The sequence below is a fragment of the Sceloporus undulatus genome, chromosome 1 (assembly GCF_019175285.1).
Source record: "Sceloporus undulatus isolate JIND9_A2432 ecotype Alabama chromosome 1, SceUnd_v1.1, whole genome shotgun sequence".
Lineage (NCBI taxonomy): Eukaryota > Metazoa > Chordata > Lepidosauria > Squamata > Phrynosomatidae > Sceloporus > Sceloporus undulatus.
In genome coordinates, this window is record NC_056522.1 from 49,861,626 (window position 1) to 49,933,714 (window position 72,089).

A 72,089-nucleotide genomic window follows, 5' to 3' on the forward strand; every position below is an offset into this window, starting at 1 on the left:
TTTACTACTTTCACACAGCAACGATAACTGACCACTGTAAAGATGTGAAAGACCTTTCTTCTTCGTGGTCTCTGCGAATCATACAAATGGGTTTCACTGCGCCTGCGCAGTGCTGCTCGGAACCTACTGGAATCACTGTGCAGAGCTCACTCTGCACAAATTGCAACTTTTTGGCGGTAACTCCGCCCACCCGTTATAAGGCCCCTGCCTTCCCGCTCTTTCCCCAGTTCCTTTTTTCCGCCGCGCTAGCTGCTTCAGAGGAACCTTCGCTTGCTTTGCTTGCTAGGAATCACTTTCGTTTTTGACTTCGGACTGTTTTCTGACCATTCTTTGTCTCCCGCCCCTGGTAACTTCGGACCTTCGGACTCCTTAGACTTTGAGATGCCTGCGGCTTTCAAGAAGTGCGACATTTGCAAGGGCAAAATGCCCGTTCAGGATCCGCACTCTACCTGCCTGCTCTGCCTTGGTCCAAGCCACGACCCAAAGGCCTGCGCACTCTGCAGATCCCTCTCTTCCCAGGCCCGGAAAAACCGTGAGTCCCGGCTTACTTCGGCGATTGCCCTGGGAAAGCTGCAAGAAAGAGGTTCGCGGTCCTCTTCTGTCCCGCCTCTGGGGCCCCCCCGCTGCATCCTCTCGTGCAAGTGTCTCCAGCGTGGGATCGGGAAGAGCCGCCTTCCCCAGCGTGGTGTGTGTCCCGGCCGGGACCCCTTCCACCACCGCCGATGTGGCCCGTGGCTCTAAACCGCCCAGTGCCACCGACAAACCCTCCAAGCGCCCCCATAAACCATCGGGGACTGAGGGTACCGAACGGGCCTCCAAGCCAAAGGAGGGAGCGGAGGGCCCCCGTTCGAAGGAGGCTTCCAAGCCAGAGGACCATCTCGCCTCGCCTGCATCCTCCAAGGCATCCAAGGGACCGGGGCCTTCCTCATCAGCGGCGGCCGCTGTTCTCTTGGATCTCCCTGACAACCCATTCTTCCCTTTGGAGGAGACTCCTAAGACCGGGAAGAAGAGGCACCGTGACAAGGCTGATCGTGATTCGGCCTCTAAAAAGGCTAAGTCCTCCAAGGAGAGACCAAAGGTCAAAGAGCGCTCCCCCTCCAGACGGGCTCGCGCCCCCGCCTTGCCAGCTCCATGCCAGGAGCCAACGTCGGTAGACCAGGGAGCCTCGGTCACGGCCCTACCTCCGCCGACCATGGACTTCACCCACGGTACGGGGGATGCTGAACCCCCTCGCTCCCTGGGGCATCGCTCTCCTTCCCATCCCGCAACGGATGATGAAGAGGACTTGCCCCTCACACAGGAGACCCCGGATCTCTTTTTCGACATGCAGTCGCGCCGCTACTACATGTCCGTGCCGGAGGACAGGGCCATGAGGGAGTTTACCAAGGTAAACCCCCATCCCTCAGACCGAGCCGAACCGGCCAAGTTGGTCCCCAGAGCATCGATCTGCGAGAGACTACCTTCTCCATCCCGTAGACGTGACAGGTCGCCGTCTCCACCTCGTAGACGTGAGAGATCGCCGTCCCCAACCCGCAGGCGCTCCCGGTCCTCAGTAGACTTCGCCCGCCCGAGATCCCAGGTCAGGTTGAATGATCCTCTCTCTTCCGATCTGGACTCTGACGACGAACCGCTGCCGCCTTCAGAGGCGCCCTCGGACGAGGATGTCCTCTCGGGTTCAGCCTCCCCTCAGAGGATGCATAACCCAGAGCCGGCTTCGCCGTCGGACGACGTCAGGGCCTTTACAGAACACGTGGTCAGGATGTCAAGGGCCCTCGACATCCAGCTCGCATCTGCGGAAGACGACGCTGAGGACCCGGTGGAGCGTCGAGTACATGGACGAGTTCCCACTCCACCATGTCTGCCTCTCCTGCCTTCTCTCCAGACTATCGTCAAGAAGTCTTGGGACTCTCCGGCCACCCTATCGGCACCCTCCCGCAAGGTCCAGGCGCTCTATAGGGTCGCCCCGGCGAGTTGCTCCTGGTTGGCAGAACACCCTAGGCCGAACTCGGCCATTGTTGAGGGAGCCCAGCACAGCTTCGTTCCGAAGCAGGCCACCTCCCCTGTCGACCGAGAGGCAAAGAAGGTAGACGGACTGGCCAAAAAGGCTTATTCGGCATCGGCTCTTGGGATCAAGGCCGCGAATTATACCGCCTGCATGGGGGCCTACATCCAGACCCTCATGGAACGGATCTCCCCCCTGGTCCCGGACGTCCCGGATGACATCCAGAGACAGCTGGTGGAGATCAAAGACGAGGCCCACTCCATCGGAAGCTGGCTAATCACCACTTCCAGGAACATGGTGGACTGCTCCGGGAGGTCCATGTCTGCGGCCATGGCTCTTCGGCGCCACGCATGGCTGAGGGCCTCCGATCTCAACCCCACGGTCAGAGCGGCCATCGAGGACATGCCCCTCGACGGGACTGGCCTCTTCCACGCCGAGACCGACGACCGCCTGAACCGCAAGTTCAGGATGAAGGCGGCGGCCAAGAAGCACGGCATGTCCTCAGCACCGGCTTCTCCGTTCCCGAAGCGACAGCGCCCGTGGCAGCCGCAAGGTCAGTCACAAGGGACCTTCTCCCGGGACCGACAGCCCCAACACCAAGGCTCTCAGAGACAGCGCTTCCCTTCGCAGTCTTCCTCCTCCTCTGGCCGTCGCAACTTCCCGCCGCGGTACCGCAAGTCCCGCCGCCAGGATACCGACCAGGGGAAGAAGAGAGCCTGAAGGGACGCAGCGCGCTTCGTCCCTTCCTCACCCATCCTTTTTCTGGACATCTTGAGGCCCTATGCTAACACCTGGGCCTCTATAACATCGGACTCGTGGGTTCTTAACATCGTCCGTAGGGGTTATGCCCTCGAGTTCCAAGAGCTCCCTCCAACTGGAGCCTTCATGTCCACTCCCCCCTCGGACACCCTTCTCGACGAAGTGCGCACATTGCTTGCTAAGGGAGCAATCTCCCTTTTGCCGCCCGACCAACATCCTCGGGCCTTTTTTTTCCAGATACTTCACTGTACCTAAAACGGATGGGGGCATCAGGCCCATCCTAGACTTGAGACAAGTGAACTTGTTTTTGGACTATCGTCGTTTCCGAATGGTAACCTTGGCCTCCATTCTGCCTCTCCTCCACCAGGGCCTGTGGTTCGCGACTGTCGACCTGAAGGACGCCTATTTCCACATTGGGATCCGGGAGTCCCACAGGAGATTCCTCGCCTTCGCTGTCGGCTCCGTCTCGTACCACTACAACGTGCTTCCGTTCGGCTTGGCCACGGCCCCACGAGTCTTCACGAAGTGCATGGCTCCAGTGGTGTCATACCTTCATCAGAAGGGCTTCATGGTCTTTCCTTACCTGGACGATTGGCTGTTCGCAGCCGAATCCCAGGACGAGTTACAGGAGGCAGTCTCATTCGCCTTGCAGCTCTTCGACTCCCTCGGGCTGGTGGTCAACAGGGAAAAGTCCCACTTCACACCAACCAGACAGGTCAAGTTCATCGGGGCCATCCTCGACTCCGAGAACTGCCTAGCCTTCCTCCCTCCCGACCGCTTTCGGGCCCTGACGTCATCCCTCAGGCCTTGCATCTCCCACAGAAGGGTAAGAGCCAGAGATGTCCAAGTCGCCCTGGGCCACATGGCATCGACGACATTCGTCACTCCCTGGGCAAGACTGCGTCTTCGTCCGCTCCAATCCTGGTTCCTCTCCGTCTTCTCTCCGCTAGAGGACCCGCCTTCAAAGTGGCTCACGGTACCCAGACCTATAGCCGCTTCCCTCAGATGGTGGCTACACACCTCCAACGTCTGCACCGGGATGCCTTTCCATCAGCCCCAGACACAACTGACGCTGACAACAGATGCATCCCTGGAGGGATGGGGCGCCCACCTGCTCGACCTTGTCGTCAAGGACAGGTGGTCCGCACCAGACAAGCTCCTCCACATCAACGCCTTGGAGATGCTCGCAGTGGAGAAGGCCTTGAGGGCGTTCGAGTACGCTGTCTCAGGGAGAGTGGTCCTCCTCAGGACGGACAACACCACCGTGATGTACTACATCAACAAACAAGGTGGCACCAGGTCCAGGACCCTGCTCGACCTCACGCTCCGCATCTGGGACTGGTGCATTCAGAGGCGCATACTCCTCCAGGCAATTCACCTTCCCGGAGAGGACAACGACCTGGCAGACCGCCTCAGCAGATCTCCATCGGTGTGCCACGAGTGGAGGCTACATCCCGAGACGGTCAGCGACCTCTTCGACCGGTGGGGAACCCCCCGGATCGATCTCTTCGCGACCAGATGGAACAGCCACTGTCCCCAGTTCTGCTCCAGAAAGCGATTCGACGGATCCCTCGGAGACGCATTCGCTTTCCTCTGGACGGGGGGAGCTCCTCTACGCCTTCCCTCCGTTCCCTCTCATCATCAGGGTGGTGTCCAAGATGACAACGGACCGCTCCCACGCGATCCTGATCACCCCGTGGTGGCCGAGACAACCGTGGTTCGCATCCCTTCTCCACCTCTCCGGGAGATGCTTCCTCCGTCTCGACCCGCGTCCGGACCTGTTGTCGACCCAGGACGGACGGATTCTCCACCCGGACATCGAGAGCCTGCCGCTGGTGGCCTGGAGGATCCGGCCCTAACCGCCTTGCCGGAGTCGGTGAGGACGGTGATCCTGGCTGCCAGAAAACCTTCCACCCAGCGCTCTTATGCCCTGAAATGGAGGAGATTTTGCCTCTTCCTAGACCAAAAGGGCTTGTCTCCTGCACAGGTGTCCACTCCAGTGGTGCTGGAGTTTTTGATGGCGCTTTTGGATGGGGGGCTGGCCCTCACATCCATCAAATGCTATCTATCTGCCATTTGTGCCAAATATCAGTTCGGGGGGGAGGGTGTCTTTTTTCAAGGACCCTTTGGTGAAAGGGTTCCTAAAAGGTTGTGCCAACCTATATCCTCCCGTGTTGGTACCAACGCCGGCTTGGAATTTGGAGTCGGTACTGTCCGCTCTCCAATCCAAGCCCTTTGAACCAATGGCCACAGCGGACTTGAGACTGTTGACTTGGAAAACCGCTTTCCTTGTGGCCATCACCTCTGCCCGCCGTGCGGGCGAACTCTGTGCCTTACGGAGGGACCAGCCATTCCTAAGGTTCCACAAGGACAAGGTGGTCCTCCGTACAGACATTACCTTTCTGCCTAAGGTTGTGTCTACCTTTCACATGTGCCAGGACATTGTGTTGCCCACTCTGGCATCCGATCCGACGTCGGATGAAGAGCGACGCTTGCACTCTCTTGATGTCAGGAGGGCGCTCGCGTTTTACCTGGACAGAACTGCTGCCTCCAGTCGGTCCGAGAGACTTTTTCAATGCTACTCGGAACCAAAGAAGGGGTTGCCCGTGTCTACGCAGAGGTTTTCCAAATGGGTGGCTAGCACCATCCACCTCTGCTATGAACTTCTGGGCAAACCTCTCCCTGGCAGGGTTCGGTCACACTCCACAAGGGCTATGGCAGCATCCTCCGCATTCCTGTCTGGGATCCCTCTGGAGGATGTCTGCAAGGCAGCTGTTTGGTCCCAACCTCTAACCTTTATTAAGCACTATAGGTTGGACACCAGGGCCATCCGAGACGCAGCTTTCGGGAGGGCTGTGTTAGTCTCAGGGTTGCATTAGTTGCACTACTGATGTTTTTTTTGTATTATACAGTTTACACTGTTACACTGTTGAATGTTGATTTGCACAACTCTTATGGGATCGGTCTTGCATGACCTCGGTTCCCTTCTCAGGTTTAGCAAAGTTATTGCTATTTGATCTGTGCATGAACAAAAAGACTGACTCCTTTTGTGGTTCAAGGTGTTTATTGTAATAAATATACCTTTGGTTTACCATAGCTTTGGTTTCAGGACACTCCCTCCGCCTCATACCTTAGCTTGTCAGTCTAAACCCATTTGTATGATTCGCAGAGACCACGAAGAAGAAGGACAGGTTGCTTACCTGTAACAGTATTTCTTCGAGTGGTCATCTGCGAATACATACAAATCCCACCCGTCCGTCCCCTCAGTGTCCTGCTCACATTGGCTCTCTTTCCATCGCCTGCTTGGCGGAAAAATTGCGGAACTGGGGAAAGAGCGGGAAGGCAGGGGCCTTATAACGGGTGGGCGGAGTTACCGCCAAAAAGTTGCAATTTGTGCAGAGTGAGCTCTGCACAGTGATTCCAGTAGGTTCCGAGCAGCACTGCGCAGGCGCAGTGAAACCCATTTGTATGTATTCGCAGATGACCACTCGAAGAAACACCGTTACAGGTAAGCAACCTGTACATATCACCTCACACAGCTCTTTGAAAATTTAAAGCCAGAAACTTGATTTGCATCTTTCTGGATTACATTCTATCCCACTTCCACAACTGCATAAATATACTTTTTAACCTATATCTTGAACTCACTGTGTACTGCATCTGAAGGAGTGGGTTTATATCCACAAAAGTTCATGCACAAATTAAAACCAGTTAGACTTAAGTTCTGCTGCATTCCCTTTCCTGCTCTCCCTTCTTCCTTTTTAGGCTGCAAGTGACTACCATGGCTTTGAAAAGTTATTAATGATGAAAAACATATACAACTGGAGTATTTTAAGCAGAGAAATATCTGGATTTATCTACTGAATTTAGAATTTATCTACTGAATTTACTGACACTGATTGAATTTCAAACAATCTCTGGATAGTGGGACAGGAAGAGTCCAAACACAGCCTGTAATGAGCTGGAAGGTGTAGTGTTGAACTGCTTCTGTGATGGGACTGACTTTGGGTCTGTACAGACAGCCTGGTAAAGGGCAGCTCTATGCTTCCCCTGGCAGCACTGGGTTGGGGACGTGGCAACCGCACACCACTCCCCCAGCCCAATGTAAAAAGGAGCTGTGAAATGCAGCTCCTATTTGTGCCATACAAGGGGCACTATAAGTGCCCCAGCATAGTGTTATGATGCCCCTTGTGTACAGCACTGTTTGGACATTGTGCATTAGGGATGTCATCATGGCGCACGTCATCTGGATGGGCACGCACCAAGATGGTGGCCTTCAGGCAGCAGTAGGGCTCAGGCCAGCATAAACTACCTGTCTGTACACCCTCTTTGTCTCCATTGTGAGGGGTGTGAAGAGTGAGTGGGAGGAGGAGAAGGGACTGATTGGCAAACCCATTTGAAATTAAGTTTAGTTCTGTCTAGGGAGATTATTGCACATGTTTCTCCCAAGCTGGGCATGGATGTAAACTGTTTAAAAGCAGATGACTTGATGGCAAGCTGTTGCAGGTGCTTTGACTGTATTCCTGCATGGCATGGGGTTGGATTCAATGGCCCTTGTGGTCTCTTCCAACTCTACAATTCTATGTTTCTCTGTACCAGATAGCAAAATATTTTGGATCAGCAAGAGGTCAAAGTGTGGGTCCTGAGATATTGCTGGATTGCAGCTCTCAGCACTGGTTAAGACGGTAGGGCCACATCCATGCCTGGTGGATTTCACTGTTTGCCCTTTCGGACTGAGAAAAGCAAACAATGTTAGGAAAAAAAACCCATATCTATAACACACATTGCAAATCCAGGGAATTTCATTAAAGAATTGACCCCCCCCCCCCATAAACTCTGGCTTTAATATACTTGTCAGTGTCCCATGAACATAAGCTTAGCTATTGTCTTTCTATTATATTGCATTTCACATGGGAATGAGCTGTGACTTTTATTTTAATAAGCTCATCAGCTGGGGGGCAAAATTAAATGAAGATCTCAGAGATTTGCAGAGAGGTTGCTGCTCCACTTCACTTAAATCCATCTGTCAGTTCTCATCATACGCAAGGGGACCTTTGCTCAAGCGGCAGCCCCCAACTTGGTCCAAATTAGCTTCCCTTTTCTTGAGTTTAAATGAAAAGAGACATCTAATTTGTGAGTGAAAAGGTTTGTCATTTCTTAGGGGGATCCAGGCATGCAAAACACAATTAATGTCTCCTAAGAATGGTGGCTTTTTTGTTTTGTTTTGTATTTTTGGTTGCAGAGGTGCAGTGAGCAGCTGATAGGAAAAATGAAATGAAAATAAATAAAAATCGGCTGTTCTAATGCCGTAGCTCAAGTGGCAAGTGTAATCTTCTTTTTTATCTGGGGTTGGAATTGCTTTCCTACAACAGCTTATATTATGAAAATGCGGCAGTTCTCAGAACCAAGATATTAAGGAAACAGATGCCCACGGGGGCTTGGATCATCCTAACAAGAAATAAACAATGCCGAATATGGCTTTTATGTGCCAATTTCCCCCCCTCCCAAGATAGCACCTATTTTTACAGCAAATAAACCATTGTAATGAAGAGTATCACATGTAAAATTGGGGTTTGAGTTATATGCTTCTCTTTTATTTTCTGAGAGCAGAAGGTGCTGCTTGACCACAGTGGCTTTCGGAAGCCAACAGAATGAGCAGAAAGGTCGTGTTTATTTTAAACCACACACCTCCTTGTCATTTGTGGGGTGGACAGCCTTTTACAAGATTCTGGAAACAGGAAACAACATACACAATGTATCCTACATATATTGGAAACATGAAACAATTAGTACTTTTGTCATTTGAATGTATTTTGAATTATACAAGCTGAGCATGCAGAAGCAGGCAAGCACTGAAATAGACAGGAATCTTCTTAACAGTAAGGTAACCAAACAGTGGTCCAAAACACTGCAATAATAATCCAATTTGAGACCTCTTTAACTGTCTTGGCTCAGTGCTAGGGAATCCTGGGAATTGTAGTTTATTGTGGCACCAGAGTTGTCTAACAGAGAAGTCTAAATGTTTCAAAAAGGTACCATTGCCAGAATTCCCTAGCATTGAGCCAGGGCTGTTCATGCAGTCTCAAACTGGATTATTTCTGCAGTGTGTTTTGGACCAATAATGCAAAATACCAATATTAAATATTTGTTGTTGTTTTTGTGTGCCTTCAAGTTGTTTCCAACCTATAGTGATCCCAAGGCACCATGTCATGGGGGTTTCTAGGCAAGATTTGTTCAGAGGAGGTTTGTGACTTGCCCAAGATCACGCAGTAAATTTTTACTGACACAGTTATAATACGTGAAATTCTTTTCACTATTTATAATAATTATGTGTTACATCAAAATATAGAAAGTCGACTTCCAGTCATTTCTGGTTAAGTTCACTTATAATGGTGAATCTAGCTGCTGTAGGTTACTTGTTTAGTTTACCTTATAAGTCCTCTCAATATTCCATGCAGAGATGGGGGGGGGGGGGGGAATTCCTGGTGGCCTTTGGGCTATTTCATATCTGCAGTTGTTATACAGTCAACCCTCCATATCCACAGATTTTTTATCCATGGATTCAACCATCCATGACTTGAAAATATTTTTAAAAATATATAAATTCCAAAAAGAAAATCTTGATTTTTGCCATTTTCTATACAGAACATCATTTCACTATGCCTTTATAGTTAATGGGATTTGAGCATCCACAGATTTTGGTATCAATGTGTGTATGTGTTGTGGAATTAACCCCCAGTGAATATGAATAGCCCACTGTAATTGTGTCAGTATATTTTATATTAGTATTTTTGTTGTTTGTTTGTCTTTCTGTTCATCTGAGGTACTATTGTTGAGATGGATTTTTTCTGGTGGTCCTTAAAGCATCATTAGTTTTCTCCCAAGCAAAAGATATATTCTTGGAGCCTACCAGCTAGCTACAAATCTCAGTCTTCTGTCTCTTTCCCTGGCTATATTCCAATTCCAAGTTCTTTCTCTCCTAGCTACAACCATGCATATTTCTCTTATATGAGAATAGGGGTCATATCTAGAGGAGAGACTGTCCTCTGAAAGGAAGGCTGCTACCCAGAGTTAAAGCTGAGTGCAGTCTGATTCATGTGAAAATGGCTACTGCGAGAGTTGAGGGTCCATCAACACTATTATTCTTGTATGTGTCTGAAGACTGAAATGTATAAAGTAATTGAGAAATGAGGGAACAAGGTTGACATTAACAAGGTCATGAGAGACAATTGCCTTAGGTGACTAATACTGCTGGAAGTGGTGGCACGTAGTTGGAAAGAAAGCTGTGTGTGTCAGATCTTTTCTGTAACTCTTAAACTAGCCTGCTGTCTTTAGGAGAATGTTTTCCTATCACCAGTTTCCAATAAAATAAAATAAAATAATCATTCAGCTGTCAATCCAGTTGCCCTTTTGATACAAAATTGCTGTTTGCCTCAGGCAGCAAAATGTCATAGGCCAGCCCTGAGTGAAACCAGAGAATAGGGTTTCAGACTTCTACACTTTGTGCATTTTTAAAAGAAAGCTTAAAGGCTTAGATAATAAGATAAAAAAAAGAATGCAGGCTAAATGCAGCAGAGCAGTGGTGGAATACGGTACTTTAGGTTCTCTAGATGTTAGGCAGGACTTTTCTAAGATTAAATTAGAATGTGTCCACTATTGTTTAATTCCATAACAGGTAATAGAAATAATAACATATTACCCCAGGAATGCCTTGTCAACACAGAATTATTACATGTCCTCTCTCACTATTCTGTTTGGTTTTTTTTAATAAAGCCAGTGCCTCATTTTACACTTAGCATTCATAAAGGAAACACATCAGACTTGAAAAATATTGATCAAAATGTCTGAAATTGACCTTTAACAGTACAGTGGGCCCTTGCCTTACGCAGGGGATCCATTCTGAACTCCCCCACATAAGGCATGTTTTGCCTATGCTCAAGCCCCATTCAAAATAATGGGGCTTGTGGATATGGTGGCACGCTGTCCACACGCCACAGGCACACATGCCATTTCCTTTATGTTGCGCAGCTTTCAGCATAAGCTGAAAGCTGTGTATGTGCACCCACGTATGATGCGGGCGCACTGTAATTTTAAAAAACAGTAAATAGAAAACATTGCTCATTACACATAATAATAGTGATAGTGATATTAATCTTTATGGCGATGATACTTCTAACATGTTATATTTGAGCTGTAACTTTGTAATACTTTCGACTCTGAAACGACCATGGCGGACGGCTTCCAGTTGGAAGGATCCTGTTCTTCACAATTAAAAGGCATTGTATAACTTTTTTTCTTAATGGGCTTTTACTGTTAAGAAGGAAAAAAAATGGGCAAACATGGGAGGGCTGCAAATTTAAGATGTCATCTGGGCTTTGGAAGAAAATTCTTGAAGGAAAGAGCTGTTTAACAGTGGAATCCACTGCGGTGGAGTCTCCTTCTTTGGAGGTTTTTAACAAGTACTGGATGGCCATTTGTTGGAAATGCTTTGATTGTGTCTTCCTGCATGGCAATGGCTTGGACTGGATGGTCCTTGTAGTGTCTTCCACCTCTATGTCTCTATGATCCTCTGGACTTCATCACACCAGCCTTCTGTCCCACCATCATCGTGCCAATTTAAGAATGGAAGCATACCAGTTTGGAATAATTTCTTATCATACTTTCCCCTATGATAGTGCCTTGGTGATCTATGATCACATGATCTGTTTTCTGCACTGCCTAACACTGCCCTCTGGGAGGAAGGTTGGGACAAACAACCACAGTCGCCAATCACCTCCCAAAGGTGGCTGCTATGTGAATGTGCCCACAGCAGCCAGTTTTAGGAAGGTGTTGGCAGCTTCAATTGCTGCTCCTCCCCCTTTGAAAGCATGGGGGGACTAGCTGAGGCTGCTTTGCAACAGGGAGAGTTGCAGGCTGTTCTTGTCTGGAAGACTTGCCTCCTCATCAGACTCTTCCACAGGGTCCCAGTCCTGCAGCTCCTGGCCCATGACAGCTGCAGTCACTGTGAAGGGAAGAGGAACAGAATCATACTCACTCACACCACATGACTGCCTGAAAAGCAGAAGTGCAGTCGAAGGGCATGACAGAGTAATGGAATAGCAGCATAGAATCATAGAATCGTAGAGTTGGAAGAGACCACTAGGGCCATCCAGTCCAACCCCCTGCCATGCAGGAAATCACAATCAAAGCATCCCCGACAGATGGCCATCCAGCCTCTGTTTAAAGACCTCCAAGGAAGGAGACTCTATCATCCTCCGAGGGAGTGCGTTCCACTGTCGAACAGCCCTTACTGTCAGGAAGTTCCTCCTAATGTTGAGGTGGAATCTCTTTTCCTGCAGCTTGCATCCATTGTTCCGGGTTCTATTCTCTGGAGCAGCAGAAAATAAGCTTGCTCCCTCCTCAACATGACATCTCTTCAAATATTTAAACAGGGTTATCATATCACCTCTTGACCTTCTTTTCTCCAGGCTAAACATCCCCAGCTCCCTAAGTCGTTCCTCATAGGGCATGCGAAGGTTGCTACATCCCAACACTTTTTGAATTGTGGCGCCCAGAACTGGACACAATATTCCAGGGGGAGCCTGACCAAGGCAGAATACAATGGCGCTATTACTTCTCTTGATGATAATAATAATAAGAAGAAGTTTATTTCTATACCGCTATTCCAAAATTAGATCACAGCAGTGTACAAAACATTCAATATACAATACAGGATAAAAATACAATGATCAATACACAATTCATACAAAGGTTAATAAAACATTACAGAATACACATTCCATATTAAAACCACTAAAACACAACCACACCAGCTGGAATATTTGAAGTTATCACATAATTATAGGGAAGGATCATGTTAACATGGGACTTCAGAGAAAGCTTGATGAAATAAAAAAGTTTTCAATCTCTTTTTAAAGAGATCTAAAGTGGAGGTGGCATGGAGATCCTCTGGAAGGGTGTTCCAGATCCCAGGTGCCGAGATGGAAAAAGCTCTCTGTGAGGTTGATTTATATCTGGAGGAAGGGATTCTCAACAGATCCTTACCAGATGACCTGAGAGTGCGGGGCGGATTATATGGGGAGAGGCAGTCCTCCAAGTATCCTGGGCCCAAGCCATTTAGGGCTTTATAGGTCATAACCAACACCTTGTATTGTGCCCGGAAGCGAACAGGCAGCCAATGAAGATCTTTCAAAATCGGTGTTATGTGGTCAGCCCTGGAACATCCAGAGACCAACCTGGCTGCCATATTTTGAACTATTTGAAGCTTCCGAGTTTGGCACCACGTAGAGCGCATTGCAGAAATCCAATCGAGAGGTTACCAGAGCATGCTGGCGTATCAGCCAAAACTGATAGCAGGTGCCTCTGACCGTCGCATCCACCTGAGAAGTCAAGTGGAGCGACGAGTCCAGGAGCACCCCCAAGCTGCGGACTGAGTCCTTCAGGGGAAGCGTGACCCCATTCAGGAAGGGTGGACAAATTACCTCACCCTGACCAGGAGAGCCTATCACAAGCACTTCCGTTTTCTCTGGATTCAAACTGAGTTTGTTTTCCCTCATCCAGCCCATTACCGACTCCAGACAGGCATTTAAAGGAGAGATGCCATCCCTAGTCACTGCATCAGTTGGAGACACAGAGAAACATATTTGGGTGTCATCAGCATACTGATAACATCGCACCCCGTGTCTCTGGATGATCTCACCCAACAGTTTCATGTAGATGTTAAATAGCATGGGGGACAGAATGGCTCCCTGAGGGACACCAGATGTAAATTCCCTCCTGTTGGAGCACACGTCCCCCAGCTGCACCATCTGGAATCTACCCGAGAGGTAGGAACGGAACCACTGGAATGCAGTGCCTCCGATTCCCAGCTCCCCCAGGCATTCCAGAAGGATACCATGGTCAATGGTATCGAAAGCCGCTGAGATGTCCAAAAGCACTAACAGGGTCATGCTTCCCCTGTCCATGCCCATGATCTAGACACTATACTTTTATTGATGCAGCCTAAAATTGCATTGGCCTTTTTAGCTGCCGCATCACACTGTTCGTTCATGTTCAACTTGTGGTCTACTTGGACTCCTAGATCCCATTCACACATAGTTTCATTCAGTCAGGTGTCCCCAATCCTATATTTGTGCATTTTATTTTTCCGCCCTAAGTGCAATACCTTACATTTCTCCGTGTTGAATTTCATTTTGATAGCTTTGGACCAGCTTTCTAGTCTATTCAGGTCATTTTGAATTTTGATCCTGTCCTCTGGGGTATTAGCTATTCCTCCTAATTTGGTGTCATCTGCAAATTTGATAAGTATGCTCCCAATTCTGTCATCCAGGTCACTAATAAAGATGTTGAATAACACTGGGCCCAGGACAGAGCCCTGTGGGACCCCACTGGTCACTTCCCTCCAGGATGAAAAGGAGCCATTGTTGAGCACCCTTTGCATTCAGCCGGTCAACCAATTACAAATCCATATAACATTTACCTTGTCTAGTCCACATTTTACAAGCTTGTTTGCAAGAATGTCATGGGAAACCTTGTCAAAGGCCTTACTGAAATCAAGATATACTATATCCACAGCATTCCCTTCATCTACCAAGCTGGTAATTTTATCAAAGAAAGAGATTAGATTTGTCTGGCATGACTTGTTTCTCTGAAACCCATGTTGAGTTTTGTGATTATGGAATTGCCATCTAGATGTTCTCAGACTCTTTGTTTAATTATCTACTCTAGAATCTTTCCTGGTATAGATGTCAGACTAACTGGACAATATGAGAGCATATTGAGAGCATATTGATGGGTTTTCACCATCAATGGAAAGGTGCACTACAGTATAGAATGGAATGCATATAGGGTTGCCATAATTTGCTACCACCAAACCGGGACAAAATGTAGAAAAAACGTAGGACAAAATGTAAGACAAAATTTGTGCAAAATGTAGGACATTAAAAAAAATGGAGGATACTCCCAATTAAAGGCCAAACACATAAATAAATTTAAAAAATTCAATTAAGCCCCCACCGCAAGCCCCCAGGGAGACCTGCCAGGCCCTGCCTAGGCCTCTCTGCTGCTCATCCACCATGCTGAAAATCAGGGACGTAGCCAGGATTTTGGGAAGGGGGGGGTCCAGACTAAGTGCCACCATTATAATGGGGCTTGGGTGCGGCGGCGCGGCAGCACGCACCATTCATTTTATCTAACGGAAAGGGGGGGTCCGGACCCCAAGAAAACCTCCCCTTGGCTACGTCACTGTGAAAATGGGGACTTTCTCTTACAAATCAGGACAGAGGATATGGGACATCATACCTGACATTGTTTGGGACCTACTGAAATGTTGAATTGGACATGAAGCTCCTGGAGATAAGTGCCCCAAAGCTTACTGTGTGATATGCATCCCAGTTCCTTATTCATTCGTATACAGGCTGATTATTAATTGGCATTGTTGTGCCATGATTAACACTGTCTTGTACTGTAAATTGGTTACTTCCTTCTCAGTTGGTGCACCTTCCTTTTCATTCTGATAGCCTAGTAAAAGTCATCAACAGTTGTATGAGGCCTTATATCTTATGTGAAGGTACAAGGGGTGTAGCTCGGGGGCGAGGTGATGGATTGCTTCCCAAATAAGAATTGTACCCCCCCCCCCCCAGCCGTCATGAATTCCTCAGATTTCTAGCACTGTCGTAACTTAAAACTGCACTTATTTACAGTATTATGTAGTAATACATCTTAGGCATGCAACATGATCAGGCAAAGTTACCTTGAGAATTAATATGGAGCAAATAAAAGTGTTCTAGGTGTGACCAATTTTCAGTGTCTCATTTTTTTGCAATGCCAAAAATGAAAATTACATGGGGGGGGAGGGATTCTTATTTGGGAGACAATGCCCTCATCCTCCTTCCCATGTTGCTACAACCCTGGAAGTGACCCCATAGTGCCTGAACTAGTTATTCCTACCCACTCTGTAGTGAGGTTGGCTTGACTAATGGTTAAAAGCAAAGAAAAATAAAACAAAACTGCTTGTGTCAAGCCAGAGATCACAACTTGCAGTACAAATTTTCTTATCTGAGTTTCAGGATGTATCCACAGAAGCAGATAATGCTAAGTACTTCATGAAGTTACAAATCCCAAAATTCCATCTAGTGGAGCTGTAGCAGCCAAACTGATATCAAATTAATGGAATTGTGAAGTATGGATATACTAATTTTGTTTGAAATGAGAGTAAAGTTTGCCTGTTTTTCCTCCACTGCACTATTCCTTTTCTCAAGAAAAACTTTCTTCTTTATATTTTCAAGTGGCACCACATTAAAACTCACACTGTCACCCATCCACACAGTGGTACTGCTTTTTAGTTATGTAACTTTTCACACTAGAGTCTTAACTTCCAGACCATCTAATTCAACACCTTTAACCAGAATTTCTATTTATTTTAAAGTTTTAAAGGAAGAAGGAGAAAAATCCATTCTCTTCTGTAACTATAATGTCTTCTCTATAGTTAAAGTTTGCGACTGAGACTGAAGGTTCTATTGTTGGTTGTATCTGGAGGGGATGGGAGGAGGAGAAAAAATGGTGAGGTTTCCAATTACAAATATAATGGCCTCCATACAACAGAAAGCAATATCTGTCTGTAATGCAGACAGGTTGAAATAGAAGATGTAGAGGAGGAATAATAGAAAGGAGAAATAGAAATGCAGACAGGTTGAAATAGAAGAGGTAGAGGAAGAATAATAGAAAGGAGTGGATGACACATGCAGACACAGAACTATCTGACATCTATCCCCAAAGATGCTCTGTCATTATTTGCTGGAAAACTCAATTTATGTGTTTGGAAGAAGGGGGGGAAAGATGAAGAAATAAACGAAAAAACAGTGAAAAAACCTTGGGGGAAAGGTGGTAGAGAATAATTTCCCTTGATCCCTTTCTTCAAAACCACTGCTAGCTTTAGACAAGATGCTTTGTAAAGTTTAAAATTTTATTTAAAAAATGTATCTGTTTCCTTATCAGGAATGGCCCAGAAGAGACAATACATTCTGATTTGAACCACATGTACAAATTAGAATGAGTAATTTAAAAAGTCCACAATAGAGGACATAAAAGGGGGTTCACTTAAGGCCCTTTATGGACTGTAGTGACACATAGAAGTCATATAACCAACTGTTTCTAGCTATAGATTTTTGATAGTATTGCTGAACTCATAGCCACCAGGGGACATGGGTGGCTCATGCATTGCCCTGTACCTGGTATAATAGTTAATGATCCCACCCTACCTTTGTGTTTTGTTCAATCACATGAGAGGGGTGATGGTATGTATTTTTCTTTTTTCCTTTACTAAGTAGTTTAGCGGCCAGCTAAAAAAGTGACTTACTGCTGTTGAATTCAGTTCTAATCTGGGATATATCTTGATATTATCACATGCATTTTGTCACTGAATCCTGGGTAACTTCCAGCTAGAATCTGAACTCAGCCAGCTGATTTGCAAAGCCGGGAGCTTCCTGGTTTTGAAAAGAGGCTGGCTGAGCTCAGATTCTAGCTGCAAGTTACCCAGGATTCACCCAGCCGGCAGTGTTGACGGCAAAATGTGTGTGATAATATCAGGATACATCCCAAATTAGAATTGAATTTGGCAGCGGAAAGTCACTTATTTTTTTAGCTGTGCTCTAGTTGTGGCAATTCCAGAATCTCCACTATAAGAGGTTGATAGTCAAGGTTCAACTGGGGCAATCCCCATAATTGCTTTCTTTATTAAATCTGAAATGTAAAGGGAGAAATCAGTTTGTATCAGTTTCTCTCCCCCTCGCCAAAGCTCATTCAATTTTTTTTTGGGGGGGGCAGTTACTAGGTGGAAGATTGGCCATGAACATATTTAAGATTCTACAAATGTTATTACTGGGTGGAATCCTTTTGAACATTAAAATCTCCCACCAACAGAAGGGTTCTAGCTTTAGCAAGAACAAAAAGTAACCTCAGCAGCACAAGCAGTGTGTATGCATGTGCCTTCAAGATGCCTGTCACATTATGGTGACCCCATGAATTTCATAGGTTTTTTTTTTAAGGCAAGGACTCAAAGGTGGGTTTGCCAGTTTCTTCCTCAGAAATATAGCCTACAGCACCTGGTATTCATTGGCAGACTCCCATCCAAGTACTAACCAGGGCTGACGCTGCTTAGCTTCCAAGATTGGGCAAGATCTGGTGCCTTTAGGGCATTTAGGCTTTTCAATATCAGGTCTGGCAAACCAGGGTTTGAATACCCCTGGGCATATTGCAAACCTTGAGGCTGTATCTGCACTGCAGAAACAATCCAGTTTGACCCCATTTTAAGTGCCATGGCTCAATGCTATGGAATTCTGAAAATTGTAATTTGTTGTAACTCTCTGACAGAGATAGCTTAATGTTTCAAAAAACTGTAATTCCCAGAATTCTGTAGCATTGAACCATGGCACTTAAAGTGGTGTCAGAGTGGATTATTTCTGTAGTGTGGATACAGCTTGAATAAATCTTCTCAAGAAAACCCTAGGGTAGGATTAGCATAAATTATGGTTTATTCGAAGACAAATATTGTTGTGGCCATTCAGAGTTTTTGTATTCAAGTATTCAGAGTTTTTGCTTTTCACTAAATTTCAATATTTTAGATGTTAGTCTATGGAAATTAAGACAACACTTGTGAGGTCTGGTGGCTTTGATATCAACAGAAAGATAAATCATTTCCAGGATTTAGTCCAAACTTTAAAGTAGCTATCCAAGGTTTTTAGATATAGGCTTCAACATTTAAAGATAGCATCTCAGTTTAGACTGGAACCCAGAGTGGATTCACTGTGCCATCGATACTAGACACAAGTGCTATAATTGCAATCATTCCTCCCCATTTTTAAAGGAATGTTGCCATTTAAACCAATTTGGATTTAGTTGTGGAGACAGAGAAAATAGTATGAGTATGTTAAGATAATGTTTTGATGCGTAAGGTGCTTAGCCACTCAACATAAATACTCCCAACATATACAGCAGCACTCCATGTGAGCACTTGAATTGATTTTTTTTAAACTATAATGATACCCCAGTTAGCTAGCCAATAACCAGTCCTGCTTCAGTAATTAGTTGGCTTAGAATCAATGCACAGCTGTTTGTATAACTGGCCCCAAATGAGTTAGGTCAGCAGTGGCCACTCAAAGTGTTTTACTGTCCTGCTCTCATGCTGCAACAAACACAGAGTGACAAAAGTGCAGTGGCTGACTGGGCAAGCTGTGTCTGATAACAAACAGTCTTGGGTCTGGGACCATAAATCAAGCAGAGTCTAAGTAGGAGTAGCAAGGTATCAGAGTCAAGAAACAGTCCAGGGTCATATCTCACAGTATGTGCAGGCTGAGAGAGATACCAAGTTTGCTTCTAGCAAACCAAAATGAGGAAAGCCCCAGAACTTATAAAGCCAGCCACCTAAGTTCCACCTAACTTGCAGACCATATTTCAAGAGGGTGTTTCTCAACTCAGTGTGCTCAGCTTCTCACTTCACCTGCAGGGGAGGGATTGGTTTTGTGCCAAACACCCAAAGGACCTGGAGCTTTTTCTCCTACCTCCTCCTCCTCTGGAGAATTTAGGTGGCTGTGAGATTGAGCTGGAGAATGGTCTGGCTGTGGCAGGCCTGATTTGACTTCTGAAACCAAAGTTCCAAAGGGGGTGTGTGAGCAGGACATCATCACCTCTAAGAATTGAACTCTTATGGATCTTTAACCTACAATGCCCTGAGGACCCTGAATCTTACCTGACTTTAAAGTAATTTTCAAAACTGTGCTTTTAGTTACAACTAGATCAGACTCCCTAAATCACAGGGGAGCATTGTATGCCACCACATATGTACGTTTCATTGATTAAATGGATATGCTTGAGACTAGTAATTGAACCTGTGAGTTCAAAGTAATGCAGACATCTATAAGAAGGTGGGGCTTTTTTTGTACAAAGGATGAAGGGAAGCCACAGAACATAACCAGTGGAAACAAAGTCACTCTACAGATGTAACAAATAATTTAGGAGTCTCTCACAAGGTGATCTCAGGTAAGTGAGTTTCCTGAGTGATCAGACAAGATCAGGTTTTTTTTTAGTGATTGTAGACACTAGTCATCTTCTGCTGGAGATATTCCTAACTAACTAGCAGATTTTGTTTCCTGTGTACTCTGAAGAAGAGGAAATCTCTCACATTTGTTAGATCTTTTGGGAAAGTGATCTAGCAGAAGTACTGACAGTTCTGGTAGACTCCTCTGACTTTCAGTGCTGTCACTATATTTTAAAGGACATCTGGAATTCAAGAAACTTGACCATTATGTAACACCTTTAATAATATAGCTATGGAGGGGAAACCAATATCCTGGAACTATGCAGATGTTGTGTTAATCCCAAAGGAAGGTAAAGATAAAACGAATGTTGCAGATTATAGAACTACAGTGGGCCCTTGCTATCAGCTGGGTTTTGGTTCTAGGACCCCTGTGGATAACAAAATCCATGGATGTTCAAGTCCCATTAAATACAATGGAAAAGGAAAATATATAAAATGGAAAATCAAGGTTTGCTATTTGGAATTTATGCATTTTAAAAAATATTTTCAAGCCATGGGTGCTTGAATCTGTGGATAAAAAATCCGTGGATAAGGAGGGCTGACTGTATAGCTTTATTAAATCAAGAATATAAGATATATACATGTATACTAGGAAATAGGTTAAAATATTATCTATTATCCCTCCTTCCAACTGTCATCTTCTGGCCTAGAGGGAGTGAAAGGACAGGCCCAACGTCATTGAGCCTGGCCTCGATTAAGAAAAAGAGCCCTCCCTCCAGTCCATCCGCCTTGGTCCAGGCTTCAGAGGGAGAGAAGAATGCTGGACCTGATCCCCCCCACCATTCCCTTCTCCTTTTGTGCCATGTCTTTTTAGATTGTAAGTCTGAGGACAGGGAACTGTCTATTATCCCCTCTGTTGTAAGCTGCCCGGATTCCCAGTGATTGGGCGGCATATAAATAAATCCTATTATTATTATTATTATTATTATTATTATTATTATTATTATTATGATCAAAATAGTTTCTTACTGGAAAGACAAATTAGACAAAATATAAGGACACTTTCTTATATTATTGAATATTATACTGTGCATAACGAGAAAAAGTTAGCATTAGTATTCCTCGATGCCGAGAAAGCATTTGATAATGTGAAATGACAGTTCATGATGGAGATTTTATGAAGAATGGGAATTGGAAAAAGAATTTTGGCAAATATTGAACAAATATATACACTGCAAAAAGTCCAAATAATCGTTAATGGAGAAAAAAATTGAAAATATCTCAGTGGATAAGGGCACAAGATAGGGATGTCCTTTATCCCTGTTATTGTTTATTATAGTCCTATAGTTTTTAAATAATTCAGTTAGAGCCAATAATAAAATCAGAGGAACAAGAATCAAAGGCTATGAACATAAACTAAGAGCATATGCGGACGACATGGTTATTATATTAGAAGATCTATTAAGAAATATAGAATACTGTATTTATTAGGAGAACTTAATGAGTTTGGAAGGTTCTCAGGCTTTAGAATAAATAAGAATAAAACACAGATGCTGATAAAGAATTTAAAAGAAAAAGAGCAAGACAAATTGCCATTAAAATCTGGTATAAAAATAGAAAAAAAGTTAAATACCTAGGTATATGGTTACCTAAAATATATATAAATCTATTTGAAAATAATTATAAAGTAACATGGCAACAAATAAATAAAGATTTAAAACAATGGAATAACTATAATTTAACACTACTGGGTAGAGTTGCAGCAATAAAATGAGTATTATACTAAGGCTTATGTTTTTGGGGGTTTTTTTTGGCCAATGTTTACAAATGAAAAAGCACTCTCCGGATTTTTATGGAGAGGAAGAAAGGCATGAATACAATGGAATATATTTTAAAAGGACAGATCTTTAGGTGGCTGTGCCATGCCAGATTTAAAACTTTGCCATAGTTTACTTTGGATTCAGAATGGGTGGCATTAGGAAATAAACAGCTACTAAATTTAGAAGCTTCTAATATAAGATTTGGATGGCATGCCTATTTATGGTATAGTAAAGATATAAATAAAGATTTTAACAGTCACTCTGTAAGGAATATGCTACTGAAAACATGGAATGTAATTAAACGGAAATTTTATTTTGGAATACCATTCTGTATTTCCACTCAAGAGGATTTTTTTGGAAGATGGGAGGAAACTACGGACTGGATTAGATATAAGGACTTGTTAAAAAAAGGATAATATTGGTGAAGTGGAACTGAGATTGAGAGAAGAATTAAAGAACAATGGTAAACACATAAATTGGTTTGGATATACACAAGTCATGCAGAAATATAAAGAATATTTAAATAAGGAAAGCTTTGATAAAAAGCAAAATGAATCAGATAAATTAATAGGGGGAAAGGATAGAGGAAAGGTTTCTAAGCTATATAATTTACTGTTGAGAAGAGAACTGGAGAAGGAAACACTGACCACATATGTTATTAAATGGGCTCCAGAGATCAGGCATGAAATAACATTGGAAAAGTGGGAGAATGCGTGGAAGAAATCTAATAAATTTATGGCTTCTCAAGATCTTGGGAAAAATCACATAAAGATTGTTAATAGATGGTACTATACCCCATTGAAATTAGCCAAAATGTACAAACTAAGTTATAATAGATGTTTGAAATGCCAAAGAGAAGGGTTCTTGTTATCATATGTGGTGGTTTTGCCCCCAAATTAAGAAGTTTTGGTTTAAAATACATAAAAAATTACAGGAAATGTTGAAAATAAAATATTTTTTGGTTCTGGAATTCTATTAATTAAATATGACTTCTTTCTGGGGGACAGAAACAGAAAAAAGTACAGGAGAATATTTCTGTATTTAGTTACAGCTGTCAGACTTTTGTTGGCAAAAACCTGGAAAGTGAATTATATACCTAATGTGGAGGATTGGTTGTGGAAATTATGAGAAATGGATATATTAACAACATTAATCAACAATACATCAAAAAAAAAGATAGAAAGGAATGGGAACCAATAAAAAAAATACTGGACTAAGACATGGAAAATAAAAGAAGAGTTGTTATAGGAAACTATGGCGGGATACAGACGGGCAAAAAGGGGTGTGTTCATGACGTCATGAAGGTATAGCCTTCAGACGGCCCTTACCTGAATGCCGCCATGAACACGCCGCCCGAACGCCCCAAGCGGGAAGAAGCGGCATTAAAAAGGTGCTGCTTTTCCCCGCTTCTTTTCTATATAGTGCGCAGCTGCGCATCTCCGTCTGTAAGCTGCTGCACCGGTATGCCAGAATTGCTTCGCCGCTAATATAAGTTGCCCATTTAAAAGCTCCGTGTCTGCTGCATCGCATAATGAGTCGGGGTCCTGGAACATGCGCAGTTTGCAGTCAGGCTTTAATTGCAGCGTCAGCTGCCATGCAGGTGTGGAAGCTGCAGCACAGCTGCAGCGCATTTTAAGACTTGTAACCCTAACCCTAACCCTAGAGTTGCATGTATGCATGCACTGCTAGAATCGTGGAAAGTTTGGAATTTAAAGTGCACCCCTACACACATTCCTGCGCCATTTTCACCTAACAATAAAAAAACGCTAAAACTTTAAATATTTACATATGTACAAGGGAGGTGATGGGGGATGGCAGGGGGACAGCGGCGACAGCTGGGGCTGTGCATTGCAGATTCAGCAAGAGCGCGGGGACCAAAGGAGAGGAGGCATCCATGATGCTGGTGACATTGGCAATGTGCAAGCGGACAAGGATGCCAACACCAGCTGATCACCAGCTGGCAGGAGACCACCTTTGTTCTTGACCAGGGCGGGGGAAAAAGAAAAAAAAAGCCCCGTTTTTGGCCGCCCGTGAGGAAGCTGCCTCTCTCTTTGCGGCGTCCTCCAAAGCGGCAGTATGGAAACTGCGGGTCAGAAACGGCCCCAGGTGAGGCGTCTTCACTGCCCCCCATGTGGAAGCCCCATACACCTGAGCCACGCCCCCGGGGCGGGCGGTCTGGAGTCTCCGTATTCAGCAGAATACACCTCCAAGACGTCTTCCCCTGCCCGTCTGTATCCCGCCTATAAATGGGAAAAGGAGAGATATAAGCTGATATAAGCCGAAAGATGAGAAGGATGAAGGAAAGGTTTAAATGTATAAGGGTGGATACCAAATTGTAGGATAAGAATAATTAGTAAAAAATTTATTTGGAACATAAAGCAGTTTGAATTATATAACAGATGGGAAAGTATTGGTATCTGCAATAATAAGGTAACAATTAGTACTACAATTATAGAACATCATAATTTTGGTAGAAAGTATTGAAAAATGTCAATTTTAGTGTTGTTACAGTATTTTTGATTTTATGACATGTACAGATGTTTTTTTAAATCAAAATTAATAAAGATTATTGGGGGGGGGGGAAGAAAGTTGACCATTGTTTGAAAAACTACCTCAAGCCATCTCCTTCCTAGGCATGATTTGATATTTCTCAAAGACTTGAAAGAAAGCTGCATTGTTGTTGGATTTCAGATGATCTGTCACATCATAGTACATATTGACATCCTTCTGCAGGAGGGAACCCTTCAAAATATATTATATCAAATGGTGGAAGAAATGGCAAAATGAAGAAGGACAAAGCCAGTTGGCATCTATCCCAGGAGATCTCTCTCTCATGGATGCTCCTCTTACTGTTATATCTCCACCAAAGCACTAGAACAACATTCCTTTCCAACTGTGATAGGCAATTGGTTATTATTTTCTAATCACTTGTTGCTGCTTCTCTGTTTCACCTGCTGGGTGCCTGGCTGAAGGAAGCCCTGGTCATTGCCCTTATTTTGTAGGGAGTAATGTTGTGAAAGGGATGTTTCAGGTTTTAAGCCAAGTGTTCCAGTTTGATCAGTACTGAGGGTTTAAAAAAAAATATAAAGGCAGTGCAAAAGCAAAAACAACACACATCACTTTTTAAAACTGACAACATACAACACATCACTTTTGAAACACTGAGGAACAAGAATGGATTACTTTTTGAGGTTGGACCATTACATATCAAACGTGGACTAAGACATTTTACAGCCTGATGCTGCAGAGCAACACACTCTATCCTTAGTCTCCCAGTCGATGTACATAAGTCTTAAGGTCAGCCTGGCTGTTTCTGCACCTGAGACAGAAAATCTCCTAATCACCTTTCTTCATCCCTGGTAGTAAAAATACAGTGTTACCAAACTGAGTAAAAATTTGCAATCTTTTCAAGATTTTTTAGATCATCTGCCTGTTTTAGTCATTTCATTCCCCCTCATTGCATCTCCAATCCTGCAGTACTTTTGGGACTACTTCCATTCTGATCCATACACATAAGAAAAATCATTCCTATCATATACCATCCATGCTCCAGAGATTAAAAAGTGTCAGTAGCTGCCCAGCATCACAGAAGCCATATCTCTGGGGTTTTGTTGGGGGCTGGGAGCATTCCCAGAAGACTATGGCCTGTTACAGACAGCCAAAATAAAGCTGCTTCAAGTCACAGTGGAGGTATGGTGTTTCAATGATGCATGCATCCTAAGAGACCAGAAGTCGCACCAAAGCCACGCTCCAGCTCTAAGGACTAGAGCGTGGCTTTGGTGTGGCTTCTGGACTCTTAGGACACATGCATCATTGAAACACCATACCTCCACTGTGACTTGAAGCAGCTTTATTTTGGCTGTCTGTAACAGGCCTTTGTGTTGCATTTATGTGACTGAGAATAAGCAGTGGTATTTTACATAACAGCATGTTACATTTCATGTATTAAACTGCTATTAAAACATATTGCCTGGCTGGCATAGAGATCTTGCTAATTGCTGTAAATAGCTGCATATATATGTAAATATCCAAACCTACTGCAGAGCAGCACTAGCAATGAGAAAAGAAGTATTTTTTCAGATTTATTGAAAAGTATTAATTACAAAAATTAAAACTGAGCACCATATTTAACATGCAGAATATACAAAGACAAAATGCACTCTCATAAAGCTATCTATCTATCTATCTATCTATCTATCTATCTATCTATCTATCTATATAAAATGCAGCTATACTTACATCATTCCCAAACTCATGTCAGGGTGAGCAATGTCTGGGGTGTGGTAAGTATGCTGGATTGCCTCTGGAATGTGCCAGGAGATGCATCACTGCTTAACTTAGGTAGTAACTAATTACCACCTAATTTGCAAAAGTTCTTTATGGTAGAAGAAAGGGCCAGAGCACTTGCCTAAATTATAGCAGAGTGCCAATGGGCAGGGCAGATGGTCTTCATTTCTTCTGGAACAAGAAGTAAAGAAATTTGTTTGTTTCCCTATTTTGCTTTTGTCTTGATGGTACCACCACCAATATTCAATGGCACAGTTTGTTGTTGGCAGCAATAGAGTAGTAGTGAGGGGGGGGATGTCTGAGGATCATTTGATACCTAAGTTTAAATTCTCCCAGAAAGAATTGCATTGCCTAAAGGAAAACTTGGGTTTTCTAGTTTGCATGGAACTGTAGCTACCTGCTCAGTGATTCTGTCTCATGTACATTGAAGCAAATATTTTCCCATTCATGCTTTATACTTTTAGAAGTACATTTAAAATACCCTGGGTGTGCACCAAAGGTGATAGTGGCTGAAATCCTGTTAGTGATTCCCTGTGAAAGAGGTTGGACCTTTTTGTCCAATGCCAAAGGGTGTATTGCAGAAGCAGAGTTGTGCATGTTGTGCACTGCACATGAATTGGCAGTATGCATGACACCTGATATAAGGTTTTGGCTGTAGCATGAAGTGGCCCAGGCACATTTTATCTTCTTCAAAATGGCCCAAATGAATTGAACATTTATGAATGATTCACTCATTGGTTACATTCGTAGATGAGAGGTTACAGAGCAAGAGGGAAAGTTAATATAAGAAGCAGAGATAAGAGTAACTTTCTAGCCTTGTCACATAGGTTTACAGAGAATTTATGTCCATTTAAAAGCTATTTTCCCTCATGCTGGTGCCTTGAGCCTATTTTACATTATGCCTGTGTCCTCTGCACTGTCATGTGCCAATGCTTTGATCCTGTTACTTCAAAAGGGGAGGAATTTGGACGTGCCAGTTGAAAGATCTGTCTCCATGAGCAATGAAAATGCCCACTCTGTATCACTGTGTACATGGCAGGAAGCTACAGACAAGAGGGCGAAGAAAAATCTCCACAGGCAATAGGCTAGCTTTTGCTGACAGGGGCTTAAAAATGACACAGCTCCCAGCTTGCTGTGCAATGAAGAAACATTTGACCTTATAAGCAGTTGCAGATGGGTTTATCCTTGCACAAACAGATGCAGTCAACAGCTCCTAAAGCAAAAATTCTTTTCTTACTCCTAACAGCTCCTAAAACAGAAAGATTAAGTATGGCAAAATGAACTGCTATGCTGTTTGTACTATAGCGGATTTCACCCTTTCCATATCCAAAACCCATAATCAAATGCCTACCTTCCAACCTGGTGAGTACAATCCACCTTTACAATGTGCTCTTTTATCTTGCTGGTAGATGAAGCTTGCATTCTGCAAGCACATGCATTAATGACTGCAAATGAAAAGCCATGCCCATCGCAGCTAATTCAAGGATGCAAAGGGGCAATCAAATCCTGTATTTTGCTACATATGTAGTTTTGCTTTCTCTTGAGTGGACCACTGTGGCTATTATGAGGTAACATCATGTCCTGAGTTTTAACTGATATCTGATCTGCATATTTTCAGACTATAAAACTACATGTGTATCACATCTCAGCTTTCTCACATGAGAAACACATTATCTTTTGTGTTACTTTTCATTCACTTAAAAAAATTGTAACAAGCATTCACTGTACTTTTGGATGGTTAAAAAAATATCAGGGATATCATATACAGGATTAAATTACCCATATAGGAGGCTAGTTGAAACTTAATGGCATTTCTGTTATTTGTTTATTTATACATAGAAGCTGAGCACAAAATGTGGTTTACAGCATCAGCACTCACAGCACTAAAACTTCAGCTTTGTTTTTGGTGCTATTTAACATAGACTGCCTGCTACTCATACAGATTTGGTGCAACCCTTCCCTTTGTCTGGTGGAATATAAATTAAGGAACATCTGTATCCACCATTTATAATTTTCTGGGGGCTTACTAGTTTCTGGTAAAAACAAAAAAACCATAAAAAGAATGTTAGCAGACCATCACCTGTCTGTTGCCAGATTTTTTAGAGATGTCCAGGCATTTTCTGCAATGACTCTGCTTATTGAACTCTTTACTGCCAATAATTACAAAATTTGCAGGGTACCTGACTCTCTTTGACTCACCCATAACCATATAAATGTTCTTCATACGACTTAGTAACAATGGTAACTTTGACTGTTTGTGAATAAAAGATCAGATTTCTACTAAGGTGGTACTAGCTTAATTATGAAAAATATTATGTGTATTATAAGCATATTATCTGTGTGATGCTTTACCAACTACACTGACTTTCAGTCCTTTTTCAGGCCCAGTTTGCAATGTGGGTCTGAACTCATAAACATCTTCATAGTTTGGGAGCCAAGGCACCTATCTCCACATGCACTTGCCCATATTTTCCTTTTATTAGAGAACATTCTTCAGTTTCCCAACCATTTGAGGTACAGTGGATGACATGGAAAAGGCCTTTTCAAGTGGTGGCACCTACTGATGTCAATTTCTATCTTTGTTTTTCCTGTCCATGAAAGGAAGCAGGAAATTTTAGTCTTCTTCTTGCCCCTTTGTGAAGAGCGAGATATTTTAGCTTGGTCACCCCTCACAAAGAAGCAAACTATTCCTGACAAATTACCCAAGAATGAAGACTATAAAACACTCAGTTGGCTCCCCCCCCCAACTCTTCTTGCAATTAGCTTCATTTGCAGTGTCTAACAAGGAAGGATGGTTGTGTTTATCTTTACAATGGAATTCCCTCTCCCATTCTCCTCCTGCAACCCAATGGAGGAATTGAAATTGTCTTGACTGATACGAACACAATTAAAATGAGGAATATCAAACTATCTAGGTGATCCTACTGTAGCTGTGTATACTTATATACATTGTCAAGTGCACATGAAACACTCATGCATGCATATACTTTTATGATTTGAAGCTTTAATTATCTTTTGATGGTGACTGGAGAGCACCATAAAACATTCAGTTGTCTGTCCCTTTCATGATGTCTAACAAGGAAAGATTGTTGGGGCATGTAGACTTGCATGTAGGAAAAAATGCCAGCAGAAGGTTTTTGTGTGAAGCTCAGCTCCAGGCTGCAAAAGAAAAACCCTCCTATGCAGACTGCTGCTTCTCCTGGAGAATGAATTGCTGGACAGCCAGTTTCTCTCAAAGAGCACTTTAATCATCAGGTTCAGAATATTTACAAACTATACAAACTATCAAACTGCTCCACACCAACATCAACCACATGGAGAATTCATCCCTCTTCCTTACATACCTTTTCCCTCTTGGGGTCTTGAGCCCTTCCCCTTCCTAGGATGTCACCAAGTTTCCTGTCATGTGACAGCTATGACTTGGCACAATTGAAGCCTGCAGGTGTCACCTCCTGTGCCTGTGTCATCAGCTTCCTATGACTCATGATGGCTGCCACTTGAACTCTAGTGACCCTGCCACCTTTGTCCCAGTTCCTCCTGTGGCCACATCTATGGTATTTTCTAGACCAGAGTGCTTTGTGCTTTGACAAAGAAGGCCTGTGTTTATCTTTAGAATTGAATTCCTCCCTTTCCCTCTTCCCTCCTGCAGCTGAGTGGAGTAATTCAAGTGCCTTGATGGAGACTCATAATTAAAACAAATGGCTGATGCACTGTTTTGTTCAAAACAGAGTGAAAACTGTCATTTCATTCCTTTTATGTGAAGGGGGATGAGAGAGGGAGTCTGCAAGGGTTGCCATGGTGTGATAACATTGAACCATGGTTTAATATTGCTTATGAGGTAACTCCAAGTGTATTGCCTTGATTTCTTTGGAGGAATTTTGAGCTATAAAGGTAGAAAGAAAACAATGAAGATTTTCCCCACCTCCATGGGATTTTGTTCTTCTGTACTCGTTAACTAGGCAGATAATATTCTCTTTGTAGAGCAGTAAAACATGTGTCAAATCAAGGTCAACCTCTGGTTTTCAGCTCTGCTTTAGAATTTGCTGTAATGCAAACACTTGACGTAGTAGAGAGCTGGGCCTCTTCCACCAGGCAGATGGGTTTTGAAGTCCTTGTTAGCATCACTACCAAAAGTTAATAGCTGTTCAGTGGTGTGAAAGACTTAACTTGCATTAATGACCTTGGATACTTTTTTTGTATTCACCTTGCAGTTTGAAACTGGGAAAAGTTGTGAAGGCTTAGAATCAGTTGGGGGAATTAATTTTTCTTTAGCTAACTGGCTTGTACAGTTCTGATAGATATTGGGAGGAAAAGGATCAAGTATGCACACTTTGATTTTCTTTGTTTGCTTCTGTGCTAGATAATCATTTGGGAGCCCATCTTCTGTGGACATCACTTGAGAAATGTATACCCCAGCCCCAGGATGCCCTATATGTCCAAGGATAGGGAATTGATGTGATTATAAGCCAAGGGATAAGTCTGAGTTGAATATGTTTGTGGGCTCAGTTCTACCATTGGCTGTGAAGGGATTCTGAGCCCTATCAGCAAAAAGGGTAGAATGCTTCTCTGCTATGTACCATTTGCTACATCATTTACCATCACTAAAACTTATGCTATAGCAGTAACATGTGCCAATGTTCATCTCCAAAAGGATCTTTGGAATGACCTGGAACTACAGAACGAGACACATAGGAGCTTATCACTCGGCTTATTAATTTGGCTTACCTGTCCTGGTTTAAATTTCATTTTGGGCTGCATCCTGATCTTATCAGAAGGGGTTTTCCACCAAATTTGCCACCTGAATACAGCCTGGGTACAGTCCTGCTTCCAGAAGCACTCTGCGCAACTCTTTTAGGACCTAGGAATTTTCTGGCTTAGGAAAATGGCTACTGGAGAGCTTCTGGAAGTGGGAATGCACCCAGGCGGCAAATTCAGTGGCAAAAACCTTTTGGTAAGATCAGGATGCAGCCTGAATTGAAATTTAAACTGACAGAGGTAAGCTGAATTAATAGCCAAGTGATAAGCTCCATAGTTTGATAAAACTGGGAACCAAGGATGCCAAGAAAGAAATAACCCACTGTGGGAAAAAGAAAGTCAGGCTAGATATCCTTCAGTCTGATCCTGCGTGGTTCTTTTTATGTTCTTAAAGGGGAGAAAATTAACACTGGGTCTGTTTCCTATGGTATGCAGGACAGGAAACATTTTCAGTACATGTGTGAAAGAGAAAAAGATGAATATTTTGTGCACAACCAGCCCAATCTCTTCAATCCATTCTGGTAGCCTTAAGTGTGACACACCACTTTTAGCCCTGCCACATTGTTTGAGGAAACACTCTCCCTCCCAGCTACTGCAACACTCTTTTAAGAAAATCAAAGCCTTGAAGTGATTGTGAAAAGTTTAATTTCTGCTGGTATGGTCTTGAGGTGACTGTTGTTATTCCAAGCAGCTTTGACACAGTATAAAATGGCATTTATTCTCTTAGTAATCCAACAGCCTCTTCGGAATTCATGAGGTTTAAGGCCAAATAATTACATTTATTGATCTTTACTGTGTGAAGAAAATTTCCAATCTAATGCAGACTTGTTTGGTGTTAGTGGTCAAATTAGGCCATGTCAAGAATTGTTCTCCCTTCTTGTATTTTATTCTAGTGTGACATGTGAGATATTTTACCCACCATTAAAAATCATCAAATTTGTCAGCTTTGCTGTAGGTTCTGTGATACAGCAAGGAGGACACAACAATTGTGGCAGTGCAGATCTGAGTATTTCAAAACTTCCATTACTTTTTTCTTCTCAACTCAGTGTATTTGGTTTCTGTTTTATATCTTTGTCACCCCCAGAATAAGCTTACAACCTTATCTTAAGAATGTTTACTTAGAAGTAAGTTGTAGTTATTGGCAAGTAAGGATGGCTTAAAATGAACCATAACCAGTGGATATGAAGTCAATGTGTCAAAGTACTTGGAAGTCCACTTTAGTAAATGGTTATGATAGCAAGTGCTGCTGAGTCTCAAAGTGAATCTCTCTCTGGCTTTTCTTTGCCAACGAAGATTCTGGAAGGACTCATCCCACGCTTTCTACAAATGACTAAAAAGGCCGATCCGAGATAAAGAAGTCCAGTTTCAGAAAGCGTAGCAGAATGTCTCCATGGGTGATATTTGCAAGTTGTGGATCTTTCTTCATTGTCATTTCTCTTCAAGACTCGTTCGGCATGAGTTTTCGAAAAAGGCTGCAGCATCATGGATAGTGTGTCTCCATGCCTCCCGGTGCGAGGCTAGGGTGGACCATTGTTTGTGAGTGATTTGGCCAAGCCTGAGATGTTGTTCCAGGGAATCTGTTTATCTCTTCTTTGGGGCTCCTATCTTATGCTGACCTGTGGTGAGTTCAGTACAGGTTCAGTAAAGCTGTGAGAGTTGCTTCTTCACATCAAATGTGTATTAGAAAGGGCGCTTTGCAGCCGAGAAGCAATTCAAAGGGTAAACTGGATGCCATTGCTCTTTCCAAGCCACCAGGCAGATGGAGTCTAGAATCTTTACCAGTATCATGGCTAAATGTTTACAACTGTGCAGTGGCCTAAGAACTTTTTTTGCTATTTACCCACCATTATTGCTATTTTGTGTTCAGTAGGCATTTCTAGAAGATTTGTGCTTTAAGCTTAAAATTCTAGGTGCTATGTAGTTCCAGGATATGGGGGAAGCTGGAAAGAGACCAGAGGAAGTAAACCTTTCTGTTAACCACTTGCTTGTACTGTTTTCATATCTGTTAAGATGGGAGAGGTGGCATGTCTACAGAGTTCAGTTTCCTTTGCTTGGTTCTGTCCTGTATACCCCAAGAATCCATCTTCCAGTTTCTTTGTCTGCAAATGGAGGCTGAATTCCAACTGTGTGTGTGTTTGTGTGTGTGTTCCATGATCAAATCATAGACAGTTGCAGTGTTGTCTTTGGGTAAATTTTATTGTTTAGGATACTAATTTTTCCACTTGCTGTAAGGAGATGCTGAAACCATAATCACTTATAGTTCAGAACATAAAGCTTGAACCACTGCAGACAGTAGATGATCATGGTAATCATGGACTGAATGGTCACCCATCAAAAAAGGTCCTTTACAGAGAAGGATTCTAGTTTATGCAGATCCCTCCCTGAAATGCTACTTTTTATTGTCTTTTAAATTTGATCACTGCTGAGATGGAGTAGCTTGTTAACTATTTTACTATGTTTTTATAGTTTCAGATAAAGCAAAACAGAGATGGGAAAACCCAGGTGGATTTCACTTAAATAGGGCCACTTTTATCTCCTGCTATTTCTAATCAAGGATTGGAGATAAGTGATAATAGGCCACTTAAAGCCTGGACATGAATTCATTCATTGCATAGGCATGAATTCTCATTTTCAGTGAAGGAAACTGCTGCAGGAAACAGAGTTCTGATCTGCAACTTGAGACTGGGGACTTACTCCTCAGTAAATATGCATAGAATGGAGTTGTGTGTTTTATTTGTGAGGCATCTTAGGTCCCTTTTTGAGAGAAACGTGGCATAGAGATTAAATAAATAAATAAATAAATAAATGTAAATAATAAATATGCTTGGTGGATAAATGTCCACATTGATACAAACTGCACCAGTTCCTGCCTACTTTATCTTGATCACTCCCTATGTCCTTAGGGCCACCATTTTTAAAAATTGCCTCCAAAAACCTTCTCAAATTGAAATTTGGCCAGTGGATGAACAAATTTCTCCACCTCTGCCACAGGGAAAACCTGGGGAATTGACAGAGTTAACATTTAGATGAAAGAACAGGAAAATGCCTGGATAAAATGTCTGTCTTGAATTGACAGAGGAAATACCCATCATTAGGACTGTTCCACATAGTGGAAGCCATAAAGAGGGATGACCAGCTGTTACCAGTGGACCAATCACTTGTTACAACAAGTTCTTCATCATGATTATGATAATAGTGGGCATGATTTATGTGCATAGTGTGAATCCTGATGGTCCTTCACTGAAAGCATTGCTGGGCTATTAGCCCAAGAGCAACTGTGAATCAGCATACAGCAGTGATTCTTGCCATGTGGGAGGCTTGTGTAGCATCCTAACATCTGCTTTTCTTTTGACAGACAGCTGCTGTGTTGGCAATGCTTCAGGTTTGTCTGTTACATGGGTGGTTGTGTAACAGAAGTACAGTGCTTCTGACTAAGGAAAAGGCTAGTGGTCTTGTCTGAATGTTACCCATAACAGCTGGTGACAGGTGTATCTGCTATATGTTTTTGCTTTACCTACTCTGCTCAGCTCATCATTCAGTTGTTGTTCTGACAGGCAGTTCTGCATCCCTGCCCAAGCTGATCTGATGGAAAGGAGGGGGAAGACTGAAAAAATGCTGTTTTTTCATGAGTTTCTGTCCCTGCATGCCACCTCAACACTATCTGACACAGTCTGTGAAAGACACCGGAGCCTGATAAGAGGTGGCAACCCTTCATATGGAGACTGAGAGCATGGAATGCACATAGTAGAGTGTGGTGGGCCCTTAATCAAGCTGGTGGTCCAGCAACTTCTCCTGTCTCTTAATAATTGACATAAAATTATCAAAATGCCTCAAGCTATGACAAATTGTCTGCTGTACCAAAGCAGAGATGGCAGTTGCTGGGGAGGTAGATAACACATCTGTTGGAAATTACTTTCAAGTTCTCTTATTAGCCAATGTATGTTGGTAGGTCACTGTGCAGAAGTAGTCTCTTGTTATATTACAATTGTAACCAGAACTTGGTTTTTTTTAAACAACCCTTATTTGTTACTTTTCCAAATGACTGTAACTTAGCTATATGCTTTAGTTAGCAGGAACAAAAGCCCTAATAGCAAACAACCTGTTATTTCTAACTAACTACAGTACTTGCAAGTTCTTACTGACATAGAGAAGTGATTTGGTCATGGATGGGCCTTATGGAGATATTAGAAGACTCCAGATACTTCTCTCTGGCCTCCATGTAACTGAAATCAAATTAGTAGAATTCCTGACCCTTCAGATTGCATGCTGTGGATAGCATTTGCAAAACATAGGTCCAGAACCCCCTCCAGAAATACAGTGGACCCTTGTTATACGCTGGTGTTTGGTTCCAAGATTGCCCTTGTATAACAAAATCCGTGTATGCTCAAGTCCCATTAAATATAATGGCAGAGCAAAACGGTATCCCTTATAAAAAATGGAAAATCAAGGTTTGATAATTGAAATTTATACTTTTTTGGAACATTTTCAAACCGTGTATGCTTGAATCCGTGTATAACAAATCCGTGTATAAGAAGGGCTGACTGTAATCCAGTTTGAGACCACTTTAACTGCCCTAGTTAACTGGGAACTGTAGTTTATTGTGGCACCAGAGCTCTCTGACAGAAAAGGCTAAATGTTTCACAAAAATACAGTTCCCAGAATTCCCTAACATTGAGCCCGGGCAGTTAAAGTGGTCTCAAACTGGATTATTTCTGCAGTTTGTTTTGTACCTAAGTCTGTTACTTTGAGTGGGTGCTCAACAATACCCTATGGATAGCAAAGGCTCTTTCACATTGCACAATCATAGCACTATAGTTCTGTTTTCACTGTGTGGCTGCATCATATTATATGCTAGAGCTTGCAGTTTAGAAGTATTTAGACTTCACAGCCGGAGAGCTCTACTGCTTCACCAGGGAGTATCCCCTGCATCCCCTGCTTCCTCCTAGACCCCGATCTGCTCCACTCCTTCAGCCTCCCACCAATCCCATCATCCCTGCCTTCTCCTAGACCCCATCTGCTCCTCTCCTTCACCCTGACACCTAACCCATCATCCCCTGACTGCTCCTGCATCCCCATCTCACCCCCTCTGCCACCTAACCCATCATCCCTGCTGCTCCTGCATCCTGATCCTGGCCCCAGGGACCCCCAGCAACCTATCCCATCATCCCCTGACTGCTCATGCATCCTGATCCTGGCCCCAGCAACCCCCAGCGACCTATCCCATCATCCCCCGACTGCTCCTGCATCCTGATCCTGGCCCCAGCGACCCTCAGCCACCTATCCCATCATCCCCTGACTGCTTCAGCATCCTGATCCTGGCTCCAGCAACCCCCAGTCACTTATCTCATCATCCCCTGACTGCTCCTGCATCCTGATCCTGGCCCCAGCGACCCCCAGCCACCTATCCCATCATCCCCTGACTGCTCCTGCATCCTGATCCTGGCCCCAGCAACCCCCAGCGAGCTATCCCATCATCCCCTGCCTTCTCTTAGACCCCGATGAAGGATGACAGCTAAGGAGGGGGCAGGGAAGGAGGACAGTGTCCAGAGCCCCACTGAGCATGTGCAAGGGGGCCAATTCGAATCATTGACCCCTCACAGTATGCTCTGGTGTGGTAATACAATGTGCACTCACTCCCCTTTGCTTGAGTCTGCATCATGTGACTTGCTTGTAATCGAACTGACTTCTTTTCTCCCTCACTTCGGAAGGACAACAGAAAGGCAACCAGCTGTGGAAAAACATGACGTTTTAACCTCAATCCGAATTGCTAGAGAGGAGTGACTCTGGATCTGGTGTGGAACCATGATAGTTGAAGTGAAATCACAGAAATCATGCTGATGTTATAGCCACATTGGGTCCTTTGCAGGGAAAAAGGTGGGGTAAAAATAAAATAAAATAATGTGGAAGCATCCCAAATGTGTAAACATATTTTAAAACACACACACGTGTGGCAACCTCATGGGCAAAACCGTGGGGTCGCGACCCTCTCTCTGGATAGCAATGCTCATCAAGATTGGAATGTCACAGTTCCGCTGGCAAACCACGGAAGGGTGACCCCCTCTCGAGATGACAATGCTTTATCCATAATTAGATAGATAAGCCCATGTTGATTCGGCTGGCTTAGCTGGTCTCCATATCCTGCTTCCTTGCCTCAAGAGCACGCACCAAGCATGCACTGATCACGCACCTGTCATGCCAGTCAGATGATCTAGGAGCAAGGCTATCATCAATGATTGTAAGGAAAACAATGGACGGAAGTAAGCAAGATGACAATAAATGGCCCAGCCAGAAACCTGGCTGGAGGGAAGCTTGTGCACCCCCATTCCTGTCTCTGCGTCTCCTTGCCGCGACACACACGCATACACAGAGCACCTCCAACCCCAAACTGTAGTTAACTGGAATAGAACTCCTACTGCTTTCTGTCCCATACTTTCCATGTACAAAGATGAAACTGAATTTTAAGGGGAGCAGCCTTGCATGACCAGTGGAGAGGAGGAATGGATGAGAAAACCAGTGCACTTTACAGAGCAATTGAGTACAGTGGGAGTAATATGTAGTATATCTCCACCTGCTCTATAACATGGCTTTAAAAGGAAACTATTTTGGTAGAGAAAAGAGATGGAATGGAAAGGAATTGATGGTGGTTTTCTATACTGGGCCACAAATGGGAGGGAAAGAGGATTGAGATAAGGTATAGTTTGCCTTCCATATCCATGGTTTCTTTATCCACTGATTCAACCATCCATGGTTTGAAAATTATTTTTTAAAAAAATCCAAAAAGCAAACTTTCATTTTGTCATTTTATATAAGGCATTTTTTTTTTTACTATACCACTGTATTTAATGGGACTTGAGCAGCCACAGATTTTAGTATTCATGGGAGATCCTGGAACAAACCCCAGTGGATACCAAGGGCCCACTGTACTATAGGATCTGTTTTTAAAACAAGTTTAATTCAGGTATTCATGCTCTTGTGATCTGACATGTTGTTGAATGCTGTGACTGTGAGTTGCTTTACTCCTCAATTTTGGTTCTGTTTCTTCCTGTACCAAACAGTAAGTGAAACAAAGAAGCAAATATTTTGGCAGAGGGGAGAGTGAAGGGATCACCCTGGTTATTCTTTAGAACCTCTTATTGGCTTTAGATAACTGATCATAATAACCTTTTGGATCAGCTGCCTGAGCAAGGGTTGGAGGTACAATGTCCAAGTGGTTCTGCTCCTATATAGATGGCTGGGCTGCTGCAGAACTCCTCGAGACATTCTGGTTCCTTAGCTTCATAGTTAAAACCCTGCCTGGCCTTAGGAAAAGCAGAAGTCTTGACTTCTTGGGTCCCACATCAGTGGCAGGGAGGGCAATTAATTCAGTTTGGGTTTAGTTTGAAAGCTATCCAAGATGATGAACCTATTTTGGGGGATAAGTTTTAGCACCCCCAAGTGCTTCTTTAAATTTCAGAGTAAAACTTGGAACAGATTCACTGTCCTATTAACACGGAAGCCACCAGCCATTCTTGAGCTATTTTGGTCCATCTTAACTCTCCATGTAAGAATCTGAAGCAAGTTAAGCGTAAACCATTTACCTCTCTTCCCACCCAAGTGGAAATGTCTACAGCTGATCTTAGTTCTTTCTTGCTTAAGTTCTGGAGTGGGGTGGGGAAGCTTCAGCATTCTTTGACTCTGAAAATTAAAGATTTGGACACTGGTGGCTGCTCCTCTGACACTTCTAGTTAATGATGAAGAATTACCTATTACACTAGCAATGGGCTGTTTTGACAATTCCATTACATATTACTAATAGTGCTATTAATGCCTGGTAGCTTATCATTACAGTAGGATATGTGCATACATCCCAGTGCTTTGGGATCCAAAGAAAGTAGGACAAGAGTAGAATGCACATGGAAGATACTAGCCCCTGGTTTCAATATATTTTCCCATCTGACCACAAAATTGAATTGACACAGAATATACTTAGGTGGAGTTAGGTTCTGAGCTATTGATTTTCTGGACATGGCAACAATACATTAGGAAGGGGTTAGTGGACTGAAAATAGAGAAGTTGACAATTTTTTTTATTTATGAACTGTCTTCTTAGGGAGGGCTCAGCAAAAGTAATCAAGAATGCACAATGTTAGGAGAAGAGGAAGACTGATGATCAACATCCTTTCCAGCCTATGCATCATTTGTGTCCTAACCCACCCACTGCCATGTCGGTTCTTGTCCAGAAGACATCATGTAATGTAGATTTATCTACTGGATTCCACATGAATTCAGTGGAGCCTGAACTTATCAGTAGGCTTGCAGCTTCTTCCACACCATAAAATAAAAATAAATAGCCTGTTTTTAGCATGGTATGTGATGGGGTTTGGAGACAACACCCACACCATTAGCTCTCTAGATGTAACAAGTGATGGATTCTTATGGCTGAAAGAAATGGGGAGATAGAGGCTTTTAAGAACACCAAGCAATGAGCTGTCCCTGGTGGTCACAGTTTGATTGCTGAAAAAGAGAATCTGCAGTGGACTAGACATGAGATGCTCAGACAGTTCCTAATATGGATGCCGTGTACAAAGTTCACTCCGAGTTTGAAAGGTTACTTTTTTGCACAATAGCTCCCAGAATCCCTGAGACAGGATGGTTCCTGAATTTCAGTGGCCCAGGAGCTGGAGTTGCACACCCTGCTTTTTTTCATCATTAGATCATATGGCAGCTTACCACAGTGCATTCATACTTGCACAATTATAGCAGAGTGATACCACTTTAATATGTTTTGCACCATATAAAGAAATTTTGCAATTTTTAGTTTCATGAGGCATTTAGAATTCTCTGCCACAGACTGGTAACATTATCTATGCTCATTGGCTATTAGTGTGCCTACGTCATATGTGGGTGCGATTTATGTGGGCAGAAGGGGTGCACGTCCCAAAGGGACTAATGGGGCGTGTGCCTATGGTGCACATGCACCGCTGCACTGTCACATGCACAAGCCCCATTCATTTAAATGGGGCTTGAGCATAGGCGGCATTTGCTTTACGTGGGGGAGTCCGGAACGGATTCCCCGTGTAAAACAAGGGTGCACTGTACTCCTTCTTTATTATCTTCCTTCCTGAAAATTCTGTGCAGATTGGGCTGACAGTTCTGCCCTGTCATTAGTCAGGAATTACTACTTTGAGTGACACTGCATCAGACAATTCTAAGTACCTCACCAAACTAAAAATCCCTGGATTCCATTAGGTGTATGACTAGTATAATTGTCTAGTAGTGTGAAAACGTTTTAGGTTTTAGGAGTAGGTCCTTTTGCTCCTGATACAAGCCTTGAATTCTGTATGGAGAAAGGTGAGGTATAATCAAATAAATAATCAAACAAACAAACAAACAGTGTTCACACTCAGAGATCATTAAGTCAGTATATCCCTAATATCCTAAATTTGTTACTCCTGAATTATCTGAAGAGTGGAATCTTCCCTCTCCACAATGGAGCAAATAACAGCAGCAGCAACAAAAGAATAGGATTGGTTCTGTCTTGAAAAAATGGAACATTGTTTTGGCATGGATATGGGCTGTCATGAGGTGGCTACCTAATCCTCTTCACTTCCAATAAATTTGTACTTTATGGATCCATTTGGTGTCATCTTCTGAAAGAGCATTTACTTTTCTTCCACTGCCACATTTGTTTTTGTCCCTTTCTTAAGGCTGCTGTAAAGCCCTGTCTGCCACTTCCCACCCATAGGTCTTCCTAGCTGGAAAAGTAATTCATCTAACCAAGGCAATTATGAAGCTAGGAAGCACTTGGCATTCCTTTAAAATGTCCCCTATCATGACAAATATGAATAATATTTCCTACTTTATTGCTAAAAAGTCAAGTATGAAAGCAATTGAGGCAAGTCTTATGTTTGTATTCTAGAAGTGTTCGCTGTTCGTGAATCTATTTACAGGACGCTTCTACTATTACTGAGGGAGAAAAAAAATTAATAATAATCCAAGCAAGTCTCTCGAGTGGCAGTTGGCCATGAGAATGAATTGAAGGGACAATTTATCTCCTCAGTCACTTTGAAGCCTTTTAGCCTGAGGGAGATCCCTTGTCTAATGAAATTAATTGAATACATCTATACTCTCGATACTTCAGTTGAAGTTCAGTTTTTCCTCTTATTTAGAAGTTGCAGTGAAGCCACTTATCATCCAAACTAGCAAATGCCAATGAATAATAATACCACTCAAAATGCCATGTATTCCCAATGAATGGAATCACACAGCCATCTTCAGGAAGTATATGGTCCCTTTTTAGCCAGCCCATAAATTCAGGTCCCTTTTATATCTTCGGTCTGTTGTTTTGCTGAATGATGAGTGGAATAGCTTCTCAGGGTCCAGATAATAGAAAACAAATATAAATCTTATTTCCTTTTTTTTTTTTTTTTTGGCAAGCTTTACTTACAAAAAAATAATAATGCTTCAACATACAATACTAAGGTTAGTAGCTGGTGGGATCCATAGCCTTTTGGTTTATTTACTACTGCAAAATAGCCAAGGGTTTGTGTGAGTGTATATGGCTTCCCCTGTACACAGTAGGTTGACTTAGCTTAGAACAGAGGAAGGGAACCTACAGCCCACCAAGTGCAGATGGACAATTGTCACCCCTCACTACTAATCAGGCTGGTTGGGCTGATGGGAACTGGAGTCATTTGACATTTGACACACCATAGGTTCCCAGCCTCAGCTTGGTGCTTTCAAACAACCTGAAAGAGGAACTGTTGACATAACTGGGAGAAGCAATTTAGATTTGAGGCTCCATTCATACCAGTGGGAACACTGCTATTGACTTTAGTAGGAAATGGCATCCCATTTCATTTATCAATATTCATTCCTTGCAATTGGTGCTTGTTTGAATTTGGATTAATTGGCACGTTATGGACTGCCTGAAAACGGTTGCTGCATCTGGGAACTGCAGTGGACAAACCACGCAGTTCCCAGACGCAACAAAAAGCGGCTTCTTTTTGCGCCCCGGAAGTGGTGCCACAAGTCGCTAGTCGTGCACTCGCGGCATCACTTCCGCTGCGTGTCCGTGACGTCAAGATGGCAACGCCTGTGTAGAACGGGCGCCGCCATTTTGTACGCTCCAAGCGTGTACTAAGGTTAGGGGCATCCGGAGAGGATGCCCCTTCCTAACCCTAGTACGTGCTTGGCACATACTTTATGCCCGTCCGGAACGGGCCAAAGTTATTGGATTTTACTACAAACACCATTTGGATTCCAAATGCCCTTAAAGATTCGCCAAAAGAAAGGCTTTAGTGTACTTGTCCTAATGGCTGAGTTACTCTTTGGCTTCTCAACTGGACAATGATCACAGAAAGAAGAAGCCTCCCAGACATCTTCATATACTTAAATATTATCATGTGACCTTCCAGAAGCTGAAACATGTAATTAAAACTGTTTATTACACACAAAATCCACAAAATCTAGCACAGAGTGTTAAGAACTACAAAACAGAGTTAGAAACCCAGACTTGTCCAGTAAGGCTCTCCATTTACATTCCATCCTGTATTGCTCAGATAAAAATTGAGACACATATGGCCAAGTGACATCAAAATATGATTAAGATGGCAAAAGCTATTTATAGGAAAGAACAGAAAAGAACAGAAAAGTTGCAGTATTTTACTTTTGCCTGAGCCTACTGGGAAGGGCAAGATTCCACCCCTCCTTTCCTCTCTCCTCTGCTGAGTTAACTGAATGAAAACTACTTGTATCTTTTCAACTCCGTTTAGAGAAATGTAAATGAGCTTAGGACCAAGAGAGGAACTGGGAGGAGGACAGAAAAACTGGGAGATTTTTTAAAAACAGCTGAAAAGGTGGGGCAATAGAGGCTTAATTGGGAATGTCCCTGCCAATAAAAAGATAAAAATATAAGAAAAGAAGACAAAAGCAGTCATGAATTGGCATATAATTTGCCCATGCTAATTTATTAACAGATACTTTTTTTTTGTCAGCTTGAAATAGATTTCAGGAGGCCCATTAGGGTCTGTAAATGTTGGCTCCGTCCAGACAGTAGGAAAATACTTTGAAAGCACTGGGGGTGATTTCCCATTGCCCAAAATGTCACTTCTGGACATGCTGATGTGACCCACAAAAGCTCTACGGAGACCCAAAAAGGACCTCCAACCCTTGTAATGTGTCCATTCTGTAGTAGATTCATTTAATCTATTTCTTGTCGGCACTAACACTAGAATTTAAGAGTGAGGAAACTTTGACCTCTGGACTGCATGTATACTGAAGGGTTCATTTTTGTGGTCCCCATGACAGTTTTGTCGAATGCCCCCCCCCCAAGGCACCACAAACAGGCAAGAATAAAAATGGAAGTGATGTGATTTCACTTTCAGTCACACTGAGAATATCAGTGTGGCTCCTACAGGGATGGAAAATGCTCCAGTTCTCACAACAGTTGCCCTCCCCTGCTTTAGGCTTTTATTTGGCCTGGGACTGGCAGTGTTTCAAATAAAAGGTGCATTCAAATACATGGCTGTCTTCCCTGGAATCCTTTCAAACAACCCCCTGTCCTCTGCAAAACAGGAGATATGACTGTCATTTGGTGGGAGTGTCTTGCTTTATTAGATGACCTTGTAGGCTTTCCTTCTTAATCAGTGTAATTTTTGGTTGGCTTCCCTCTTCATCCTAGTAGCCAGATGGCATTGACTTCCCCACAGTCAAATGTATCTCTGGATAAAATATGTTAATATCAGCAGATCCACTGACCCCCCAAAATTTTAAATGCCTTTGACACTTACAATATATGAGCTATATATACACTAATACTGGGGGAATGTTTTTCTGTTCCTGATCTCAAAAATGCTCTCAGAATAATTTTGCTTTGCTTTGTTTCCACAGGCGGTAATGACTGCTCTGCAGTAACATGAGTCAGTATGGCTGGTGGTGTAAATAACCAGTGGCAATTAAGCCCTGTTGGCTCTGTGCATGAGGGGCTACTAAAAAGGGAGGTGAAACATAAATGTTATTCCTTGTCAGAGGCTTGGAAAACTGTGGGCGAATGCCGTGGAAAGGAAAGGAAAGAGTTGCACAGGAAAGGAAACAGCTGTTACTGGACTGGCAGGAGGAGGCCTGCACCTGCTTTGATCTATTTGCAGTTTTGAGTTCTAACACTGCAGTGAGGGTGGTCTTATTCAGCATGACCTCCAACTGTCCCAGGGATGGTCCTGATTACTCATCTGTTAACCCACTTGTTCAGATATTTTTAAAATGTCCCAGTTTCTCACTCATCCTCCCCCCTCATCTTTCAACCTCTTCTTACTTCAGTCACTGAGATCAAAGTTCAAATGTAGTTTGCACTCAATTAACGTAACTGTAGGGAGAGGAGAGGGCAGAATCTTGCCCTTTCCAGTAGGCTCAGGCAAAAGCAACCTGCTGCAGTCTCTCCTAGCTCCTATCCTGCTCTCACACTGAATCAACAGGCAGAATGCCAGAAGTTCAGTAGCTGAAGGAACAAAAGATATATGGTTACAAAGAGTCCAAGGCCAGAGGCCAGAGATTAGAATAGAGTCTGAACAGGAGCAGTTATAGCAAAGTCAATAAATACTCTGGGGTCATAAATCAAGTACTCACAGCAGCTAATGCAGACTGAGAGCAGTAGCCTTACTGTCTGGACAGTGCATGGCGGGGATGTGTGCATGTTCTGTCACTGCTGTGTGCCACTCTACTGATGAGTAGAATGGCACATAGCAGGAAAGGGTGTGTGCACGTTCCCTCGCTGCTGCATACCATTCTACTCATGAGTAGAATTGTGTGAACTATGTGTGTGTGTGCTTGGCCAGGTGTTACCCCTCTTCTCGGGTGCCACCTGGTGCAGTCTGTACCTCCCACACACCCCAAGTGATGCCACTGACTGAGAGGTAAATCACACATTTGCTTCCAGCAATTCAAATTGAGGAAGGCTGCAACTTACAACACCAGCCTGATCAGCCACACCATCTTGCAGATCATATTTCAAGAGTATTTCACAATTTCACAGCTGTGTTTATGTAAGCCTCTCACTTCACCTGTGAGGAAGGGTTTGGGTTTGTGCCAAATGCCAAACCTTGGATTTTTCCTGGGGGCTTGTAGCTCATTCTTCAGCTGTTGTATTTCTGTTCTGTTGTCTGAAGATGAACTCTCAAGGGTGGGCATGATAGCCTCTGTGTTCTTCCTCATTTATAATGTTTGCCATCTTGACCACACTTTGCTGTTGCTTGGCTACATGTTTCCTGGTTTTGATCTGTGAAATGTGGAGGTTATGTATTCAAGTGTTGCTAAAGTCTCTACTAGCAATAGAGACAGGAAGTTATGGTTCTCTGGTGTGATCCACTCTGTCCTTGTCTGTTGCTCCAGCTTCCGTGGACTCTATTGTACTGGATCACTTTGAGTCTGTAAGTACTGAGGATGTGGACAAGATCCTTAGAAGTGTTAGGAAGACAACTTGCTCTCTCAATCCCTGTCCCTCGTGGCTAGCGGCTCAGGGGGGTGCGGTTGTAACTACCATGTTGCACCGCATAATTAATACATAATTCAGGGATGGGCAATTTCCATCCAGCTTAAAATTGGCCATTGTAAAACCGCTGATAAAAAAGCCCTCCCTTGACCCCCTGATGCATAATAATTATCGGCCTGTTTCGCTATTGCCTTTCCTGGGGAAGGTGATCGAGAGGGCAGTTGCAATCCAGCTTCAATCGATCTTGGAAGATACTGATTATCTAGACCCATTTCAAACCGAGTTCCGGGCGGGCTATGGAGTTGAGACTGCCATGGTTGCCCTGGTCGATTATCTCCGTCTGAGCATGGACAGGGGTAGCGTGTCCCTGTTAGTGCTCTTGGACATCTCAGCGGCTTTCGATACCATTGACCATGGTATCCTTCTGGAACGCCTGAGGGAGTTGGGAATCGGGGGCACTGTGCTCCAGTGGTTCCGTTCCTACCTCTCGGGTCGATTCCAGATGGTGCAGCTGGGGGACGTGTGCTCCGATAAGAGGGCCCTTACATCTGGTGTCCCTCAAGGAGCCATTCTGTCCCCCATGCTATTTAACATTTACATGAAACCGCTGGGAGAGATTATCCGGAGACACGGGGCACGGTGTTATCAGTACGCTGATGACACCTAAATATATTTCTCTGTGTCTCCGACTGATGCAGTGACCAGGGATGGCATTTCTCCTCTAGATGCCTGTCTGGACTCAGTAATGGGCTGGATGAGGGAAAACAGACTCAGACTGAATCCAGAGAAAACGGAAGTGCTCGTGATAGGTTCCCCCGGTCCGGGATTGGAGGTTTGTCCACCTGTCCTGAACGGGGTCACGCTCCCCTTGAAGGACTCTGTTCGCAGTCTGGGGGTGCTCCTGGACTCGTCGCTTCACCTTACACCTCAGGTGAGCGCGACGGTCAGAAGCACCTGTTATCAGCTTCGGCTGATACGCCGGCTGCGACCCTTCCTGAGCCGTGGGAAACTTGAAACGGTGGTACATGCTCTGGTAACCTCTCGATTGGATTTCTGTAATGTGCTCTACATGGGACAACCCTTGTACTACACTCGGAAGCTACAATTGGTTCAGAACATGGCAGCAAGACTGGTTACTGGATCTTCCAGGGCCAGCCATATAACACCAGTATTAAAAGATCTCCATTGGCTGCCTATTCGCTTCCGAGCCCAATACAAGGTGTTGGTTATTACCTATAAAGCCCTAAATGGCTTGGGCCCAGGGTACTTGGAGGACCCCCTCTCTCCATACAAACCGCCCCGCACACTCAGATCTGCCAGGAAGCAATTACTGAGAGTTCCAGATGCAAAATATGTTATAACAACGCAGAGGGCCTTTTCCACCTCGGCCCCTCAGCTCTGGAACTCACTTCCCATTGAGCTCCGCTCAGCCACCTCCCTTGACCAGTTTAAAAAGGGGTTAAAAACCTTTTTATTCCAACAGGCTTTCCCCTAACTGTCCTCGATGCTGCCTCCCTCCCCCCCCCACTGTTATTGTTTTGTTATCTCGAGCTAGCTGGATATTGTTATTTTAATCTGTGCTTGTTATTTTAACTGTAATTTCCTTGTTGGTTTTATTGTACTGTTGCATTTTATACTGTAAGCCGCCTTGATCTGCGGAAAGGCGGGATATAAATAAATATTTTATTATTATTTATTATTATTATTATAGAGATAGTCATATGAAGGTGATTGGGATCCAAGCAGGGCACTTTTTGCGCACATCTGTGAGCTCTCCCAGTTGACTAATGACTTTTTTACTATGGAAGATGAGACTTGGTGGTGGAAGATGAAACCATAAGGAGTACTCCTAGTTCTCATGGAGAGGATAACTTAGGGTTTCCAGACCAGGAGCTTCCCAGTCCTAATACCCCAGAAGACAGGACCAAAATCCAAATAAACTTTTGGATTTTTTAAAAAATGTATGGGATGGGGTATTATAAAATGGTATTACAGTGGACCCCCTGTGTAAGGCGAATTCTGCCTATGCTCGAGCCCCATTCATTTGAATGGGGCTTGTGTGCACGGTGGCTTGTGCGTGCCATGGGCGCGTGCCCCATTTATTTGAATGGGACCCACTGTATGCTCAAGTTTGCATATAGTGTATAACGTGGGTGCACTGTATTTTCCATGCAGAAAACATTTTCTATGTACAGAAAACATATTTTAGGTGCAGAAAAGAATATTTTTGTGCAGAAAATGCTGTTTTATGTACAAAAATATATGTGAGCAAGAAATTCACAAAGACTGATATCTTTAGTATGAAATAGTGCTCAGTTCTCTTTGGTCTTTGCATAGATAGAATCATAAAATCATAGAGTTGGAAGGGTCCTCAGGGTCCATCAAGTTCAAATCCTTGCTCAGTGCAGGATCTCTAGATAAATCACAATAGTCCCCAAACTGTGGCCTTTAAGAGATTTTGGACATCAGCTCCCAGAAGCCTCAGCCATGTTGGCGAATAGTCTGGTATTCTTCGAGCTGAAGTCCAAAATCCCTCAAGGAGCACAGTTTGGGGACCACTGAGCTAAAGCACCCCCAGCAGTTAGCTGCCCAGCCTCAATGTGAGGTGCAGGGCTATTACATTTCTTGCTCCTCACATGTTTATTCAATGTGTATTAATGACATCTCAGTAGTACTTGCGTTACTACCAGATTAAAGCATTTTTGGCAAACCACAAAATAGCTCTTTAGCATGCTCAAATCTTTTTTTTTTTTTTTTTAGTCCTGAAGAATTCCCCCCACCCTTTCCTATTCATTGTATTTGACAAACACTGGTCCTAAAATCCATTAAAACACAGCTTCATTCCATTTCTGTATTCCTGAAGGCTGGGCTTCTTAATCATACAGCAAATCAATACAGATTCCAGTTCTGCCCGCTCTACTCAGCTGGGCTGAAAAGGTTACTGGCAGATAGACACAGAGAGAAAGGGATTAAAGTATGTGTGTGCACGTGTTTGCGTGTGCAATATTTTTACTTTTTGTGTGTGTGATGAGTGGTTTTGTAAACTCACTAAGATCAGACTGAATGAAAGCTTTATAGCACCTAGCAGAAAACTTACAAAGTATTTTTATCTTCTGTCTTTTCTTAAAACAGAACCAATCCAGAAAGTCAGCAGGGCAGGAGAAGGGATGGTGGAGAAGAATGGTTTGAAACTCAGAAACAGGGTGGCTTTTTTCTCATGTGCTTGACTTGTCTATGTTGGAAGTGGCTGGAGAAACTTTTCAGAACCATAAAGATTGGTGGAAAAGAATCTTGAACAAAAATAGCAAAGAGTCTTGTGACATCTTAAAACAGGGGTAGGCAACCTTTTTGAGCCGGGGGCCAGGTTGCTGTCCCTCAGACAACTGGGGGGGCGAAGCCAAAAAATAAATAATTAAATAATTAAAAAAAAATTAAATAAATAAATAAAACAGGACAAATGTAGGACAACATTTTCAAATGGTGGACACTTTTTTTAAAAAAAATGGAGGACATGCAAAAAAATTTGCTGATTTTTAAAAAAATGTTAATATAAATGCATGTTTCTGAGGCATCTATAGACAATTGCCCCCCTTGCCCCTGCGCGCGAGAGGCCAAAGTCCCCGGCAGCAATCGGCGGCAGGACCGGGCTGGGGCCTGTCCCAAGGCCTCGTCGGGCCGCATCTGGCCCGCGGGCCACAGGTTGCCTACCCCTGTCTTAAAAGATTTAGGGGCTCTACAGACTAGCACTTTGTGCCGGCCTGTAGGTTCAGTGAGGGCTGAGCATCCAAACGCTCTGAGCCCTCACTGTGATGCCTAGGTGCCATCTTGGTGTGCACCCATTTATATGGCGCGCACCATGATTACACTAGGCTTACGCAGCACAAGGGGCATCATCATGGCGCATGAGCACGCCTATGGTGCCCAGAAGTGGGTTCTTTTTAGTCCCTCCGGAGGCTGCGACATGTGGTTGCCACAACCTCCTTCTGGAGCAAAAATGGGCGGCATTTAGCTGCCCGTCTGTACAGCCCCTAAGATCCCAAAGTAAACTAGACCAATTGAATTAAAGAGATTTACCTGCAAAAACTGATCCACTCAAATTGAAACGAGCAATAACCAATATGAGTCAGTCTTAACAAAGATATAGTAGCATGAATTTTCATTGACACTAGTCCACTTCATAAGGTGCATGAATTCTTATGCAGAATTTAGGGTTATATATGTTTGTGTGGTGTGTGGGTGTGTTTGTGCCCCTGAATGTATACTGCATATATAGTACACATTATGGTGGGGTAGGAATCTATACTGTAAAGATAAAGGAAAATTAAATGCAGACATTGGGAATTTTGTTCCTAACACAGGCTATTCACAACAGTTGCTGATAATACAAACATCCCAACATTAGGTAAACCATTGAACACATGTAGGTTGGCATCCTGTCAGAGGCATATACAAGCATGAGTCAACTGTATGTTTGAATGTGTCTTTTCTTGGCCAATGCAGAGGTTGGTATTCCTTTTCTGTCTCCTCACCAATCAGACCTCCTCCCCCACATTGGACTTAACATACAGTCGCTTAACCATACCTGGTGGAGAGTAGGTGTGAAGCATTTGAACTTAGAATCATTGAATCATAGAATCATTGAATTGTAGAGTTGGAAGAGCCCATAAGGGCCATCCAATCCAACCCCCTGCCATGCAGGAAATCTCAATCAAAGCACACCCAACAGATGGCCATCCATCCTCTGCTTAAAGACCTCCAAAGTAGGAGACTCCACCACTTTCCAAGGGAGTGTGTTCCACTGTCGAACAGCCTTTACTGTCAGGATGTTCCTCCTAATTTTGAGGTGGAATCTCTTTTCCTGGAGCTTGCATCCATTGCTCCGGGTCCTGTTCTCTGGAGCAGCTGAAAACAAGCTTGCTCCCTCCTCAATATGACATCTCTTCAAATATTTAATCAGGGCTATCATATCACCTCTTAACCTTCTTTTCTCCAGGCTAAACATCACCAGCTCCCTAAGTCGTTCCTCATAGGATATGGTTTCCAGACCCTTCACCATTTTAGTCGCCCTCCTTTGGACACGCTCCAGTTTCTCAATGTCCTTTTTAAATTGTGGTGCCCAGAACTGGACACAATATTCCAGGTGGGGCCTGACCAAAGCAGAATATAGTGGCACCATTACTTCTCTTGATCTAGACACTATACTTTTATTGATGCAACCTAAAATTGCATTGGCTTTTTTACTGCCGCATCACACTGTTGACTCATGTTCAACTTGTGGTCTACTTGGACTCCTAGATCCCTTTCACACGTAGTTTCATTCAGCCAGGTGTCCCCCATCCTATATTTGTGCATTTTACTTTTCCATCCTAAGTGCAGTACCTTACATTTCTCCGTGTTGAATTTCATTTTGTTAGCTTTGGCCCAGCTTTCTAGTCTATTCAGGTCCTTTTGAATTTTGATCCTGTCCTCTGGAGTATTAGCTATTCCTCCTAATTTGGTGTCATCTGCAAATGATGAGTATGCCCCCAGTTCTGTCATCCAAGTCATTGATAAAGATGTTGAATCCCTGTATCCAAATGTAGAATGATTACATAACCTGCTGAGATCTCTGGAGCACGCCAGCAGACCTTAATGGAGGATGTAATAATTTCACATCTAGCTGCAGGGACACAGCCAGATATTTGCTGATCCCCACTCCCCCCTCTACCAGGCAGAAAATGGCAATGAAGGGTGCTTTAATGACTTTGTTGTAAGTCCAGAGTTGGTGAATGGCCAGTTCTAGTACAGTTCTGCATGCAGAACTGCTAAACTACATGGAGTCCTATAGCTGCATTGTACAAAAAATCGATTATCCTAATTCAAACCTCTGGTGGCAGACTGGGAATTCCAAATGAACTGTAACAGTATTGTCTCTCTCTGTTTGATCTCACTAAGTACTGATTCCCTTTTGTTTCATAATGACCACCTCAAGGCCAGTAATAAAGGTACCTGGAAGCTTAAAGAGTTATCCCTTCTCAAGGAGCCCTGATGGCACAGTAGTTAAATGCCAGTACTGCAGCCACAACATTGTGAGTTTGATCCCACAGGTCTCCACATTAAGTCAGCCTTCCATCCCTTCATAGATTGGTAAAATGAGTACCCAGCTTGCTGGTGACAATTGGCTAATACATTGTAAACCACTTAGAGAGTGCTTAGTTCCCTATGAAGCAGTCCAGAAATGTAAACTGCTATTGCTATTGCTATTCTTTTTCATTTTCTTTTAATGCAATCTCAGATGTCAGATTTCTATCCATTTATTATTTTGTATAAAGATCAGCCTGTTTGTCTTATGTAGAATGCTTTGCTGACAAAGGATGGTGTATGTCACATTGGAAAATGAGCAGGTGACCTATTGTGGGTGACATTGTTGCTAGGAGTACAACAGTGCTTAGCAGTGAAAAGTCAAGTGTGCTTCAGAGAGGACAGTAGTAATAAGGTTAGATAGTCTGAGTGACCATTCTTGTCTACGTATTCTGACCCCTCTGTGATGTAAACTGACACTCTCAGCCTTAATCCGGATCTCTAAGATCTGCACACACCCTCTGTCAGCTGTTAGAGATCATTTAATGGTGTTGCTAGTATAGATATAGGGACAAAGTTGGCAACTGGGTTTGAAGTTCTGTTTGGTCCTTATATATGCACCCTTGCTGTGTGGCCTGTTGTTACTAAGGAGTAGCTGTTTAGGTTTTTTTTGGTGGCAAGAAGGTCTGTAAGCAGTTTTATTCATATGCTGCCCTTCTTTCCAGGGAAATCTAGGGCAGTGCACAACATAATAATAAAATAAATGAATTCACACACCACAAAACAAAACTAAAAATAACACAATATACACAATCTTAAAACAGGAAAGTCTAAGAGCAAGGCCATATTTCAAAAATTTCAGTCAACAAATATGTGTTTTGTCATTGTCTAAACAATAATAGCACAGCAGCAATAACAACAATAATGACATGAAACATGTAACAACAAAAGTCTGGAAATCAAGGCAGCTTACAACAGCTGAAAGAAACAAAGTTAAACATCTTGTCCTTTTTTCAGGTAGACCTACATGTTGTGGCAACAACAGACAAAGCACCAAAGTTTCAGAGCACTTTAGAAAATAACAACACAAAACAGATGTCCACTTCTGAGGTTATTGCAACCAGTCAGAAGAATATATGTGCATACATTCAGACTAGCCTTCCTATGACATGGTTTTTGCAGGTGAATTAAAAATGTGCACACACACAGATTATGTCCTTGTTGTTACTGAATAGCATTGCTTTGGATTTTGCTATAGTAAGGGTACATTTGCTCAGAATAGCACACATAGCATTCCCTATGCTTTATCATTAGAACAACCCTGTGAAATAATCTAGGCTAAGAGAGAATGACCAAGGACACCAGCCAAAGACATAGCCATGTTAGTCTGAAAAATCAGTATGCACCTGATTGTAGCACCTTTGAGAATGAGTAAAAGAAGTTGTAGAATTAGCTGTCATAGATTTTGCCTACTTCTTTAAATGAGTCACCTGTGACTCATTTTATGTCTCAGTCAGAACCTGAACTTGCATCTCTCAAGTCTCAGTTCAACATCCTTTTTTTTTTTTAAAAAGAAAGTGTCTTAATATTTGTTTAGTTTTTCAGGATAATGCATCATTTAAAAAATTAACATCTCAGAATACTAACACAAAGAAGCATACAGGTTAAGAGATCCCTGTAGACCACATGCATACCTAATTTACCATAGTTATGAGAATTATGCTAAGGTATCTCTCCAAAATCAACATGAGAGAAGAGAGAAAACAACAGCCCAGCATTCCTATTTGCATAACTCATAAATTGATACCATGTTGCATAAATCCAAGGTCTGCTTGTTGATTATCCTTTGTTCTTAAGCTATCAGTTAACTTTCCTATTAACATACTATTCCACATCCAATATTTCCAGCAAGATAGTAATAATTCATTTAAACTCTTCCAGTTGTAAGCAATCTCTAGCAGTCCTACATTTCTGATGACTACACTACATTGGATAAAAGACTTATCACAACCTTGCTACTAAAACCAGTGTAAACTCTTCAACACTGAAGAGAAAAAGTTGAAGAACAACAAGGAAGAGAAAGGGGAATAAATAAACAAATTGTGTTAATGTAGTCACAAGGCTCACCATTCCCTTTAAACCTGCACATGGTTTTCATCACTTTCTATTTTTCTTCTCACCAAACTACTGAAACCTGTCTTCAATCACTCAGCCTCCGAAGTACCCCATAGATGATCATATACTTTCTGTGCAGAAGCTCTTAAGTTTACACTGGTTTTGGTAGCAAGATTGTTATAAGTCTTTGATACATATTTCTTTTCTCCTTGATATAGCCTGGGATGCCAGAAAACCAGGCTGGCCCAAGGCATTTGCCCCCCCTGCCGAAGTCAAGATACTAGTATTTCAAATCAGCCAAGTTGTTTTGTCTCATGAGGCATGCATTTCACACATACTCTTCTTCTCCTTTTTGGTGTAAAATTTGAGCAATAACATTAAATAATGAGCAATTTGTTGTCCTTTCATAACAGCAGTTACCTTAGTCTGCCTGATGGGAAACATCTGTTCAAAAGGAGGAACCCCCTCCTTTCATTGCTTAGGAAATACACTTGAATCTTAGCAGGTTAAAAGAGTAAAAAAGCAGCATGGTTTATCCTGTAGGCCTAGTCCTCAAAACTCTATCCACCTCTGGCTTAAATTCTATAGCACAGTTCTCCCAACTGCTGTTCATAACCACACAGCTAACATCTCTCTTGAACCTGTTGATGGGATGTCTGTGGAATTTTTCCTTTGCATGTTAAATCCAAAAAGATGATCCAAGAGAAATTTAGGGCATTTGTCTGGAACGCAATGGTTTCATCACAATAGTAATAGCAAAGACTGGCCTTGCCAGTGTTTGATGCTTCATATGCACCTGCAGGTTAATGAAATCTAACATTGTTTGAGCAGCCCTGGAGAAAAAGTATAAGTTACTTAATGACCGCGACTCCTCCCCCCCCAAGTCTTGGTGGAAACATTGAGCTGTTCAGGTAGAGCTGCTATTGGTGCTAGCATGATGAGCCTGCAGGCAGCTAGCAAGCATTGAAAGCAATTGGGTGCAGAGACCAGTCTGTGAGTAAGCAGCAAGTAGAAGGGGTGGGAGTGAGGGGGGGGGACATATCATTTCTTGCATCCCCTTTGTTGCCATCCAGTTTCATGGCTCTGCGAAAACAAATTACCTCTAGGACCAGCAAAGGTCAGAGTTGCCATAAGCTAAGTGAAAAAGCCTGTGGTAATAGTTAGGCTGACATCTCCCACCGCCCTCTGGAACCCATCAATTTGAGGTCCTTTCATTAGCAGTGGACTAGGATTTTGCAGGAGCATTTTGTTTTTCATTTCAGGGAAGCTCATCTCCTACCTGTCAAGCAAAACTGTTGCCAGTGAGCTACAATTTACCTTGCAATCAAGAAGTAGGAAACAGTAGTGCTGGGATGTGACCGAGGGCTTCAGAGGTCCAGGACAAGGTGAGGTCTTAATGACCAGGTGCATTTGGGGAGTTTGCCTGTCATTGAATGCCTTGTGAGGACCTTCTTTATGTGCAAAACTTACAGTTGAAGTTCATTCAGCATTTGGGACTTGGCCTAGAAGAAATCATGCTACAGAACTTGGAAACTTATCATTTTAGACTGCGAATTCCAGAATCCCTGGTAAGTGGCCATGCTGATTGAGAGAGTCTGGGAGGTAAGGTCTAAAATTGTTATTTTTTCTGAGTTCTGACTTGAAGGGATATTTGATTAGTGGTATGAGAGGGGTACATAACCACACCTCTGGGTAATTGACAGTGCCTGTTAACATTGTAATTGTAGATTTGGCAGTAAGAGAAAGGAGAAACAAGCAGTACTCAACAGTTACTTCTCAGGACTGACAGAACCAGAGAAAACACAGGACTAGTAGCAACTGTGGAAAGATGAAAGACCCTGACTGGTACTCTCTTATAAGTAAAAAAAAAAATGACCCTCTGCCAGTGATTGATTTCCATATCACGTTCTCTCTCTTCTTCCAAATAATATGTAAACATGGAAACTGCATAACACTACAGTCCTGTTCAGGCATTACTCCAAACTGTGTGAAAGTTTGGAAAAAAAAGACAGTGTCCAGCCATGAAATCCACTGGCTGACCTTGGGCAAGTCATATGCTCTCAGCCTCAGGGTAAGGCAAAGGCAAACCTCCTCTGAGCAACAATAACAACAACAAATATTATTATTAGTTTTATGCTGCCTAAAACATTTTAAAATTTTAAGAATTTAAAAACAATTAAAAATCGTCTAGTTAAAACAATATAAAATTAACATACAAACTTACAAATGTTAAAAACATAACTAAAACACACACCCCATATAAAAGCCAGCCTGTCATGATTATATATTAAAAAGCCTGCCTAAGTAAAAAATGTTGTTGTTTGCTGGTGAAAGGAAAGCAGGTGGGGGGGGGGGCAGCCTAGCCTCCCATGGAATGATGTTCCAGAGGATGGGGGCAGCCACTGAGAAGGCTCTCTCTCATGTCCTCACCAAGCTAGCCTTTGATGGTGGTGGGACTGAGGGAAAGCCTTCTCCTGAGGATTTCAGGGCTCTGACAGGTTCATATCTTACCAAGAAAACCCTGTGAGCCTTGGGGTCACCATAAGTCAGAAATTACTCAAAGGGACACAACAACAACAGGACCCTTTACCCTATCAAGGTTAAGAGGTGGCATGATGGCCATGTTTAAATATTTGAAAAGATGTCATATTGAGGACAGAGCAAGTTTGTTTTTTGCTGCTCCAGAGACTAGGGAAGTTATCAGACAAGGGAAATTGGAAGTATAATCCAATGGCAATCCGAATGCAATCATGGGGTTTAACTTTATTGCATGATAGACTACCACACACAATTTGGGGCGATGGGAAGTCAGTCCGAATGCAATCATGGGGTTTCATGTTATTGCATGAGAGGTGATCACATGCAACTTCAGGCAATGGCAAGCTATTTTCGGGCAATGGGAACTCAGTTGGAACACAATTCGAATTCGCGTAAATTCACTGAACTAGCAAATTCACATGAATGCATTCTGGCCCCACTTTCTTTTCATTTGAAATTTAGAGAAATTCCTCCTGTGTGATAAACAGGATGTAGGGCAATGGATTCAAACTACAGGGAAAGAGGTTCTGTCTTCACACTAAGAAGAACTTCCTCATGGTAAAAGCAGTTTGACAGTGGAATATGCTGCTTCAGAGTGTGGTGGTGTGATGGTGATGGTCATTATCCCACCAATTCTTCACTGTGAGACTCAAACTCGGGACTCTCTTAAGTGTCTCCTGCACAAGAACTCTCTTTTCATGCCAGCCCTCTGGGTTCCAGATTACCTCCCCCCGCCCCACCCCTCCAGCTTGGCACCAACTAGTCTTTGACAGCCACACACCCATAATCTAATGTGTCCCAAACCTAAATGTACTTCTGAAATCACTTCAGACAGCTCCTTGTTGAAACAAAGTAAGCAATTTATTTACAAGTCAAGCTGAATACAGTGACTCTTTTAGCAGATTTTGTTCACAATAGATATGGTGTATAAATATTTTATTAGTTGCACAGTTTAACATTTCCTTTGGCTTGTCTTTGTAATTCTTTCTTTATAGCTTTATATCTTTTCTCTTACAGATTAGGTTCTCACATAACCTTTATTAAACTTTTGTATCTTATAACCCTTCTGTTTACCTGTGACTCCACTAGTCACCGAACACTATATCTCCCACAGGATACTACAACTGTTTAATTAAGGATACTCTTGGTCCCTTTCTTGGGTATCTAAAACCCTTTCTAACTGCCATACAGCAGCCTAACCTAGCCTCAATGGCTCTTCACTTCTCAGGGCACACTAAACATCAACAACCATTTCAAACCTGCTCCTCCCTCTTATATACTCACTCCTGGGAGCATCCACCACCTTTCCCCAGCTTTGCTCCACTGGCTAGTGCCAAGGTTCTAATCTGTCTGTTGTCTTCACAGGTGGCATCTCCTTCCCTGGAGGTTTTTAAGCAAAGGCTGGATGGCCATCTGTCAAGAGTGATTTGATGGAGTTGATGGTCCCTGTGGTCTCTTCCAACTCTATGATTCTACCCACTGTCTTCATGAAGATTGCCTCCTTGAGTTTAGGAATCCACTGGGACTTGAAGCAAGGGTAACTGAAGGCTTCCATGTTTGTGGTGCAGTGATTTTTTTTTTCTGGGTTTACCCTAAGCTTTATAGACACTATCCTATGTGCTGAACCCAATTGCGGATAGGATTTAGCACCTTGAACAGCTCCTTCAAATTCTGGGATAAAACTTAACATTGGATTTACTGCACCAGTGACATGGAAGTCACTGGCCACCCTTGACCTGAGGGCAGCTTTCCTAAGTCCCAGCTTGCCAGCTTACCTGGTGGAGAGTTGTTAGTGTGGCCCACAACTGTGGTTCTGCACAAAGCTCATGGAGAGAAGGGAAGACACTCTTCATGTACAATCAGTGGGTTAGGTTTACAAGGAATACTTAGCAGTCCTGTCATATACAATGAGATTTGTTTTACCTCCTCCCCTGCTCTTTAACAAAATAGAGCTGTCCCATTACAGCTAAGCTTCCTGAGCGTGTAGCTCCCTTAATGAAAGGTGTGCATTTGTTGCCTTCTCCTTGGATGCTAATGAAAAGTATGTGTGCAGTTTGCATCTCATTTGAAGCAATCACAGTGTTCTGGGATCCTCATTTGCATTTCTCTCGGCACACATCCTGGTCTCTTGCTCCCATGGCCACCTCCTCCATACGTGCCCTGCCTGCTACTCTTCCTTTTCAAGGCAAGGCTACTGATGTCTTCACCAGCTAATTAGGAAAACAACTGAAAGAGATGCCATCAGCTTGGCACTACAGCTGTGTAAATTCATCTTGACATTCAGACGGCCTTGATCGCTCCCAGATCTGGTGAGCAGATGAGTCTAGGGAGAGGGAATTATTTGTGTTGCTCAGAAACAACAGTGAATGGGAGTGAGCTAGAGAAGATGAGAAATAAGGGTGGGGGAGCTTCTTGTGAAGTGAAGCCTCAGGAGGAAGCACAACCTAAAGAAGCAGTTGGAAAACATTTGTGTATCACACTCCCTTAAACACACACACACACACACACACACAGATGGCTTGAGTTGTCAATTTCCAGTCTGTTCCTCCTCCCTGCTTGTGTCTACAGGATTATGTAGGCACCCTGGCATGAATACTGAAGATGAAGGAGAGGTGGCACAAAAGCCTTTAACTAGTCAGGAGGAGCACTACTTTTGGGAGTGCAACTCCCAAAAGTCAGGCTAGATGGGGCTTCTGGGAATTGCAATCAAAAGATTACATTTCTATGCTCTGCCTTTACTACAGGAATGGCAAGGTGTAGCTCTGGGGACCCTATGTAGTCCTTAAGGCTTTTTTTTTAAGCTTCTCCTTCTCCTTCTCAGCTTCTCCTCCTCCTCAGACTGCCCTTTCTCTGATGTAAAGAAAAGAAAAGGAGAGAGCATTGCTTTTCTTGGAAGCCCAGAAGCTTTTGTTTAGCATATAAAACAAAGAGAGGAATTTGGGCCACTTCTGGGGTTTATGGTTTGGGGTTTCTGGCATTTTGATAGTTTATGCAAACCCTGGATGGTCCGAAAGCCAGGAAGCTGGCATCTAGAGCTAGTGAATTATAAAACTGGAAGGTACTACAAGAGTCATCTTGCCTAACCACCTGCAGTGCCAAGAAGCCACTGTTAAAGTGCCCCTGACAGGTGGCCCTCTAATCTCACTTTAAATAAAAACTTCAAGTGAGGAAATGTTGCAAAATGTTTTTCGAGGTGTATACAAAATGGAAATATGTATGATTTTAAATTGCTTTCCATTCTATTGTATAATTATATTTGAACATTTCTATGCTTTCATGATATGGACTGTTATCTGTGCCTATTTTAATTTTGTAAGCTATCTTGATTCCCATGGCTGGGACAAAAGCAGGATATTGAGTAAATAGAAAGAAAGATAAATAAACGACAAACATTTGAAGTTAACGTTGTCTCTAGTGTAGTGGTCATTTCCCTCTAGTGTTTTCATGTTGCTACCAAAAAATGTTGTAAGCTGCATCTGCACTTCAGAAATAATGCAATTTTACACCACTTTAAATGTTTTAGCATCATCCAATTGAATCCTAGGATTTGTAGTTTTATAAGGTCTTTAGCCTTCTCTGCCAAAGAGTGCAGGTGCCTCACAAAACTACAAATCTCAGGATTCTGTTCAGTGGAACAATAGCAGTTAGAGTGGTGCCAGACAGCATTATTTCTACAGTGTAGATACATCTGTAGTCTGCAGTTCCCTTTTTCATTTCCATGTTTGAAGAACATGTTACAGACTCACAATGAAATGACATTAAATCTTTAGTTTTCGAAGTAAACCGACTTCATATGTTTTTACAAGAAGACTAAAACTTCTCAATTTCTCTTGTAGATCCTGTGTCTTGGCAGTGGCAGTGTGAGACTGGTTGTTGCCCATCTCCTGTTTGGGGATACAGATTGCTGTGCTCATGAGACACACTATAGTCGTCCCTCCTTATCCACAAATTTTTTATCTATGGATTCAAGCATCCATGACTTGAACATATTTTCAAGAATAAATTCCATATAGCAAAGCTTGATTTTTCATTTTATATAAGGGACACCATCTTGCTATACCATTATATTTAATGGGACTTGAGCATCCACTGATTTTGTTATTCATGGGGAATCCATGGGGAATCCTTGAACCAAAACCCAGTGGATAACAAGGATCCGCTATTTCATACCCTCCAACATTTCACAGATGAAAGCCAGGATATGTGTGACCAGGCATGGTCATAAGTGTGGATAGGCAAAATAATAATAAAAAATATTGAGAAAGAACACACAAAACTACTTTTTTCAGCAAAGAAATGCTGGGATTTATGTATTGTAGTTTAGGAAAGCCAGAAGGTGGAGGGAGAGAGAGAGAGAGAGAGAGAGAGAGAGAGAGAGAGAGAGAACCCTAAATGAGCCTATTTGCAGTGGTGAAACTTCATCACCTCCTCTCCTTCCAGCTGAGCTAACCGAATGTAAACTACTTTTTCACATTGAACTCAATTTGCAGTAACTAGAGTAAATAGAGGATGAAGAAGGAGATAAAAAACAGGACATTTTAAAAGCAGCTGAGAAAGTGGAACAGCAGAGGATTAATCAGGATTGTTCCAGATAAACATGGACATTTGGGTTGTATACTGTATGCATGTGCACACATGCTGGACTGAAGCTGGCTTAAACCAGATGTGGAAAGAAAAAAAAGAAAACATCTATGAATGTGAACTTTATAGATGCACACATTCCAAGATATAAAGGACAGTAGCATTTTCTGCAGTGACATAAACAGTACTGACATGCTTACCTTAGTTGTGGTTTGTATTGATTGTGTAATGGGCATTCATGCAATATTTAATACTTGAGCATATTCAGAATTCATATCACTTTATACAGAATATTTAATCCTTCAGTAGTATATGAAATTCATGGTGAGATCAGTGGTTTCTTTTATTTCTGCAACCCACAGCATGCTAATCATGTAAAAATGCCATGTTTCATAACAGCAGGGAGGGGAAAATATAAATACCCAGGAGCTTAGCTATAGTAGCATCTCTTTCTGCCTTTGCTGCTGCTCACAAGGGAGGATGTGAGCCAGGACTTTGTCAAGCCCCAAAGAAAAACCGCGTTCATGGTCTGTTCCCATTGCATCCATTAAAACTTGTATCAAGGGCAGAAAGGGGCTATTTTCCCCCCAGTGTCAACATTTCATTTGTTGCTGTCTTTGTCAACAAAAAGAGGTGTCACAAGATCCTTGGTCTCTTCCTATTAAGCACTGTTTTAAATCCAAAGTATGGGCTGCATATCATAGAGACAGAAAGGGTAACAGAAGGAATATGTTTATGCTGAGTAGTTATCTCAGATATTCTTGGGAGTGTGGTATGTGTTTTATTATTTTCAGTTCTCAGAGCTAGCTTCACCATGAGCCCAAGTGAAGCATCTGCCTCAGGTAGCAGATTTTAAGTGTCACAAAAGGGTAGCAAATTGTTAGCTGACTTATTCATTTTTTTTGGTTTGTTTTTTACAGGAATGTGTCCAGAGTAGGGTGACCAAGATAGTAAAAATTCTGGAAACCAAGCCCCTTAAGGAACAGCTTAGGGAGCTAGGTATATTTAGTTTGGAGCCATCTTTAAATATCTGAAGGGCTGTTATGAAGCAGCAGCAGAAGCAGCAGCAGCTATCCTTCCCTCTTCCCAAAACTGGGACTCAGAGCGGTTCACAACATTGAAAAAAACAGTACAGTTAAAAGCATACAAAAATAGTACATTAAAATAGAATTAAATTATTACAATATTAAAATAAGTTACATGTTAAAATAATAAAATAAAAAGATAAAAATGTTAAAAACACTTTAAAACAATACAACACATCACATCCCTTGCTTTAAAAACTTTCTGTTGTAAATGCCTATCTAAACAGGTAGGTCTTAGCCTGTTGGCAGAAGGATAACAAGGAAAGGGCCATTCTGGCCTCCATAGGTAGGGAGTTCCACGGTCTAGGGGCAGCCATGGAAAAGGCCTTCTCTTGTGTCCCCACCAACCATGCTTGTGATGGTGGTGGGATGGAGAGAAGGGCCTCTCCTGAGGGTTGCAGAGCACAGGCTTGTTGATACAGGGAGATACAGTCTGCCAAATAGCCTGGGCCAGAGCCATATAGAGCTTTATAGGTCATAACTAGCACTTTCAATTGTGCCTGGAAACAAAGTGGTAGCAAGTGGAGCTGTTTCAACAAGGGCATTGTGTGATCTCTGTAACGTGCCCCTGTTAACAGCCTGGCTGTAGCTCTTTGGACCAGCTGAAGTTTCCAAACACTCTTCAAAGGCAGCCCCAAGTACACTGTGTTACTGTAGTCCAAACAGGATGAAACCAAGGCATGTAGCACTGAAGCCAGATCCGGCATTTCAAGGCATGGGCACAGTTGGTGCACAAGTTTTAAATGTGCAAAAGCACTCCTGGTCACTGCAGAGACATGGGCCAGGAATACTCTCAAACTGTGAACCTGCATCTGCAGGGGGAATATAACCCCATCTAACACAGTCTGGATCTCTATTTCCTAATCTGTCTTCCAACTGACCAGGAACACCTCTGTCTTGTCTGGATTAAGTTTCAATTTGGTTGCCCTCATCCTGCCCATTACTGATGACAGACACTGGTTTAAGACCAGGACATCATCCTTGGATTGAGGTGGAAAGGAGTAGTAGACTTGAGTGTCATCTGCATATTGATGGCACCACACCCCAAAACTCCAGATGATCTCTCCCAGCAGTTTCATGTATATGTTGAACAGCATAGGGAACTACACAGAACCCTGAGGGATCCCACAGGCCAATGGCTAGCAGGTTGAGATGGAGTCCCCCATCATAACCTTCTGGGTTCACCCCCCCCAGGAAGGAATGGAGCCACTGTAAAACAGTACCTCCAAGTCCCATCCCAGAGAGGCAGCCCAGAAAGATACCATGGTCGATGGTATCAAAAGCCGCTGAGAGGTTCAGCAGAACTAACAGTGACACGCTCCTCCTGTCCAATTCCCTGTGTAGGTCATCCAACAAGGTGACCAAGGCTGTCTCTGTTCCAGAGCCAAGCCTGAAACGAGATTTAAATGAATCCAGATAATCTGTTTCATCTGGAAACTCCTGGGTTGGGCATTAGCTGATAATTACTCATTATAGCGGGGTTGAGGGATGGCTTTTTTTAAACAAAGGCCTCACAACTGCCTCTTTTAGGCAAGATGGAACTCTGCCCTGTTGCAGGGAGGCACTGATTACATCCTTTTCCCACTCAGCCAGTCCCCCCCCCCCAAGATGGACTAGGGTCTAACATACATGTGGTGGCTTTCACCTCTCAAGGACCCTGTCCACATCATCAGGCTGCACAAACTGAAAAGTATCTATTAACACTGGACATACTGGTGACAAGGTTACATCCACTGGCATTGTATCAACTACAGCATTCAGGTCAGAGTGAATCTGAGGTGGGTTACAAACGGCCCTCAAGGGGCCGTTTTCCCGCCGCCGCCATTCGCTGCGCAGGGAAGCCCCAGCTGTCAGACCGCGAGGCTTCCCTGCGCAGCAAAAAAGGAGCGGCGAAATGCCGCTCCTTTTTTGAACGCAGAAGTGGCGCCGCGAGGGGTGGAGTGCGCCCTCGCGATGTCACTTCCGCCGCGACACGTCTGGACGCACAGCGTCCAGTATGTCAGCATGGCGGCGCCCATGTGGATGGGCACCGCAAAAAAGTACGCGCTCCGCGCGTACTGGGAAGAAGGGCCGTCAGGAAGGTAAGAACCTTCCTAACCCTAATACGGCCCTTCCTAACCCTAGTACGCGCGGAGCGCGTACTTTATGGCGGTTTGTAACCCGCCTGAGTGACTTTATCTGCCAATTCTTCACAGCAGGCTGCTGACTGATCTGCCTTTTCCACTTGAGGGTGTGTGTACAAGAAACCCCTGACCACTCGGAACAGCTCTACTGGACTTCTGTATGTAGGGTTGCCATAATTTGCTACCACCAAACCGGTAAAAAATGTAGGACAATATGTAGGACAAATGTAGGGCAAAATGTAGGATATTCGGGAAAAATGGAGGGCACAACCAACTAACAGCCAAACACATTAATATTTTTTTTAAAAATTAATAGAAATCCTTATATTACAGAGATCTTTTTGCACCTCAGAAACTAAAGGCATCTGAGGAAGCCCAGTGAGTCTAAACCTGACTAGATAATGATCTTGCCCTGTGATAGCAAACTAGATAATGATCTAAGCCCTGTGATAGCAAACTTTTACATGGAACACTTTGAAAAGCAAGCCCTGGGAACAGTACCAAAAAAGCCCACAACTTGGTTCTGATATGTGGATGACACTTTCACCATTTGGAGCCATGGAGAAGAAGATCTGGCTGTGTTCCTGAATCATCTGAACAACATCCACCCTAACATCCAGTTTACTACGGAAAAAGAAAAGGAAGGAACACTGCCATTCTTGGATGTGCTAGTCATCCACAAACCAAACCAACGTTTGGGTCACACAGTATACAGAAAACCTAAGTATACAGACTAAGTATACTGTACCTGCACAAGAACTCCAACTATCAACCAGGACAAAAAATAAGCGCAATAAAAATACTGGTAGACCGGGCAAAACACATATGCAAACCCCATTTCTTGGACAATGAATTGAAGCACCTAGAGCAGGTATTACAGGTGGGCTGCCAGACCCAGAAAAACCCAGTCGGTACTTCTTATATACATATTTTGTACACACGGATTCAAGCATACATGGTTTGAAATTGTTAAAAAAAGTATAAATTTCAAATATTAAACCTTGATTTTCCATTTTTTATAAGGGACAGCATTTTGCTATGTCATTATATTTAATGGGACTTGAGCATCCACAGATTTTGTTATACATGGGGGATCTTGCAACCAAACCCCAGGGTATAACAAGGGTCCACTGTACCCACTCTCTTCCAGGTCAGCATTCTCTGAAGATGCCAGCCACAGATGCTGGCGAAATGTCAGGAATAAACTCTTCTGGAACATGGCCACATAGCCCGAAAAGCGCACAAAAAACTATAGACAATGATCTGCCCATGTCAATGAAACTGTGAAAGGTTTTCCACACCAAGATCATCATCACCCCACCCAGCACAGAAAACAAGATCCAGAGTGTGCCCAGCAGCCTGAACTGGGCCATATACCACTTGGAACAGTCCCATAGAGGCCATGAAGTCATGTCATGGAGGCCACAAAGTCTTGAGTCTCCCGACAGAGCAGTCTCAACATGGATGTTGAAGTACCAAAACAGTAATATGTGTGGGGACTTCAACACCAACCCTGAGATCACCCTGGCCAGCTCAGGAGGGGAGACTGTTGAGTAGCAGTGTGGGCCCAACAGAATCCCTTTTCTGCCCTTGTGTTCACCTTTAAATAAACACACTCAAAACCTGTAGACTGTGTGAGGGGGCATCAGGTCAGAGGGATGGAATCCTGCACTGCAAGATGAAGCAAGCTTGTTTTCTGCTGTTTTATAGAATGAGAACAGGGACCAATGGATTCAAATTAAAAATTCCACCAAAACATTAGGAAGAATTTCTTGACTATGAGAGCTGTTCAGCATTGGAACGGACTGCCTTGGAAGATTGTGGACTCTCCTTCTTTGGGAGGCCCTTAAACAGAGGTTGGATGGGAATCTTTTGGGAAATTTTTGCTTAGAAGAGTAATTTATAGGATTTTCTGTCTCAGGTGCCAAGATAATCTGGCTGACTCTACATACTGCATACTTTGACTCACTGAAGAGGGATATCATTCGCTGCTTCTCCTCAGAAAATGTCTTGGGCTAACTCTATTAGTTTTCCAGAAACCTGTAGAGAATGTTAATTATTATGATGTTATGGAGAAACCTGCCTTGTGGGATCTTATTCATCTTCTAAATGGAATCTAAATGGATTAATAGGAGAAATTCAAATTAAGTGGCCAGTTTGCTGTGCCAAGCAATGGTACAAATCTGTTCAAGAGAGAGAGTTTCAAGGAAGCAAAACATAGAAGCTTTTGTTCCTTCAGATTATCTCCATCTTCCTCCTTGTTCTCTATCATTCTGGTCTTCACCCAAAGCTATCTGATTCAGACACAAAGAGAGAAACTGTACCTAAATTCCTAATGCAGTTTTTCACAGCATAATTTATTCTGAAGGGCAAACTTTTCTTGCTTGCAACACTTTGGATCATTTGGTTTGTTTTTTATTTAATTTTCTGGATTTATTTGATTTATATATCATCTTTCTCCCTAAATGGCACCTTATTAAACTTAACCTAAGAAAATTTGGTATTCATACATACTAAATGTAGAAGGAATTCCTTTGGGAATTCCTAAATGGCCACCACTAAATTTAGCTTCCACATGCACAAGTGCACAAGAGAATCCTAGCTAATGCACAGGATTGCCTTGTTAACAAGTGAGTGGGAACAGTTTTCCTGAAAGGAGAAAATCTGAAAACATCAGCTTGTGTTCATACTGTCCAAAATTTATAGGTTAAAAAAAACCTGGCACACATGTGGCAAAGAAACATCACAGTATAGATGAGATGACAAGTTATGAGGAAGACTGCAGCAGTTTGCTTTTACCTGAGCCTACTGGAAGGGCATGACTATGCCTCCCTGAAGTAACTGAGTACAAAATACTGAGTTGAGTTTATAGCAATTGAATAAAGCTGAGGATAAAAGGGGAAAGTGATAGAAGGAGTGGCAAACTGAGTCATTTTAAAAGCCAGTGAAAAAGCGGGACAATAGAGGATTAATTGAGACTGTCCTTGCTAAAGTGGGACAGTTGGAGGGTATGAATCTTAGGCAGAATTGTTCTTATTGGTGAGTACTCCTGACTTGAAGTGGCTGAAAGAGAGAGTTACAATAAGCACCAAATTGGTCCAGGCTACAATGTAGTTGCTATTATTGTTGTAGATGGCTAAATGGGAAAAGTGTGGCATGCTAACACTTTTGCACTGGACCAACTGGTATTTGTTGTAAGTGAATGGAAAAGTAGCTAATTTAATCACTCATCATAATATCAGAGCCATTGGCAATAATCTTTGAAAATTCCTGGAGAACAAGAGAAGTCCCAGCAGACTGGAGGAGGGCAAATGTTGTTCCCATCTTCAAAAAGGGAAAAAAAGAGGATCCCAACAATTATCATCCAGTTAGTCTGACATCAATATCAGGAAAGATTCTAGAACAGATCATTAAACAGAGAGTCTGTGAACATCTAGATGGCAATTCCATAATCACAAAAAGTCAACATGGGTTTCAGAGACAAATCTGATCTCTTTCTTGAATAAAATTACCAGCTTGGTAGATGAAGGGAATGCTGTGGATATAGCATATCTTGATTTCATTAAGGCCTTTGACAAGGTTTCCCAAGACATTCTTGCAAACAAGCTTGCAAAATGTGGACTAGACAAGGTAACTGTTACATGGATTTGTAATTGGTTGACTTGCCGAACCCAAAGGGTGCTCAACAATGGCTCCTTTTTATTCTGGAGAGAAGCGATCATTGGGGTCTCACAGGGCCCTGTCCAGGGGCCAGTGTTATTCAACATCTTTATCAGTGACTTGGATGACAGAATTGGGGGCATACTCATCAAATTTGCAGATGACACCAAATTAGGAGGAATAGCTAATACTTCAGAGGACAGGATCAAAATTCAAAATGACCTGAACAGACTAGAAAGCTGGGCCAAAGCTAACAAAATGAAATTCAACATGGAGAAATGTAAGGTACTGCATTTAGGGCAGAAAAATAACATGCACAGATATAGGATGTGGGACACTTGGCTGAATGAGACTACATGTGAAAGGGATCTGGGAGTCCAAGTAGACTACAAGTTAAACATGGGTCAACAGTGTGATGTGGCAGCTAAAAAGGCCAATGCAATTTTGGACTGCATCAATAAAAGTATAGTGTCTATAGTTCAGTATTTTTTACTGTTAAGATTATTCCCAAATATTTCACCTGCTTTTTCTTTTGAAATCCTGTACTCTCCACAACTTCCTTAATATCCTTGTCTGCAATATTCATAGTTAACATCATTGTCTTTGTCTGATTAATTCTGTAACCCGATACTTTACCATAATCTTTAAGAATTTTCATCAGGTGGGTCTTAATTCAAATAATTAGAGATGTAAGTACAAGCGTCGCCTATGCCGTAATTTATAAGTTGATTTTTCATCTGACCCCCTCAATTAAACTGGTTCCTAATCTATTTAAGATAACCTCAGGGTTATAATAAAAAAAGTGGAGCAAGAGGACACCCCTGTCTGACTCCTTAGTAATACAGTAAAACATCTTTGTCCTTTCCCCATTAAAGGAAACAACATGCTTCTTGTTTATTATAAATTTTTTTGATCCAGTTTAAAAGTTATCGCCCACCTCCATTTTTTCCAAACCCGGAAACATGAAATCCACACAACATTATCAAAGGCTTTTCCGCATCCAAAAATATCATTGCCAATTCGTTATTAGGATTTTCTCATGATTTCATTAATTTAATAAGTTTCTAATGTTATCCTTAATTCTTCTATTCAGGAGAAAAGCCATTTTGATTAAATGAATCCAATTATTCAAAATACTTTTTAATTCTCTGCCAAAATCGAAGCTAAAATTTGTTAGTCCGCATTCAAAAGCGAAATTGGTCTATAATTTTAGGTTCCAGTATTTCCTATTCACTTTAGGAATTAAGATTATGTTGGCTTGATTCCAGTTTGCAGGTGGTTGTGTGGGACAAAATCTCATTCATCGTTTCCGTCAGTGGTAGTACTAATCCTTTATAAACATTATAGTATTCATTGGTGAAACCGTCCAATCCTGGTGCTTTCCCTTTCTTTGCTCTGTATCGCTTCAGACACTTCCTGCACTGTTATGGGGGCATTTAAGATTATTTCTGCTCACAAGATAGTTTCTTAACATCCTGACGTTTGGTATTGCCCAGCAATCCCCGAATTGGAAAATCGTTCAAGATGACTCGAAGAACAAAAAGGATTTCTAAATTTTAATTTAATCTTGATGAAATTTGAGCTAGAGGATGAGGTGGTGAAGGACTATATGATTAATTGGGCAAAGGATTGAATTGTAATATTTGTTAGAACAGTGGGAAAAACATGGAGGAAAAAGGATTAAATTTACAAGTAACATAGAATCAGGGAAAATTGTTATAAATCACTTTTTAGGTGGTATTTGACGCCACACAAAATCTCCAAAATGTATAAAGGAACAAAGGCATGTGTTGGAAATGTCATAGGGATTGGGCACCTACATGCATAGTTGGTGGACGTGTGAAAAGGCAAATTTATTTTGGAAAAGATACATGGGGAAATGAAAAAACTATTAAAATTAATACAGCCCGGACCCTTGATGTATCTTCTGAACATAGTGAGTAATGCTGACTTGGAAAGACAAACGGTAAGGTGCTATTCCTGGCAATAGTTGGGCTAGATGGTGTACGCCAAATATTGGAGTCTGAAGAGATTCCTTCTGTAGAGGATGGAAGAAAAAAATGCTCGACCTGTATGAAATGGAAAAATTAACCTCCCTTTTGAACATGATACACTAACGAATTCCATAAGGAATGGAAGGTTGGATCTCCTATATGCACCAAAGATAACCAAAATAGCTTATTTATTGATTAATGTTCATTTTAGTGGGGGAGTTAGGTTTGTTAAGTATATATACACATATATAGTTGCTTCTGGGACCCATACGTAGGTTATTTAGGTTTGTTTTTAGATAACATACCAAAAAGGGGGGCTGGTATGTATAGATATAGATACTAAAAGCTGATTCAAAGGTTGTAGGGTGCGTCAGGCTTAAATTTGACAGCTTAATGAAGTTGGAGTTTGCTGTTTTCTGCTTTCAGATAAGTCCAGATATGTAGTAGTATATTGTTGAATCCTGATGTAGTTTACATCTAATTTACGGAAACTAGAAGGGGTATGACAGTAAGGTGTTTATGAACAAAGAGTAAGTTTCCTAGGCTATTCGGATACAATATAATAATAGTATGTAAAATTATTAATTTTTCTTAACACGTAACAGTTAGTATAGCGGAGGAAGTTAGGTAAGTTTTTGTTTAGTGTTTAGTGTACATAGGTATGTAGGTTATTTATGTTTTCGTGCAATGTATGTTTTGTTTTTTTGTCTTTATTTGTTCTATTGTACTAATTTTTAATTAATAAAACTTTAAAAAAAAAAAGTATAGTGTCTAGATCAAGAGAAGTAATAGCGCCAGTATATTCTGCTCTGGTCAGGCCCCACCTGAAATATTATGTCCAGTTCTGGGCACCACAATTCAAAAAGTACATTGAGAAACATTGAGCGTGTCCAAAGGAGGATGACTAAAATGGTGAAGGGTCTGGAGACCATGTCCTATGAGGAACAACTTAGGGAGTTGGGGATGATTAGCCTGGAGAAAAGAAGGTTAAGAGGTGATATGATAGCCATGTTTAAATATTTGAAGGGATCAAAGGCTTTCATGGCTGGCATTCATAGTTTTTTTGGCTTTTTTGGGCTATGTGGCCATGTTCTAAAAGAGTTTCTTCCTGACATTTCGCCAGCATCTGTGGCTGGCATCTTCAGAGAAATCTCCCAGCCGACAATGAGCACTATCAAGCAGACACTAATCCTCTTTTGCAGACCCTCCCACCCTGAGGCATGCCATTAGCAACAGAACAATACACATGCAAATCACTCCTGCCTCCAGGTCACACAATATATATTCGACAGTGGAATACACTCCCTCGGAGTGTAGTGGAGTCTCCTTCCTTGGAGGTCTTTAAGCAGAGGCTAGATGGCCATCTGTCGGGGCTGCTTTGATTTGGATTTCCTGCATGGCAGGGGGTTGGACTGGATGGCCCATGCGGTCTCTTCCAACTCTATGATTCTATACCCAAGTCCTTTCCAGGCAAGCATTCTCTGAAGATGCCAGCCACAGATGCTGGCGAAACCTCAGGAAGAAACTCTTCCAGAACATGGCCACATAGCCCAAAAAACCCACAAAAAACTATTTGAAGGGATGTCGTATTGAGGAGGGAGCAAGCTTGTTTTCTCCTGCTCCAGAGAACAGGACCCAGAACAATGGATGCAAGCTACAGGAAAAGAGATTCCACCTCAACATTAGGAGGAACTTGCTGATAGTAAGGGCTGTTCGACAGTGGAACAAACTCCCTTGGAGTGTGGTGGGGTCTTCTTCTTTGGAGGTCTTTAAGCAGAGGCTGGATGGCCATCTGTCAGGGATGCTTTGATTGAGATTTCCTGCATGGCAGGGGGTTGGACTGGATGGCCCTTGTGGTCTCTTCCAACTCTACAATTCTATGATTCTGTGATTCTATCAGAACTGACATGGTGGGCTTCCACTTCAGGATTTGAAATTCCTTGTGTGATACTGTCCCTTTGTGAAATACTGCTGAGAGATTGCCATGAAGACCAGATGCTGTAGGCTTTATTTCAGAGGAAAGAACTGACAAAATTATCTCTGATTATTCATTGCCTAAGAAAAACCTCTGAAATCATGGGCTAGCCATAAGTTGACAGGTGATGTGAAGGCACATATACACACACTGGCTGATAGGAGGAGAAGGGAAAGAGTTACCTATGGCAATGTGGGGATCCCTAGCATTCATTTTATGGAATGCGTTTGCCCATTTTCCTTGCAGAAGAGAAGCCCATAGTGGCCTGGTGAGTTAGAATTGATTCAGTCTGCCAAGGAGATATGTTACTAGCATTTCTAAGGAGAAGGGGAACGAGCCAATGCCAGGCATGCAAATCCATCTGATTTATATTCTGACTGATGCAATCAGCCACAATCATGAAATCCACTTAGCCGGGTGAGGACTCCAGCTACTTTGTTTCAATTACGTAATTATCATATTCCATTTAATCCCCAAATCAATTCCTGTATTTAGAATTAAGATGCTATGGCAATTACATCCAATTAAGTTCTATCAGTAAAGTAAATAAACACAGAAATATGCCAGTCAGGGTAATGGGATGGCAAATGAAGCAAAAGAAGCCTGGCATCTCCTGCTTTGGTGACGATGTCGTTATTTGGGTTCTATAGAGAAATTTATCCAGTGTGAATGATAAAAACGGACTTGAAGCCAGGCCTTTCACTGTAATTAGATTCAATGCAATTTCAACATGATGGTGTTTAAGATAGATATTTCAGAGTACGAAGAATCTTCTAGCACTTACAGGGTGGCATCCAGTTAGTGACTTATCCGTGCATCTGCTGAGCTATGTAGGTGGGG